The sequence below is a fragment of the Glycine soja genome, chromosome 5 (assembly GCF_004193775.1).
Source record: "Glycine soja cultivar W05 chromosome 5, ASM419377v2, whole genome shotgun sequence".
Lineage (NCBI taxonomy): Eukaryota > Viridiplantae > Streptophyta > Magnoliopsida > Fabales > Fabaceae > Glycine > Glycine soja.
This window is the reverse complement of record NC_041006.1, coordinates 20293331-20365419: the sequence shown is the minus strand read 5'-3', so window position 1 is coordinate 20365419 and position 72089 is coordinate 20293331. Positions and strand designations below refer to the sequence as shown.

The 72089-nt window shown below is 38.4% G+C and overlaps 1 protein-coding gene and 1 long non-coding RNA gene across 2 annotated transcripts; one reads left to right on the top strand and one right to left on the bottom strand.

Moving 5' to 3' along the window:
- Positions 1 to 36332: 36332 nt before the first annotated feature.
- On the top strand, positions 36333 to 36986 carry LOC114411486. Its single transcript, XR_003666464.1, has 3 exons — positions 36333 to 36370; positions 36487 to 36608; positions 36723 to 36986. It is a non-coding gene; the product is annotated as an uncharacterized LOC114411486 (long non-coding RNA).
- A 12824-nt stretch (positions 36987 to 49810) lies between these two features.
- On the bottom strand, positions 49811 to 51215 carry LOC114412395 (protein IRX15-LIKE-like). The gene has a single exon (XM_028376273.1). It carries the CDS (start codon positions 51016 to 51018, stop codon positions 50068 to 50070), a length of 951 nt encoding a protein of 316 aa, XP_028232074.1. The 5' UTR covers positions 51019 to 51215; the 3' UTR covers positions 49811 to 50067.
- Between the last annotated feature and the right edge of the window lie 20874 nt (positions 51216 to 72089).

The window sequence follows — 72089 nt, the reverse complement described above, 5'->3', positions numbered from 1 at the left end:
GCGAACCTAGGGGCAGATCAGAAGTTCTTACCCGGTAGGTCGAAAGGGCAGCCTAAGCAAAAATTAGGGTTGATATAAAATAATAATAATAATAATAATAATAATATTAAGGTTTTGTCCCAAAATCCAAACTACCAAAGGATCTAAGTCAAGATTTGAAATGACACATGGCCATTTTTCAACATCCCAAACACTAATTTATCCCTTGCTACCCCCTCCGAGCCAAAGCATATTAAAAAAAAGCAAAAGTAAAATAGAAACCCTAAGTAGGAACCACCGTTAAACCAGTGGAAAGAGCAATGCAAACAACACATGCATGAGGTTGGGCAACAATGAAAGAGAAAAAGAAAATAAAATCCACCAAAGGCGAGTGAAGAAAAAAGAAAGACAAAGATCTCCAGATTTTACAAGAAAGGTTCAAAAGTGCAACAGAAGATTAATGTATAAGACAAAAGGAGTAGAGCTCAACCTAAGAGTTGAAAGGAACAAAAGTACAAGCAAGACTTTCAAAGTTCTTACTCAATGTAACCCTTAAACACTCTTTGAGCCTTTCTAATCCTTTCTTTCATAGCCCTCTTACCCCTGACCATGTTACAAGCCCAATAAAACCCATGTTGATCAAGGAATGACTAATTTTGCTTTTAAGTTGGGATTCTGGAATGAAACCCACACACGCTTGTGACTATTGAAAAAATATATCTAAAAAAAGAGAGGAGATAATCCTCGAGGTTTAACGCTTGCACATTTGAAAAAAAAACTCATTCGACCAGGAGCTCGTGGAAAATGCCCAAAGACAATTTTGATAGTAGGGTACATTTGATGTTAGTCGCTCATGCAGACCCCTTAGGATTCCTATTGAATCCAAGGGTGGCCTTTGTTGTATAAATTCTTTCGGGATCAACCCATGTCATCAAGTTTTAGCGGGATCAACAAACCCATGGCATCACTCTATGACCTTAAATCAAGAAAGTTTCACTTGGTCATATACCAAAGTGTAACCATCCTTTGCCATCCTTCAATGGTGCATGTGATTGGTCCCAAAGCCTTATATTTCTCTTGCTGTGCAGAATAATCAATGTCTTTAAACAAAAAAAAAAGATGAACCCTAGGATTTCAATTGATTTTTTAAATGTCAAATGGGTCCACTGCCATCACCCAAAATTGTCAAGTGGTTAAATAAAAGCATACACTCTGAGGGAGTCCCCCAAGAGATTTGCCAAAAAGGATAAGATGAAGTTGCATGAGTTATCACATATTTCAAAAAAAGACAGTCAATCTGTGTTTTCCACAAGAAGCAAAAAAATCAAAATCAAAATCATGAAAATGGGAAAGAAAGTCATGAGCATTACACATTTTTCATGATTCAAAACCTTTTCGCATTACTAGCATTTCAACATGAAGATTGCATGCATCTACATCCCAAACATCATGTTCATATTAGGCTATAACTTTTCTCTTTATATACCAAATTCCCAAATCTAATGTCCTATCTTTTGAGTTTAGGATGAGAGGCCCTCTCAAAGAGTCAACCTCTTGCTTGCTCATAAGGTTAAGCCCTTTGGAACTAGTACCTATTGGCATGTTTCATAGGACTCAAAGTCCTTGCCTTTAGCTTTCATGGGACTCAAAGTCCTCGCTTTTATCTTTCATAGGACTCAAAATCCTCGCCTTTATCTTTCATAGGACTCAAAGTCCTCGCTTTTACCTTTCAGAGGACTCAAAGTCCTTACCTTTATCTTTCACAGGACTCAAAGTCCTCACCTCTATCTTTCATAGGACTCAAAGTCCTCGCATTTATCTTTCACAGGACTCAAAGTCCTCGCCTTTACCTTTCATAGGACTCAAAGTCCTCTGTCTTTATCTTTCATAGGACTCAAAGTCCTCATCTTTATGCATTCAAAAGACTACAATGTCTTCATTTACATTTCAAAGACTTCAATCTCTTTTGTCAAGACTATCAAAGTCTTCTTTACTTTTCCAAGACTATCAGAGTCTTTTGTCAAGACTATCAAAGTCTTCTTTACATTTCAAAGACTATCAGAGTCTTTTGTCAAGACTTCAATATCTTCAGTCATTTAGGCTTTCAAAAGACGACAATGTCTTCATTTACATTTAAAAAGACTTCAATGTCTTTAGTCATTTATGCTTTCAAAAGACGACAATGTCTTCATTTTCATTTCAAAGACTTCAATGTCATTTGTCTTTTATAGGACTCAATGTCCTAGTTTGTGCTTCATAGGACTCGATGTCCTCTATTGAACTTATGGTGTTGAACGTCAGTTACAGTGCGAAATAGATGATCATTTAGTGTTTTGATCAAAAATGCGAAAAATACCCAAAAAAAAGGGGGCAAAAGGATCTTTTCCTTGGTTTTCCTGGACCTTAGCTCGCCCAGGCTAGCCTCTGGCTTGCCTGGGCCACCAAATAACTTCATGGTGAAGAAACCAACTCACCTGGGCGAGCTCATTGCTTCAGCACTAAGTTTCAGCTCACCTGGGCGAGCTGCAACTACCCCAAAGTGACCCTTTGCTAATAAATAGGCGTTCTAGGGGTTGATTTAAGGGTTCCAAGGTCAGAAAATGAGGGAATTGGGAGAGGAGTGAAAGAAGAAAGAAGAGGAAACGAGGCCGAGGCACTACCAAATTACGATCGTAATTGACGTCTACATCGTTCTTCATTCATTCTTCGTTCGTCATCCGGTTAGTGTTTGTCTTTAAGGATTTGAATATGATTCATGTATCCTTAAGGGTCCTCTTTATTGTTTTATGCATCTTCATCTCCTTCTCCTATCATCGGTAATCGCTTTTCTTTTGTAAAGTAAGTTTTAACTGATCATTAGTGCCGCAAGTTATCTTTTAAAAAGGTTGAAGGTTAATAAGCAAAAACCAAGATAAAACCAACTCATAACTAATTTCTTTTTATCAAATATCACTTGAGATCGTTTCAAGGTCCAACGCCTTAACGATTATCTCTTATTTTCAAAAATCAAAAGATCGTTTCAAGGTCCAACGCCTTAAATGACTCTCTCCGCTTTTTAAAGTTTAAAACATTGTTTCAAGGTCCAACGCCTTAAACGACTTTTGTTCACAATTAAAATCAATCTTTCAAAAAACATAAAATCAATGTAACACACAAGCTTTCAGTTTTTAAAGAACTACGTAGGTCTGAGTTCCTCGTCACACTTGAGGATACATAGGAGCAAGGACAATGCTCTTGTCGACCCCAAAAAGTAAAAAAACATAAAAAAGGGAAAATAAATAAATATTGAAGTCATGATTTTACACACTCGATTAAAGGCTGTCATTCCTTGTGACAGATGCGTGGGGTGCTAATACCTTCCCCGCACGTAAACAACTCCCGAACCCTTATTCTCAAATTTTGCAGACCCATTTTTTATTTTTCTAACGTTTTCCTCGAATAAACGTTGGTGGCGACTCCACGCGTTTTCTTCATGGGAAGACGCACCATTTGATCTCGCCTCGCCCACCTACCGAAGGATAGGTTGCGACAACATGCATATAAAAACTGCATAAAAAAAGTATAATCTACAAAATACAATTTTTATTATTGATTGATGTTCATTGAAACCCCAAAATTTTGCAGATTTTTTATATTTAATGAATTTTACTATAATTTTTATATTTTCTAACAAATTTTAACCAATGACTTGTTTAGTCTGTTAGAAATAATATTAAAAAATATATTAACATATTATTAGCACTCTTCGTTGATACTATGATGTTATCATCAAGAATTCCAATGAAATGTCTTTTTCTTTAGGAATTGACCTTGTTTTTTAATTTGGAAAATTTGGAGTTATTTGGAGTTAAGTGTTTATTTTTATCTTAACACGGTCCACATCTATAATTGTAATTGCAACTATGATCACATAAGTGGGATTTTTCTGCAACTATCCATTATTTATTCTAACTTAATCGTAATGATGATTGCAACTATAAAGTTTTTTATTTCGTAACATTAATATTGTATGTCTTGTAATTTAAAATTCTTACATTAAAAAGTTTTTTTTCCTCTATAAAAGTGGACACACTACTAAAAAAGCATGTTTCCACGACGTCAAATTTAAGTCGATTCTCGAAAACCGATGTAGAAAATTATCTAGTGGCATTTTTGAAATTAAGTATAACTTTTTAAGTACGATAACGATAGTTTTCAGAAAACCGTATTTGATTTGGAGGTTACTAGGACGGGCTTTTATTTAACCATCTTTGATTTTAAGTTGAAAATTAAATTCAGATCTCGTAAACTCTGCCATTTTACTTCTCGTGCCTTTGTTCCAATCTCGGTTGATTCTGCTTCTCGTGCCTTTGTTTCATTTTCATCTTTGTCAGTGCCCCTTCGAGTTGTCCGTTAGTCGATGGCGGACTTTGACAATGACTTCGGTGGCAAGGGGTTGAGATGTTGCCACAGGAGCAGGATCGGTTTCTCCCAATCGTGAACGTGAGCCACATCATGAAGAAGGTGATGCCGGCAAACGCGAAGATCTTGAAGTACGTGAAGGAGACGATGCAGGAGTGCGTGTAAGAGTTCATCAACTTCATCACCGGCGAGGCCTCCAACAAGTGCCAACGTGAGAAGCGCAAGACAATCAACGGCGATGACCTGCTCTGGGTGATGACCACTCTGGGCTTCGAGGATTACGTGGAGCCTCTCAAAGGCTACCTCTAGTGCTTCCGAGAAATTGAAGGAGAGAAGACCGTGGCTCCCTTCTCGGAAACTCTCACACCCTTCCTTACCAAGGATCAAAATATGGGGTTACTCATGGAAGCTTACTTGTGGGGCTTCTATGGAGGCTGGATCTTTGAGCTTTAATGAGGTCCTTTAATGGTGATTTTCCACCATGGAGATGCAGCAGAAGACAAAGGAGAAGAGGTGAGAGGAGGTGCCATCAACTAGGGAATAAGCCATGGACGAAGGAGCTTCACCACCAAGATGAGCCTTGGATAAGAAGCTTGGAGAGGATGCTTCAATGGAGGAAAAGAAAGAGGGAGAGAAAGAGAGAGGGGGGAGCACGAAATTGAAGGAAGAAAAAGGGAGAGAAGTTGAACTTTGAGTTGTGTCTCACAAGACTCTCATTCATCAAAGTTACAACAAGTGTTACACATGCTTCTATTTATAGACTAGGTAGCTTCCTTGAGAAGCTTCTTTGAGAAAACTTCCTTGAGAAGCTAGAGCTTAGCTACACACACCCCTCTCATAACTAAGCTCACCTCCTTGAGAAGCTTCCTTAAGAAGATTCCTAAAGAAGCTAGAGCTTAGCTACGCATACCTCTCTAATAGCTAAGCTCATCTCCTTGAGATGAGAAGCTAGAGCTAAGCTACACGCCCCCTATAATAGCTAAGCTCATCCCCATGAAAAAATATATGAAAATACAAAAAAAATTCCTACTACAAAGACTACTCAAAATGCCTCGAAATACAAGGCTAAAACCCTATACTACTAGAATGGCCAAAATACAAGGCCCAAACGAAGGAAAAACCTATTCTAATATTTACAAAGATAAGCGGGCTCATACTTAGCCCATGGACTCGAAATCTACCCTAAGGTTCATGAGAACCCTAGGGCCTTCCCTTGGATCTCTGGCCCAATCTACTTAGAGTCTTCTATCCAATGCCCTTGCGGGGTAGGATTGCATCATTCCCTCCACCTTGGAAAGGATTTGACCTCATATCTTGAGGTTCTTCATACTCTAGGCTCCTTCCTTCAACACCTGTAAAAAGAACAAAAACATATGTATTAGTGGTGTTTGGTATGTTGAAGTAAGGTAAGGTCTGAAAACCCATTTCTTAGGCATCTTCCCATGAAGGAACATGGTTTCTCACCAACTCAATGAGTGGTGCTACAAGTATAGAAAAATATGGGACACATGGAAGCCCCAAATTTTTCCTATACTTGGTGGAGTGGGCCACTTAGGAATGATCTTTATTCTCTTAGGGTTCATGGGAACCCCTTGATCACTATTTGAAAAATTAAGAAAAGTAACGCAATAAAACATACATTTTTCTGTATTTTCATATTGATTATTCCTACAAAAAAGTATAACAAACCTAAGGTGTTCCATATGAGTACCTAAGTTTGTATTGAAACTAAAAATAAGAACAAACCTACCTAATGGGTCCTTATGTACACACACCATGAAGATGTTAAGTGCACGAGTGATTTTACAAAAGAGGGTTGCACTACTCAAAAAATTCATCATACCACCTATTTTAGGGACTTGGTGCCTCATAATACCTATTTTGGGCACCAACAAAGCACAAGGATTTAACCTCTTGCGAACCAAACCCTCATCCAACAACTTCTTTACTTGAGGAATAAAATCAAGCCCAAGAGACGTGGCAATGCTAGCAAGTGTCTTTTTACAAAAGAGAAAATGTGGAGGTTGTCTAAGAGGGAAAGTTTCTTTAATGTTTGTCTTTATTGTTAAATGAGTTTCCTTCTTAGCTAACCTCTTGGAGGAGACACTTACCTCCTTACACTTCTCTTTAACCACTAATGGTTGTCCATCTTCTTGGGGGTAGATTTCTTCACTAGATTCTTCCCATTTTGCTTCTTCACTTTCACTAGAGGAAGGTGAAGTAGTAGCCTCATCTTGGCTACTATAAATGTCTTGGCCCCTCATAATCATGGTTTTTGTGGTGGGGCATTGAGAAGTAATGTGTCCTCTTCCAAGACATTTAAAGCACTTTATAGAGCTAGTTTTCTCTTGCATACTAGCCTTAGGGGCTTGCTTTTCTATTGTCTTCCCCTTATAATCTTTGGGCTTAGAAGGTGTCACCCCTAAGATGCCTTGACCTTGGTCTTTCTTTGGATAAGAGTGAGAGCCATAAGATTTTGATATAGACTTCTTTTTAAGTTGTTGCTCTACCCTTATTTCCCAAACTAAGTTAGCCTCTACATTGTCTTTCCCATGGAAGTATGGGAGGTTAATGTTAGCCTCTTGAGGCTTTCTTTCCTTTTCTCTTCTATGGGAGTGAGGTCTAAGATGTGGCCTATGCCTTCCTTCGTAATAGTCACGAAGTTCTTCACTTAGGCTCTTGCAAGAATTATGACTATTATAGGAGGCATGTTTTTCTCTTGTCATTTCTTTCATTATTTTTCTTCTTTCTTCCTCTCTTATTTTCTTTCTTTCATCTTAACTTATTTCTTCCACTCTTTTTTTTCCTTTTTCTTTTCTCTCTTATTTTTCTTTCCATAACTTGAGGGAACTCAACTCATCTAAGATTCTAGATAAAGGGTCTTTATGACTAGTATCATCGCCATTAGCACTAGATGAATGATGACTCATGTTGGTTCCTAAGTTCTGGTTCTTTCTTGTTGGAAGTTTGAAAACAAAAGGTAAAAGAAGCTATGGTTGAAAATAGCCAAAATAAACACTAAAAGAGGTGTGAAAGATAAGGTAAAAACTAATTGGTAAAATGCAAGCTATCTAGGTGGTCTGACAATGGAAGGTAAAGGAAAAAAGCTATGAAAGTAAGCAAGAAAAGTAAACTAGGTGAATCCTAAGAGTGTTTGGATGACCACATCAAGGTTCCCAACAAAACACTCACAATCCTAAGGAAAAATTACCTAAAATTATTACACACAAATGGAAGTTTGGTAACTTATTGGAGGCTCCCAACACACTTCCAATGAAAGGCCTTTTTGTTACAAAACTTGAAAGCAATAAAGGTAAGTACATTGCAAATTAAAAAAAATTACAAAACGTCCTCAATTTTGGTGGTTGTTATCTCTTTGGTGATTCACTCAATTTGGAGTGCTTCTTAGTCCAATAACTCTTAAGGTGGTTGGCCCCTTGCTTCTTGACTCAAATTCTTCAAGGGATGGTACCAATCCTCCTTTCCAATTCCCTATATGGCAACTCACAAACAAGGAAACAAAGAGACAAGCAATAACCAAAGACAAAAAAAATGAAATGAAATCTAAACCAATGGAGTTTTAACAAGACAATTTTTCAAGGATTATTCAACAATTAAAGCAATGAAAAGGACATAGAAGCAAGCTAGGACTCAAAGAGAAACTTAGAATGGCTCTAGAGTAGAGTAAAAAAAAACTAAAAAAAAGACTCAACAAACCTCTAGTTTTGGCACTTGTTTTCACAATAATTTTCAATTGAAATTTCAAAACTAGGATTGGTATAAAATAGGCACCAATTATAGAACAAATTTTGAGCCAAAACAACAAGCACACTTTCCTTTCATTTTTTTTTCCTAGACACTGATTTTTCTTCCAACTTGTGTGATTTTTATTATTTTTTCCTTTAATCCAAATCTCTTGGTTCTTTTTTTATAATTTTGGTCCAGATGTCTAGAAAATCCAGTAAAAATTTCAGCTCAAAATTCGAAGTAACCAATTCTAAGTAATTTTTACAAGTTTATATGTCCAAGTTGCCAGCACCAACGATTTTTTTTAAGCATGGTATATTGATTGCCTTGGGCTTACTTTCAACCTTCCTATGTATGTTGAACTCACTAGGATTGTTTACCACAGTTTTAGGAGTTCAATATTCGGCAAATTTACTATAGGGGGCTTCTTTTAAAAACATTTTACGAAACAGGGTCTGTTTTAAAACAAATTGCAAGGGGGGTCTCTTATTTACGTGGGTGCTGTCATTGTTACTGGCGTGAAGCTTGGAAACGCCACTGGCAATGGCGGAAGGGGATGCCGCCATTGGAAGCAGCGGGACAGGCGCCCAGTCACTGCCCATACTGCCATTCGTACTGGCGGGATAGGGCTGAGTAGGAGAGAGGAGCATGTCGCCATTAGAGCTGGCAAGATAAGAGAGAGTACCGCCATTGGTGCTGGCGGGACGTGCCAACGTGGACAGTCCCGCCATTGGCACCTGCGTTACACCTTGAAGCATGTGACCTTGCTGTTCTGCAGATGGCAGTCTAAACGTGAGTAGGCGCAGTGTTTAGGGTTGCAGTTCTGAAAAGGCTAGGGCTAGTGCATGTGAATGTTAAAAATTTGAACGTTGGGTTTAAGTTTTCAGCTATAAAAAAAATGTCTGAAGCTTATTCTTTACACTTACATTTCTCCTTGAGTTCTCTTTCTATTTCTCCTTGAGTTCTCTTTCTGTGTTTTTTCTTGAGTGTGAGTTTATTGAGCTTGTGCTTGCTGTGCTCCTTGGTTCAAATTGGATTCAAATTTGGTGGTTGCTGTGTGCTTCCTTCCTTCCTTCAAGTGTGTGCCCTTACCCTTACCCTTCCTTCCTGGTAAGTGTTTTCAAAGTAAATAAAATTTATATATTTTTGTTAATAAATATTATAAGTTTAAGTTAGTTAGTATTAACAAATATTCTAAGTTAGTTAGTATGTAAATAGTAGGTTAGTTAGTATTAACAAAAATTCTGAGTTTAAGATAGTTAGTAGTAGTATTGTGTAGTTATTTTTTACGTATTAATATTAATAGATATACAATTGTTAGGTTAGTTACTATGAAAATATTATTTGGTTAGTTAGAATGAAAATTTTATTTAGTTATTGTATGTATTGTTAGATATTATATGTGTGATATACATACATATATATATATATATATATATATATATATATATATATATATATATATATATATATATATATATATATATATATATATATATATATATATGAAAATAATATTTGGCTGAAAATATTATTTGGTTACTTAGTATGAAAATATTATATATTTGTTTAGTTAGTATAAAAATATTACGTGTGTATATATATATATATATATATATATATATTTAGTTGTTGTATATATTTTTAATAATATTTTTATAAATGTGCGTAGTTTAATTTATATTATCTACAAATAATGTATAAATTGATTTGTGAATTTATTGTATTATATTTTATTTTGCAGTAGCAATGGCATCTTCATCACATATTAACATTAAGTCTGGCCCCATCGATGCTGATGTATTATGGATGCAACCTAAGCATGTTTCAGAACATGTTTGGAATGGGGAAGAAGATCGGAAATTACATATCAGACGAGCTGTCCCCACGTATCAAGGGGAAGAACAAATTCCAGAGCAAATTTTTCCTTTTCTTCAACAATCTGGTTTCGACTGGATTATCAAGATGAGATACTTAAAAATAAATGCCTCATTAATTAGTGCTCTGATAGAAAGATGGAGGCCGGAAACACATACGTTTCACATGAGATGCAGAGAGTGTACTATTACTCTACAAGACGTCTCTGTATTGTTAGGTATAAGTGTGGATGGTTTACCATTAATCGGTCCAACAAATCTTGATTGGGCTGATTTATGTGAGGAATTATTGGGAGTCAGACCACAAGAAGGTGAAATTAAAGGTAGTGTGATTAAATTAAGTTGGCTGGCTCACCATTTTGCACAAATAAATAATGACGACGACGAAGAACAAGTACGAAGGTTTGCCCGTGCATGGATACTGAGATTCATTGGAGGTGTCTTGTCCGTTGACAAAACCAGTAACAAAGTTTCGCTAAGGTACCTTCAATTTTTACGTGACTTTGAAGAATGTGGCACATATGCATGGGGAGCTTCCGTACTTGCTTTTCTATACAGAGAGATGTACAGTGCCACCGATTATAAAACTAAATCAATCGGAGGTATGTGCATCTTACTACAAATGTGGGCATGAGAACGATGTCCAACCTTGGCTCCAAAGAGGACTCCTTCCCAAGTAGAAAATACACCACTGGGGCACAGGTCAGTCATTTTTAACAGCGTCTTTCATTTCAATAGAATAAATGGTTTTAGGGTATATTAAATTTTAATCTTTGTAGGTGGCTGCGACGTGGAAACCAACATATCGGCAATGATGATGTGAGAGTTTTTCGTCGCAAGTTGGATATTATGAAACGTCATGAGGTAAGAACATGCTATTGTATTTGTAAAATAAAAAATTATATGTGTTATTTTACTACAATGTTCACAACTATGTTGTTATATGCAGTTTGTGTGGGAGCCTTACCCATCAACCGTTATATCACTGTTGCCTCCCGTTTGTTTAGTCGGAAGTCTCGCGTGGTACGCGGTGGTGCCACTAATTTGTTTCCAAGTTATTGAGTGGCACCAACCGGACAGAGTGTTGAGAAAATTTGGGATGCAACAACCAGTTTCAGAGTCTCCTTCACAACCCTTATACATTCATGGCATAACATTAAAAGGGAAACATGACGAAAATTGGAGGCAATTGTTCACCCCAATGATTCATCAGTGGAATAATCGCCATGCATTTAGGGTCGACGGTTATCCCTGATAAGAAGGCCTATTGAGCTTTAACTCGGACTACATGGTCTGGTATAGGCAAAAGACAAAGATGTTTGTTGACCCACAAAATGCAAAGATCGTTCGTTCTTCGTTTTCTTCAGTCTTCAACTGGTAAGTACCCCAAACCGAGCTTTTCAATTCATTCTATGTACCCGTGGTGGTCCACATTTTGTTTCATGTATTTTTATTCTCGTTTTAATTCGCTTTCCGTACCCCCTTTTGACGTGCTTCAGTCATTTATTTAAGTCATTTCTCGCCTAATCAAAAAATAAAATAAATTTCCACCGATCGTTGGAATCGTATCATCCGTTAATTTCTGTTAAAATGAATTCCGACTGTTCGGTCGTGCCGCAACCACGTTGGAAATCAAAAAAGAGGTAAAATAATAATATAATAATAAAAAATATCTCTTAGTAAAATGAAGCGAAAAAATCAATCGGACATTTTCTCTTTGGGATTTCTCCTTCTTAATTGAATTGACTAATAACTAAAGTGAAACTAAGGCTAAAATCAACTCGCCTAGTCAAGCTCGTCCACAAAAAATAGGGTTTGAAAGTTTATCATTTCAGTTTTTCTTACCAAGTAAAAAGGATCGTTTTTAAGGTCCAACACCTTAAAATGATCACCATTCAAGTAAAAAGAATCGCTTGATTCACTCTTAAGAAAGAACTACGTAGGTCTGATTTCCTCTTTGGTGGAGGGTACGTAGGAGCAAAAGCCCCGCTTTTGTCAACCTCAAAAAATAAAAAGAAATAAAAGTTAAGGTAATACAATTTCCACAATTCTAAAAAATAGGTTGTTGTCCTTCGAGACAAACGTAAGAGGTGCTAATACCTTCCTCAAACGTAAATACAACTCCCGAACTTAGAATTTTCATCTTGACCGGTTTCCTTCGGTTTTTCCGACGTTTCCCACAAATAAACGTTGGTGGCGACTCCGCGCACCCGTGAACCTCGCCCTCGCTCGCTCGCAGAAGGGCATGTTGCGACAGTTGGCGACTCCACTGGGGACTATTTTTATGAGTTAGGCCTATTTTTAAGGAATTGTGGATTTGTGAAACTTTGTGTGTGCATTTGTTGAACTGTGTAAAATGTAAATAACTGTTGTCTATTTCGCATTCTTTACACTGCATTCTAAGCACCCACGGGTTTGAGTAAATAAAGGGCCCTACACCCGGGTTCATGGGAATTTAAGGAGTGGAGGTGAATCTATCATCATGCTAGGTCTCCGACTTGCTTGATAATAGTGAAACCTCGTCTAGAGCTTTCTCTCTTTATAATGTGTTGTCGCTGGTATTCCATACCGCCACAATATTATTATCTTGAGTGATGATACCTCTAGAAAACAGTCGTGTGAGTTATGAATCGTTGGGAGTAGTTATTAGAGACCCCTAGATATTATCCTATAGGTCCCTAAAATAGGGGCACGAAGCGAACACGCTGCGTGCCTTTTAAACACTGTCATGCATATAACCTAAAGGTCATGTACGCCTTTGTTGTATGATTATTTGAGGATATTGCCATGCTGTGTAAATCCCCCTGTTGTGCTTTTGCGCATCTGCATCATGCCGTCACACATGCGTTGTATGTGGGTCTCGTCTTTTGTCGTGGGAAGTCGGAAGATCCATATCGTCTTCTTAACTGCACACATGGGGCACTGCGCCCCCAAATGTGCAAGTAAGGAGAGATGATTTTCTGGGCTCTCGTGTCCGTAATTGCATTCATATCATGCATCGCATAAGCATCTCTTCATGGCATCATAATGAACATATCGTTCCTACATTTGTCCGTTATCATATTCCAGCATCCCATTTTGCATGAGTCATTGCATCATCATGCATATGCGTTCAACATACTTTTTGTTCTACATGTTTGCTCATACATGATCCTTGTATTTTCCTCTACAAAACAAAAACAAAAAAAGGGAAGCATGAAAATTCATGATGCATTCTTAGTTGCAGTGCTAGGTACCATGAGCCAACCATGTTGGGATCATAAACCCATTTCTAAAATTAAAAAAAAAAACACAAACAACAAAACAAAATGATTGAGCATGGTACCTAATGCGTGGTTAATTAAGAAAGGATGTCTCTTCGGGCATCTCAATCTCATAATTACATTTTCCATGCATAGCATGCGTATTCCTGAGTCTTTCATCTCTATGAAATGTTGTTGAAGTATTGACAATCAGAATTGCCATTCCCTGGGTTATGGGGTTGAACCAAGCTCGTGCTTTTACGAAAAGGTTCATCGAGTCAAGTTGAAGTAAGGAAGTAACCATCTTGCAAAATTGGGGCAAAAGATGGATCGTGTTACATCATTGCTTCATCTACTGCCAAACACGTTTAGGATTGTTGATATCCTTGTTACTTTCAGCTTCATCTTGACAAAGATGTCATGGACCATGTTGAAAATCTAAATTGATTCAACCCCATGACCTGCCTAAAAATTCGCAATACTTCAACTATGCATCATTTGCATACATCCATGCTTTTCATTGGTTGCATTGCTCATTACATTCTTTCCTTGAAAAATAAAATAAAATAAAATGAACTTAATCATTGTTATAAAAAAAATGCTTTACGGTGCCCTCACCGAACCTATGTTAGAGCTAGAGTAATGGGTGAAGTAGAGGAGGTACAAGAGAAGATGAAGGCTGACATGGAGGCCATGAAAGAGCAAATGGCCACGATGATGGAGGCCATGATGATCATGAAGAAGATAATGGAAGCCAGTGCAGTTGCAGTTGCCGCTACCAGCACTGTTGCTAAGGTGAACCCGATGCCCCCATCTGCCCTCAACCAAATGAATCATCCAACCTCAGCTATGGTAGGAAAAGATTTGGGAAGTACGGGCGGCCCCCATGATGTGCAAATTCAAAACGAGCACGCCTTCCCACCATATGGCTTGCCTCTCAACTATACGCCACCCAATGTGGCGTACACTCCCAATAAAAATGTCAATAACTCCACTCCTATACCCATTGAGAGCCAACAACCCCAAACTGATCATGCACATGTCTCTTAAACCGTGGGGGAGACACATGAAATTCCCCACCACAATCTAGCCGACTTCGAGCCTTGTCTCGGATATGCCACTGAAGGGCAAACAGTTGGTGGTATACCCCTACAAAACCCTTTGGAGGGCCCTCAGTATCATCCCCAGCTACACCTCTTGCATTCCACAACAAGTAAAAACCCTCATGCTATGGCAGAAATGGGAAATTTGGATCATCTAGAGGAAAGGCTCAGGGCCATTGAAGGAGGTGAAGATTATGCCTTTGCTAACCTAGAAGAGTTGTTCCTAGTACCCAATATCATCACCCCTCTCAAGTTCAAGGTGTTGGACTTTGACAAGTACAAAGGGACTACTTGCCCCAAGAACCATCTAAAGATGTATTATCAGAAGATGGGGGCATACGCAAAAGATGAGGAATTGGTCATACATTCCTTCCAAGAAAGTCTTACTGGGGTAGCTGTTACCTGGTACACTAACTTGGAACCTTCCCGAGTCCATTCTTGGAAGGACCTAGTGGTTGCCTTCGTTAGGCAGTGTTAGTATAATGTCTTCGGATAGGATGCAACTACAGAACATGTGCAAAAAGGGGGCACGAATCTTTCAAAAGAATATGCCCAAGGGTGGAGAGACCTGGCAGCTCAAGTGGCACCTCAATGACGGAGAAAAAAATGATGACAATGATAGTAAACACATTACCAGTATTCTACTATGAAAAGATGGTGGGTTACACACCTTCAAGCTTCGCTGATTTAGTTTTCACCGACGAAAGGATCAAAGCAAGTATGAAAAGAGGCAAATCTGATCATCATGCTTTGATAAATGCAAAAAAAAAAACTAGGGCAAGTGAAGAGGGTGAGAATGAGGGAGAAGCCCATGCTGTGACTGCCATTCCTATACAACCAAGTTTCCCACCAACCCAACAATGTCATTACTCAGCCAATAACCAACCTTCTCCTTACCCACCGCCCAGTTATCCACAAAGGCCATCCCTAAAACAACCACAAAGTCTGTCTACCGCACTTCCAATGACGAACATCACCTTTAGCACAATCCAAAAACACCAACCAATATATGAATTTTGCAGCGAGAAAGCCTGTAGAATTCACCCCAATTTCGGTGTCCTATGCTGACTTGCTCCCACATCTACTTGATAATTCAATGGTAGCCATAACCCCAACCAAGGTTCATCAACCTCCATTTCTCCGAGAATATGACTCGAACGCAACATGTGCTTGTCATGGAAAAGCCCCGGGGCATTCCATTGAGCATTGTAGGGGCCTGAAGCGTAAGGTGCAAGGTCTAATTGATGCGGGCTGGCTGAAATTTGAGGAGAATCACGTGTAAATCCTGACATTGACATGAGATGCCACACATGGGGCAATTTTGAAAGCTGTTGTTAGATGTCTCTAATGACTCATCAGGATTTTCAACTTTCACCGAAATTGGGTGCAAGCCATTGGTCTATTTGCTCAAACGACCTGTGCTCCTGGGTTTGGACTTCCAAGACCGTTCAATCAGAGATTACTCGTCTTGCACGTTGGTGGGGGTGCCGTAAAACAACGAGTAAAGTTCAAAACAAATAAGTTTCAAAATAAAAATAAAAAAGGGAGTTCAAAAAGAAAAAAAGCATTTGATTGACTGTGTTTTCAAGACATTCATGTGACCTCATTTTATCATTCCGGAAAGTTTGTCTTTTTAGAGAGAAGGGAGTTATGAAGAATAGGATGTTGGACAAATGGCCTTAGTTACCTTAAGAAACAGGGGGTTAAATTAAGATACGAAGACTATTCCCCAATTAAACTTTCACTCTCTTCGGATTAACAATGCACCCTTAACATGAATTACTCAAAAGACAATTCAAAATAAAATTCTTTAAAGCAAAAGATAAATAGCAGTAAATAAAAGAAGTTTAAGGGAAGAGAGGAATGCAAACTTGATTTATACTGGTTTGGCCACTTCTCGTGCCTACGTCCAGTCCTCAAGCAACCCACTTGAGATTTTCCATTCTCTTTGTAAAACTCTTTTTACAAAGTCTGAACCACATAGGGACAACCCTTCCCTTGTGTTCAGGAATCCTCTACAACAAGAGACCCACGGTCTCTTAATCCCTTTTCAGAAATAAGAAGAAGAGAAGAAGAAATATCTCTTAAAAAAGATAGATTGTACAATGAAGATCAATCAAAATTCCTTATTGAATATGCAAGTGGTTGACCAAGGAATCTTTTTGAGAGGATAAGACAGTTTAGATCAGAAAAAACTCTTAATCTTTTGAAAGGATAAAACTGTTTGGGCAATGAAAACTCTCTTTAAAACATTTGAATGGCCATTCATAAAACATTTGAATAGATGTGTCTCTTGGAAATTTTTCTGAAAATCCCCTCTGGTAATCGATTACAAGACTTGTGCAATCGATTACAGGCTTTAAAATTTGAATTAAAACGTTCAATAAACTGCTGGTAATCAATTACCATCCATGTGTAATCAATTACACGTTATAAATTTTGAATTCAAATTTCTAGTGACTGTGATAAACATTTTCAGCTGCTGGTAATCGATTACCAGAGAGAAAATCTCAATTTGAAATTATAGGATTCTTTGGTCAAACCTTTTGTTTTTTCAATTTGGAAACTTCTTCCTAAAGATTCTAGAGATCAACTTGATCATATATCTTGATTTTCTTGGATTCTTGTCTTGAATAAAACTTAGAAGCACTTGATCCTTTAGCATCATCAAGACATCAAAACATCTTGCTTCTACATAGGAGTCATTTGACTTGATCCATCAACTGAAAAATCCTTCAACTATTTCTCGTCCTTGGAAAATTATTTTTGCAAGAATCAACTGCTTCTTTCATTCTTCCTCACTACGAGGTTGTGAAAACAAGACAACAATTGGTATCTCAAAGCCTTACACTAGGGCAATGAAAGGCACCATGCAAAAACCTCAAGCGAACCTAGGGGTAGATTAGAAGTTTTCACCCAATAGGTTCCCAGCTACAAGGTCATGACGAAAGATAACAATTGGTACCTCAAAGCTTTACACTGGGGCAATGAGGGGCATCGTGCATGAGCCTCAAGTGAACATAGGGGCAGATCAAGAGTTTTCACCCGTCGATGTTTTTAAACAAGAAAAAAGGGGGGGGGGGGGGGAGACAAACCCTGGAATTTCAATAGATTGATTAAATGTCAAACGGCTCCATTCCCGTCACTCGAAAACGGTCAAGTGACTAAATCAAACAGAACATGCACTCTGAGGGAGTTCCTGGAGAGATTTGCAAAAGATAGGATAAGGTTGCATGAATTATCACCTTTTTCAAAAGGACAGTCAATCTGTGTTTTCCCAAAAGGTTAAATCAAAATCAAAATCACAAAATAGGGAAAGAATGTCATGAACATTGTACAACTTTCCATTGCATTGCATTGTTTCATATGAGGTCAGCGTTACCAAGTTTCACAACAAAGGTTGCATGCGTCTGCATCCCTAAAAATCATGTTAACTGCATAGATTTCCTACATCTCGTGTCCAATCTTGTTGGATGACCGGCCCTCTCGATGGGCCGATCTCTTGTTTTCTCATAAAGGTGGACCCTTGGGTACTAGTACCTATCACCTTTAGAGGACCATATGTCCTCGCCATCAGAGGACTGCACATCCTCGCCTGCAGAGGGCTGCACGCCCTCGCCTTTAGAGAGCTACGTGTCCTCATTTTCAGTGTGCTCCATATCCACACCTTAGAAGAATATAAGGTCCTTTGCCCTTAGATGCTTAACCGAGACTTGCGCTCCTGGTTAAGGGGCCAGTAGTTTCCTTTTATCAGTTCCTGGGCCACCCCCTGATATTGGAGGGCGACCAACTGTGCGAGCACATCCAGAGAGAGAGGCTATCACGCATCTACTATGCATACCGGGGAAAGATTTCCCCCGTGCCGCTGCAAAAAGACGAGTGCGGACCATGCGCACCAACATGACCACCCTTACGTGGATGACGTTGCTATTTAGCAACATTCTGCCCAGCGACCACAATGCCAATCTCCCCCTGCAGATGTATCAGTTGGTCTGTATCGTCAAGACATAGGTAAGTATGCACATGGCTCAATTGATTTCTGATGTCATCTATTGTTTGCAGGAATGGCACCCACAAAGACACCCAGTGGACCCGGAGAAGTCCAACAGGGCCCTGGGGTTTCCAGCTCTGGTTACGGGTCTCTGTAGTCCTACAGGGTGCCCGTTCCCCCCAGCAAGGTCATGCCATCGTGACATAGGTAAGTATACATATGGTTCAACTGATTTCTGATACCATCTATTGTTTGCAGGAATGGCACCCACAAAGACACTCAGTGGACCCGGAGAAGTCCAACAGGGCCCTGGGGTTTCCAGCTCTGCTTACGGGCCTCTGTAGTCCTATAGGGTGCCCGTTCCCCCCGGCAAGGTCACGTCATCATGACATAGGTAAGTATGCACATCGCTCAACTGATTTTTGATTTCATCTATTGTTTGCAGGGATCACGCCCGCAAGACACCCAGTGGACCCGAAGAAGTCCAACAGGGTCTTGGAATTGCCAAGCTCTAATTACGGGCCTTGGTCAGTTCTACGGAGTGCTTGTCGCCCCCAGCAAGGTCATCAGGCCCCCTACTAATCAAGCTTTCATCAAGAAGTACTGCGTCCCCAGGCAGGCGTAGGGCGAAACACCACAGCAGCCTGGGGATGGCCGACAGCGGGCAATAGACGCACCGCCATCACCTCTAGATTTCACCTCAGCTCATCCACAAAAAGGTTAGAGCGTTGCTTACGACCCATGGCCGACCAATAGGCGACCAAGTCCAAAGCCAAAGGTAAGCAAAGTACTAGGTCAATGACCGACAAGCCATCACGCGTCCAGCTCAAGACGTTAAAGAAGCGCTACTAGGAGGCAACCTAGTACCTTTTAAATCTTTGCTTGTTATCTGATCACCTTTGTTTCTCAAGTCATAGCAGGACACACCTAGTTGCTCATGATCCTAGGAATTTAAATAAAACAAGCACAAGCTCGGAAGGTAGTCATACCTCACAAATATATATATATATATATATATATATATATATATATATATATATATATATATATATATATATATATATATATATATATATATATATATATGTATGTATGTTTAGGTAGAAAGATACCTTAGATATGCATGTATGTAGCAAAATTTTTTTTATATATGTATGTTTAGGTAGCAAGATACCTTGGATATGCATGTATATAGAAAAAATATCTCACAAAACATATATATGTATGTTTAGGTAGCAAGATACCTGGGACACGCATGTATATAGCAAAATACTTCACAAAAATATACGTATGTTTAGGTAGAAAAATACCTCATGGAAAAAAAGAGAGCAAAAAGAGAGCGAGTAAGAAAAGGATAAGAAGGAAGAAAAAAAATAGAAAATAAAAAGATATAAAAAATAAAAGTTGTCTAGCTAAAAAACAACATGCTTGTGAAAAAAGATAATTTCCAACTTTTCTTTGAAAGATTTTACTGATCTTAACCAGTTTCTGAAAAAAAATGTGTATACACCTGAAGAGTGAATGCTGTGAAAATTTTCCCGAACGCCCAAAATGGACTCGGATGAATGCATGAGTTGATAAAAAAACATATTTTGGAAACACTAGGTTGACTTAAATAGGGAAAATGAATCATGAGCCCTAGTGTCACATGGCCATAAAAACTTGATGCTTGAGTGTCCACATGGGTGCATGCATGACCAGTTTTGCATAAAATTTCCTAATCATCATTGTTGCATGTGTATCATCCCCTTTATCCCCGAACCGCTGGCCAAACCCTGACATATATCATGACCAGTCGTTCTACAAGCCTTGAGCCAAAATCCCAACTTATCATAAACCTTGACCTAGGGTGAGAATGTTAATCCTTGCCCTCAGAAGAAAACAAAAAAAGAGAAAAAAGAAAGAAAATTCCCCGATCAAAGATTGAGAGAAAGCAAAAAAAAAAACAAAAAAAAAAAGAAACAAAGTTCCCGATCAAAGATCGAAAGAAAACAGAAGAAATATGCAGAAAGGTCTTTGGACCAGACAATATTTGAACAATACAGAATTGTCACCAAGTAAACAAGAAAAAAGGAAACCACGACCTAAAGTGGTCCTCTCCCTTTGATTGCCAACCAAAATCCTGTGCGCTAGCGACTTTCTCGCCCCGCACTAAACAAAAACAGAAAAGGAAAAGGCAAAAACACTCAAAGCCAAGTTCCCCACCTAAAAACCATTCCCGAAAAAAATCATATTGATCCATGATCACGCATTTAATCTTTGATTTGATAGGAAATGATTTGCAAAATCAAGTCATGACATATCTATGGTTCGGAGTTAGGATAAAACACTTACCTGTGTGAGATTGATACACTTTGAGTGATTTTCTTCTATTTTTGTTGAACCCAGTGCTTCCTCTAAATGGTCATTTAGAAACGAAATGCTAACATCCAAAATCTCATTTACGGTTATGAGAAAATTTCATCAGCATACTCTCCTTCCCCGATAGACACATTGTTTTTCATCCAAAAAGCATATGTTGCTCTGATCAGTTGGAAGTTTTGTCTCTTTACTAAAGCATGTTCGCATTTTAGTGAAGAAAACACCGAGACTATTTTTAGTCTCACAGTTTCAAGAACTACGTAGGTCTGAGTTCCTCATCACAAATTGAGGATACGTAGGAGCAAAAGCCCTGCTTTTGTCGACCACCCCACCTTTTGTTACCGTGACCCAAGAGTCCGGTGGCATGCGGAGCCACATGACCGTGGGATCCCCAAATTCGTATGTTCCATCATTTATCATTTGTATGTTATCTTGTTTCTATGACTAGAGGGACTAATGTTGTTTCGTTTTGATTGACTTTTGTTCTGTGCATACATGTCGTTTGAACTGTTACGTTAGTATTTACTTCGTTGTTGCCAATAGTGTTTGTTGAAGTTCCAGAATCGTGTAGAATTTTTTCATTTTTAGAAACATCATCCAAAATAAAAATAAAATGAACCAAAATCATGATAAAAAGAAAGAAGTGTTGTGAATAAATGTCTACGCATATAAAGAAAAAGAAAAATGTTTCTCATATATGAATGTAGAAGGAAAATGTGTATAGAAGGATTTTTGCGTGTGTAAATAATGTGTGAAAAGAAATCCTTGTGTGTGTGAGCAACGAGTGTATATAAAGAAACTTTTGTATGAACCATAGGTGTGTGTTGGGAAAAATGAAAAAATCTTTGAACGTAAATAGGGTTTGTATATAGATCGTGTGACGTAAAGAGAAAGAGTTCCAATGCGTGTACAGAAAATTTTTTGTCATGCATAAGAGTGTAGATATACAAAGAAAATTTCTTCATAGAGGACCATAGGTGTATAATTTTGTGAATATATAAAAATGAAACAAAAAGGAAAAAGAAAAAAAGACCGCGAAGGTCGACATGTTATAGTTAAGAAGTATAAATCATTCGTAAAGAGCAAACGTATCTTCTGGAAACAAGGGACTGATGCTAAGAGCTTATTTTCCAGAATAAACCGAGATAAGAATGGATGAATTCATTGAACTGATGGGAGAACATAATTTGGAAACATTGGGTCTGTTTGTGTAAATTCCCAACCGTAGTATCACAATGCCATAAACGGGATGCTTGAGTGTCCACCTGGCTGTAGCCATGACTAATTTTGCACGTTGTTTTCAAATCATCATTGTCACGCGTGCCTTATGGAATAATATGGAAGTTCGGCCCGAAATTGACACCTTGACACCCAAATTTGTTTCGCCCCAGATATCAAGATTGGGTTCCCACGATAAAAGACCCCATTGAAACACAACCTTAGACCTTTTTGAACCTTGGCCTATAAAAAAGAATCCTCATTCTTTCCCCCGAAGCAAAGGACAGTGGAATCTCCTCAAGGGAGAGCAAATAGAATGCTAAAACCCGATTTCCCAAAGAAAGGAAAGGAGGAAGTGGGAAGAAAAGGAAGAAATGAAAAGAAAAGAAAGAAAAAGAACGATTAAAAAGAAAGAAAAAGAAGGATTCCTGATCGAAGATCGCAAGGAAGTGAAAATGGAAAAGACCGGAGGAAAACAGAGTAATTCTCGATCAATGAAAGAAAGGGAATGGAAAATCTTCAGACCAGATAAATTTTTGGCAAAATAAGTGACTGTCGGCAAAGGAAAACCCATTTTTGGTGTCTCTTCATTTTGAATTGCCATTCTCGATTGGAGATATCCCACCCCACATGAACAAAGAGGAAAAGACCGAAACACCCAGCTTCCTCTCCAAAAAATACTACCCTCGAGAAAATCCTATTGGTCCGTGATCGTACGTTTGATCTTTGATTCGGTAGGAAATCGTGTGCAAAATAAAGTCATGGTGCAGTTATGGTTTGGGAATAGGATGAAACACTTGCCTGTGTGAGTTTTATACACTATGAGTGATTTATTTTCAGCTTAGCCCGATGTTTCCCCCTCATGTTCATTTAAAAGCTAAATGTTGACATCCTGCCCTTTCATTTTCGGTCACAAGGAAGATTACCCTTGGCACAAGTATATTGTTTCTCTAAGATATGGTGCTCTCGCGAATGATTTATTTTTCTTTGCAAAAAGCATGTTCGCCTTTTTAGGTGGAAAAACCCGGTGGACCGTTCGGTCCTACCAACAAATCTTATTCGGAGACCCATGAATTCATTGCCTAGCGTTGTTCATGCATCCTCCACCAACGAGTCTGGAGCCCCGCGAATTTATTGCCTAGCGCTGTTCGCCAATTCTCCATTCTCCACTTTTTTCGGAGCCCCATGAATTTATTGCCTAGCGTTGTTCATGCATCCTCGACCATCGAGTCTGGAGCCCCGCAAATTTATTGCCTAGCGCTGTTCGCCAATTCTCCATTCTCCACTTTTTTCGGAGCCCCATGAATTTATTGCCTAGCGCTGTTCATGCATCCTCCACCAACGAGTCTGGAGCCCCGCGAATTTATTGCCTAGCGCTGTTCGCCAATTCTCCATTCTCCACTTTTTTCGGAGTCCCATGAATTTATTGCCTAGCGCTATTCATGCATCCTCCACCAACGAGTATGGAGCCCCGCGAATTTATTGCCTAGCGCTGTTCGCCAATTCTCCATTCTCCACTTTTTTTGGAGTCCCATGAATTTATTGCCTAGCGTTGTTCATGTGTCCTCCACCTTCGAGTCTGGAGCCCCGCGAATTTATTGCCTAGCTCTGCTCGCCAATTCTCCATTCTCCACTTTTTTCGGAGCCCCATGAATTTATTGCCTAGCATTGTTCAGGTGTCCTCCACCAACGAGTCTGGAGCACCGCGAATTTATTGGCTAGCGCTGTTCGCCAATTCTCCATTCTCCACTTTTTTCGAAGCCCCATGAATTTATTGTCTAGCGCTGTTCATGCATCCTCTACCAACGAGTCTGGAGCCCCGCAAATTTATTGTCTAGCGCTGTTCGCCAATTCTCCATTCTCCACTTTTTTCGGAGCCCCATGAATTCATTGCCTAGCATTGTTCATGTGTCCTCCACCATCGAGTCTGGAGCCCCGCGAATTCATTCCCTAGCGCTGTTCTCCAATTCTCCATTCTCCACTTTTATTCGGAGACCCATGAATTCATTGCCTAGCGCTGTTCATGTGTCCTCCACCATCGAGTCTGGAGCCCCGCGAATTTATTGCCTAACGCTGTTCGCCAATTCTCCATTCTCCACATTTTTCGGAGCCCCATGAATTTATTGCCTAGCGTTGTTCAGGTGTCCTCCACCTTCGAGTCTGGAGCCCCGCGAATTCATTGCCTAGCGCTGTTCGCCAATTCTCCATTCTCCACTTTTTTCGGAGCCCCATGAATTTATTGCCTAGCGCTGTTCATGCATCCTCCACCAACGAGTCTGGAGCCCCGCGAATTTATTGCCTAGCGCTGTTCGCCAATTCTCCATTCTCCACTTTTTTCGGAGTCCCATGAATTTATTGCCTAGCGCTATTCATGCATCCTCCACCAACGAGTATGGAGCCCCGCGAATTTATTGCCTAGCGCTGTTCGCCAATTCTCCATTCTCCACTTTTTTTGGAGTCCCATGAATTTATTGCCTAGCGTTGTTCATGTGTCCTCCACCTTCGAGTCTGGAGCCCCGCGAATTTATTGCCTAGCTCTACTCGCCAATTCTCCATTCTCCACTTTTTTCGGAGCCCCATGAATTTATTGCCTAGCGTTGTTCAGGTGTCCTCCACCAACGAGTCTGGAGCACCGCGAATTTATTGGCTAGCGCTGTTCGCCAATTCTCCATTCTCCACTTTTTTCGAAGCCCCATGAATTTATTGTCTAGCGCTGTTCATGCATCCTCTACCAACGAGTCTGGAGCCCCGCAAATTTATTGTCTAGCGCTGTTCGCCAATTCTCCATTCTCCACTTTTTTCGGAGCCCCATGAATTCATTGCCTAGCATTGTTCATGTGTCCTCCACCATCGAGTCTGGAGCCCCGCGAATTCATTCCCTAGCGCTGTTCTCCAATTCTCCATTCTCCACTTTTATTCGGAGACCCATGAATTCATTGCCTAGCGCTGTTCATGTGTCCTCCACCATCGAGTCTGGAGCCCCGCGAATTTATTGCCTAACGCTGTTCGCCAATTCTCCATTCTCCACATTTTTCGGAGCCCCATGAATTTATTGCCTAGCGTTGTTCAGGTGTCCTCCACCTTCGAGTCTGGAGCCCCGCGAATTCATTGCCTAGCGCTGTTCGCCAATTCTCCATTCTCCACTTTTTTCGGAGCCCCATGAATTTATTGCCTAGCGCTATTCATGTGTCCTCCACCTTCGAGTCTGGAGCCCCGCGAATTTATTGCCTAGCGTTATTCGCCAATTCTCCATTCTCCACTTTTTTCGAAGCCCCATGAATTTATTGCCTAGCGTTGTTCATGCATCCTCCACCAACGAGTCTGGAGCCCCGCGAATTCATTGCCTAGCGCTGTTCGCCAATTCTCCATTCTCCAATCATATTTGGAGACTCATGAATTCATTGCCTAGCGCTGTTCATGTGTACTCTGTTATCAAGCGCGGAGCCTCCGGTGACTGGGAAATATGTTTTTGTTATTTTCCAGATCGGTTCCTTCGCCAAACATGTGTATATGTGTATATGTATATTATATTTGTTGTTCTTGTTGTTGTTTGTATTTTGTTTTGTGTTGTGCAGAAAGAAAAAAAAAAGAAGGAGTAGAGACGAGAGTTGTCATGGACTAATCACGGAAAGGGCAGGACGAACGAAATCAGTGTCTTATCTTTGCTTTCCTCTTATCTCCGATGAGAGGTAAGTAAAGAGGGGCAACTGTCATACCCTAATTTCGTTCGGGGATTATTACTTGATGATATGCAACCTTTGATTGGCCGCATCAAGATACTTGGCACCCTTTGTTGCATAATATGTGAAGTCCCGAGACGTGTTGGAAATCAAAAGGAAGCAGGCTTACGCGATCCGTGAAATTCTGTAATGTGACGGAAATCAAAAGGAGGTGTTTTTGCGCAATCCGTGAGTTTCCGTAACTTCTTCGAAAACTAAAAAAGAGTAAATACATAATCTGTAAGGATTCGTAACCTTGCGGAAGGAAAGTAAGTATCGTTACGAAATTCGTAAAGTTTCGTAACGTTACGGAAAAAGAATTACCAAAAAAAGTAAAAGGGGTGCATTTAGTAAAAAGGGGGGTACAAATATCAATCAGACCCACTTGGGCCTTCTAGTTTCTTCCTCCAGAAGGCGGTTACTTCTGGAGGAAGCAACCTTGCTCGCCAGGGCGAGCTGGGTGGCAAGCTCCTCCCCTATTTTGCTATAAATAGGGGGAGGAATGAAGGGGGAAGGGGTTCAGCCTTCTTGGCACTTCTTATTCTCTCGAAATTGCTGAGGAAAATTGTTTCCGTGAAGAAAATCCAAGCCGAGACGCTTCCGTAACGTTTCCGTGAGTAATTAGGCGAAGATTTTCAACCGTTCTTCGACATTCATCGTTCGTTCTTCGTTTTCTTCAGTCTTCAACTGGTAAGTACCCCAAACCGAGCTTTTCAATTCATTCTATGTACCCGTGGTGGTCCACATTGTGTTTCATGTATTTTTATTCTCGTTTTCATTCGTTTTCCGTACCTCCTTTTGACGTGCTTCAGTCATTTATTTAAGTCATTTCTCGCCTAATCAAAAAATAAAATAAATTTCCACCGATCGTTTGAATCGTATCATCCGTTAATTTCTGTTAAAATGAATTTCGACCGTTCAGTCGTGCCGTAACCACGTTGGAAATAAAAAAAGAGGTAAAATAATAATATAATAATAAAAAATATCTCTTAGTAAAATGAAGCGAAAAAATCAATCGGACATTTTCTCTTTGGGATTTCTCATTCTTAATTGAATTTACTAATAACTAAAGTGAAACTAAGGCTAAAATCAACTCGCCTAGTCAAGCTCGTCCACAAAAAATAGGGTTTGAAAGTCTATCATTTCAGTTTTTCTTACCAAGTAAAAAGGATCATTTTTAAGGTCCAACGCCTTAAAATGATCACCATTCAAGTAAAAAGAATCGCTTGATTCACTCTTAAGAAAGAACTATGTAGGTCTGATTTCCTCTTCGGTGGAGGGTACGTAGGAGCAAAAGCCCCGCTTTTGTCGACCTCAAAAAATAAAAAGAAATAAAATTTAAGGTAATACAATTTCCACAATTCTAAAAAATAGGCTATTGTCCTTCAAGACAAACGTAAGAGGTGCTAATACCTTCCTCAAACGTAAATACAACTCCCGAACTTAGAATTTTCATCTTGACCGGTTTCCTTCGGTTTTTTCGACGTTTCCCACAAATAAACGTTGGTGGCAACTCCGCGCATCTTTTCTCCTTTGGAAAGCGCACCCGTGAACCTCGCCCTCGCTCGCCCGCAAAAGGGCATGTTGCGACACATTGGTATTTTTTAATTTTTTTGAATATTTAACTTGAACATTTTTTTAATGATGGCCATTAATTTTCTGACCCTTATAATTGTAGGTTGAAGTTGTGGAGACATTACAATACATGGTGTCTCCTCAAGGGAGGAATACATGGACAGTTGATGATCTCGTGCCTTATGTGGAAAAAATTACAATTTTATCCGAAGAGCAAGAGAGAGTCACTGAGCCAGTGTCACATGGTCCCGCATCAGAGCGTCAATTTCCCGCACAACAGTTTCACATACTTCAGTCAAGTGTTGAAACTCAGGGCATAGACAGACGAAGGGAGACTGTTGAAGCGGAAGAATATTCCCAAGAAATGGCGGAGCGTGGCCATGGAATGTATTACACGCCACAAACATTTGCTCAGTATCCGACACAGATGTATCAGTATCCTTTTCAGGGTCATCACACTGATACTTCTGCAAGCCAGCAATCGTTCGGTGGTGTTGCGGAAACACAAGCTCATTTTTCATGGCCCACAATGACCCCTTCACAGCAATATCATGGCCCAATTTCAACACCTAATTCCCCATTAGGAACACAATGGAATGTACCGGGACAAATACCTAATACCGATGACTTATTCGATGTTGATTTGCGTCACGCATTTTCTGCGGAGGCTGACGAAGAAGAAGCGGGGAGGCATCGGGGCAGAAGAAATCCTGATCGCCAAGCACGAAGATGGGATCGACCATGTGGCACATCCTCACGGCATCACGGACACCAAAATGAATGATTTGCATGTCTCCGTTTATTAAGGCTTTGTTGTGTATTTCTCATTTGAATTTGACACGTAATGTATGATATTCAGTTTATTAAGCCTTACTTATGGATACAGTTTATGTCGCGTATCAAACTATAATAATCAATGAACCCTAAACCAAATAACAAAGGTAGCCAAAAGGAAAAAACTAATGTTTCTAAGTAACGATGAACATCAATGTGAAAAATAAAAACTAAACCCTTAACCCTAAAAAATAAAAAGTAAACCCCAAACCCTAAAATATAAAAACTAAACCCTAAACCATAAAATATAAAAACTTAGAACTAAACCCTAATCCATTAAAACTGCCTTTTAAACCCTAAACCCTAAAATATAAAAACTAAACCCTAATACATAATCCCTTAACACTCCCTTTTAAACCCTAACCCCTAAAAAATTAAAAATGAACCCTAAACCCTAATCCCATAACCCTACCCTTAAACCCCTTAACCCTAAAAGATAAAAAGTATACCCCGACCCCTAAAATAAAAAACATCAACCCTAACCCCTAAAATATAAAATGTTAGACCTAACCCTAATCCATTAACACTACCTTCTAAACCCTAATCCCCAATCCCTTAACCCTAGCTTTTAACCCCTTAACCCTAAAAAATAAGAACCAAACATTTAACCCTAAAATAAAAAAACTAAATTGTAACCCATAAAATAAAAAAACTTCGCCCTAACCCCTAAAAATAAGAACTAAACCCTAACCCCTAAAACATAAAACTAAACCCTAACACATAAAATAAAAAAATTCAACCCTAACCCCTAAAATAAAAAAACTTAGCCCTAGCCCCTAAAAAAGAACTAAACCCTAACCCCTAAAATTAAAAAACTTAGCCCTAACCCCTAAAAAAGAACTAAACACTAACCCCTAAAATAAAAAAACTAAACCCTAACCCCTAAAATAAAACACTTAGCCCTGACCCCTAAAATAAAAAAACTCAACCCTAACCCCTAAAATAAAAAACCTTAGCCCTAGCCCCTAAAAAAAGAACTAAACCCTAACCCCTAAAATAAAAAAACTAAACCGTAACCCCTAAAATAAAAAACTTAGCCCTAACCCCTAAAATAAAAAAACTTAGCCCTAACCCCTAAAATAAAAAAACTCAACCCTAACCCCTAAAATAAAAACTTAGCCCTAACCCATAAAAAAAGAACTAAACCCTAACCCCTAAAATAAAAAAACTAAACCCTAACCCCTAAAATAAAAAAACTTAGTCCTAACCATTAAAATAAAAAAACTAAACCCTGACCCCTAAAATATAAAAAGTCAAGACTAAACCCTAAATACTAAATTCTAAACTCCAAACCCTAAACACTCAATTTTAAACCATAAACCCAAACCCCTTAACCCTAAACCCTTAAATCCAAAATTCTAAACACTAAAACCTAAGGCTTAGACCCTAAACACTAAACCAAAATACTTAGACACTAAACCATAATGACTAAGTCCATAGTTTGTCATTGTAGATAGTTAAAAAAAAACTAAGGTAGACAAAAGAAAATAACTAACGTTTCTAACTAACGATCAACACCAATGTCACTCAACCTCGATTGATCCACTCCATTTATTTCAACTTCTAAATGTAATTTTATTTCATTAGAAGTACACATTCAAAAAAAAGTAACTGACGATTTCATTGAAGACCAAAAAGTAAATACATTGAAGAAAACCTAAAGCAATACAAGTCACTCATCTAACATACATAAATCAATTAAATGAATTACTCCCACGGTCAGATTGCATTGGACATCGACGCCTATTGTGCCCTTCTGCTCCACATCTACTACATTTTTGTCGATGGTCAGATGGTTCGACCCAATCCATTTCATTTCTTATCCTTGTTGATTTTGGCCGACCATTCGCACGAATTGTAGTTGGGTCAGGGATTAGTGTCCATGCCTCATCAGAAGGAGGAATTGCCGCTTCATTCCCAAGAGGCCACCACTGTGCGGAGTATGCTTTTAAGATGTGCTCATTGGTGTAAACAACATCTATACATTGGTAGTAGTTCATGCTCACGTAACCAGAAGCTGCAATAATGTGTGAACATGGATAGTGAAGCACAGAATACCTTCCGCATTGACAATAATGGCCATTCAAGTTAACTGCCCATTTTTGTCCGCCACGTTGCATTATAGGATTGAAGGTCTCCTCTACTTCAAACCTTGTCAAGTGGATATCATACACGCGAACGATGTGCGAACAAGCTTGTTCTTGATTTTTCCTAAGTTCTGTAACAAGCTTAGAACAATAAACTTGGCCTTCTCTTAATTATCTTTGGGCTTGGCAACCACGTCAACAAAGTACTTTCGGCACCTACTATATGTTGACTTGACCAACGCTGTTATTGGAATGTTGCGACAATCTTTCAACACCTTATTCACACATTCTAATAGGTTGGTTGTCATGTGACCATATCGTCGTCCAGATGTATCGTAAGCCATGCTCCATTTTTCCTTTGAAATGCGATCAATCCATCTTGCTATGGCTGGACTCAATTGACGAAATTTTTCTAAGTTTTGATCAAAGACATGCTTGCAAGGAGTGTACGCTACATCAAATTTGTTATCATCAAAAGTTGTATGTAGACATGAAACTCAAATTAAATTAATGTATAAAATAAACCTTACCCAATTTCTTGAACATCTCTTTTTGTTTCGCGTTGTTGAATTTGCGATTGAAATTGCTGGCTATGTGTCGGACGCAGTACACATGATAACCGTGGGGAGGTTGCCAACCAAGTGTTTCGTTAGCGACAACAGACTTTATACTCGCGTGACGATCAGATATTAGACAAATTTCATTCTTATCTGTGACGTGTTCACGCAAGTGGGCCAAAAACCATGACCATGCTGTTAGCGTCTCACCTTCGGCCACGGCGAATGCTAGAGGAAGAACACCACCATTTCCATCTTGCGATGTGGCCATTAACAGGGTCCCACGGTATTTGCCGTATAAATGTGTGCCGTCAACTTGTATAATTGGCATACAGTACTTAAAAGCCTCTCTACATTGACCAAATGTCCAAAATACTCTATGAAACTGATGATGTTCGCGACTCACCCTATTACCAACAATAAAATCGTCATGTAGTATTTGAAAGTAAGAGCCAGGAGAATGATTTTGCATGTGTGTTAGTCATGACGAGAGTTTCGCATACGACTCTTCCCAATCTCCATATTCAATTGCAATCGCCTTTTGTTTGGCCATCCATGCTTTTCTGTATGAAACCTTATAGGAAAATTCACTATTTATCCTTTCTTGAATCAAAGAAATTTTTATTGATGGATCTTCTCTGATCATGCCTATAATTCAAATAATAAAATAAAATTACAAATTAAAATAACAAATAACACAAAAGTAGGATAATATGAACATAAAAAACGTACCTACTACGCAAGTCGCAATTAAATTTGAATCAAGCTTCTCATGGTCTTGTGTCATAGTCATATTTAGACATGTGTGTGGTCCATCCCATTGTGTCACTTTCCATGCATCAGTTTTTTTGGATAAAATTGCCCTCATATAAAAAGGGCAAGGAGACTATTCGGTGTTGTTGGGGCAACAAACGATATATTTGTGTGATTTCGTTTCAACAACCTTAAAACTTTGATGCACCTTCATCACATATTGTTTCAGTGCATTTTTTACCGCATCTTTACTGTCAAAATCCATGCCAACATATAATTCTTGTCCAACATTAAAAGTCGTTGGCATGTCCAGACCACAAATGTCCTCCTCGTCCGGATGAATCCAATTGATATTATTATAATGCATAGCATCATTCCAAAATGGATTTTGAATTTCTGGTACGCCTAATAATTTTAAAAAAAATCACGTCAACAAACTACTCCTATTTAGTTACCATTAAATACAATTCTCATAAAAAGATAGATGTATTCAACTAATTTTGTATTTCACAAACATTTACCTTCGGTTGGGTGAACAATTGAAACTGGTTCAACGATGTCAGTGACTTCATCGTCTGTATCAGATATTCCATCATCACTATCATCTTCATCAAAAGACTCTTCAATGTATGAGTTAGATGCAAGATAATCATCATCATCTTCATCATCATGTAGATTGCTTATATTTCTTGGCAGTTCCGACTCATGATGAGATACATTACGTCCACATGACGTAACAGAATTTGCAGCATGAAACATAGAACTACCAGCAACATCCTTTTCTACGTACAATTCTAGAACTGACATTTGTTGTTGTTGTTGAAAACTTTCGATCATAGTTTCAACATCTTCGTCATCACAAATTTGCAACGCAACATATTTTCCTGAAACTAAAAATCTACAACTTATAGTAGAAATAATTTCATTATTTTCTAACTTTACCTTATCTCCAATTTTTTTTTTCAAAGCATTGAAACTAATTCCGTGTTTAATCTGAATGGCCTTTTTACTGCCTTCAAATATTACACCATCATTGTCTTCATATACTCTTCCGTTGAAATACAACACTGTAATAATTGAATTCATGATATACCTACATGATCAAAATTAAAAATAATTAATCATAACAATAGTAGTTTTAAAATAAATAATTACTCATACTAATTTTATAATAAAAATTCTAATTAAAAAAATTAATTCACTTAAACTTTACCTTCAAATTTTAGTCTAACAAATAAAATCATTACTTCAATTAAATATTTTGTCGATGATACAAATATAAAATATTTATTTGCTTCCTCTATTAAACTTAAACTACACATTCATACTTTATTCAAAAAAAATTACTCTAATTAAATAATTTATGGAAAATTCCTCAACTTCAAAAAAATTTCAGACAGACACAAAATGGAAGGGTTATAAATGAAAGGATTACACTTAAAAAAAATTCAGACGGAACATGGCCAACACGCCTAGGTGCCCCAATATTTGTATCTTCGAAGCCGTTTTTCAGTACTAATTAACGAGAACAACTTACTTAACTCAAATGAGATATGTTCGGTAATGAAGGATATATCATATATATACATATGAGAAAATTAGTAGGAAAGTATACTCTCTATATGTTCTTCATCTCCACTGAATATTCTCAATGGTTAATTAATTAAACTACATGCACGTATATGTAAGGCAAAAAATACTCGGTGACCAACTAATTTGAAACTTAGTGAGACAAGGAGATAAAAGAAATATATACAATTCAAGTATAATAACTAATATTATATATGTGATAAAAACAAAGAGATACAAAATTAGTGAGTGTTAAAGAATTAATTCAACTATATTTTTTAATTTTCTGCACTAGTGATTGCTTGGAGAGATAAAATATTCACCTATTATTTTTTGAAAACTGGAGAAGTATTAGACCTGATCTAGTGCTACTGTCTCAATATTTTTCTTATTTACCATAAAGTATAAAATAATCTAAAAATCCAAGTAAACTTCTTTTAAGATTATTAAAAATCAATAAATTACTAATAAATATAGTAACGAAAAATTGTTATTCCCATGCTAGTTTTTATGTTAGTAAATTTAAATGACGGGACTTTTAAAATTGGTAATATTTTTCTTATTGTTTTTATAATTAAAATTACAATTTCTTTTTGTTAACTTATACTAAATTTTATTACAAGTAAAATGAAACTTCGTACTCAGAACAAACCACAAAATACTTAAGAAATAGCATGTAATTATTTTTTGTCTTAAATTAAATTATATGTCAAATAATACTTCAGACGCAAAAACCATTAACAAAAAGGCTTACAAATAATTACTACTAATAATTTTTAAATTTAAAATTTAATTTACAAAATTAATACACTTAAATTTGAGCTTCAAATTTCATTCTAACCATAATATTTGTTACTTCAAAATAAAAAATTTGTACATGATAAATAAACAAAAGGAAAGAAAACTTTATTTAAATAAATATAAAACATCCTTACTATAGAATCAAACTTCAAACAAAACTCTTTCTTCCTCTTTCACACTATTTGATACTCTCTTCAGTCTCAAATTTTTGCAAGTGCTGAGTGTGATTGCAAGTTTGCTCTATTTAAAGAAAATTTTTACCAAAAAGCTATGTGCAACGTAAATTTACACACCATTATTAAAGTAAATCTGTATGCACGTCACCTCCTACATGCCTAGCCCTAATCTTTAACCTGCCATGCATGTGATTTCTGATTTCCCTATCCAATACAGTGCCCTAGTCTCCTCTAAAGAGTGCCCTAGTCTCCTCTAAAGCAAGAAGTGGGTGCATGCGAACTAGAACTCTAGCCCTAGCCTGCATCACAAAAAAATATTCAGATTGCATGTGAAAACCCTAGCTGCATCACGCTTCAGTCTCATCATTCATCAGTCCCATCAAACATGTAACACAGGTGCCAATGGTGGGACTGTCCATGTTGGCACGTCCCACCAGCACCAATGGCGGTACTCTCTCCTATCCCGCCAGCTCCAATGGTGACATGCTCCTCTCTCCTACTCATCCCTATCCCGCCAGTACGAATGGCAGTATGGGCAGTGACTGGGTTCCTGTCCCGCAGCTGCCAATGGCAGCATCCCCTTCCCGCCATTGCCAGTGGCGTTTCCAAGCTTCACGCCAATAACAATGGTGGCACCCACGTAAATAAGAGACCCCCCTTGCAATTTGTTTTAAAACAGACCCTGTTTCGTAAAATGTTTTTAAAAGAAGCCCCCTACAGTAAATTTTCCTTCAATATTCACTTAGGATCAACATTTCAGCCAGCAATTCAATCGCCAAAACTCATATTCACAATAGACACAATCATAAGAAAACTTCAAAGTTCAAGAAAAGGTTCACAATCAAATACTCTCTAAGAATTTTGCATGAAAATGTTAAGGACTAATTAACATGAAAGATTTGACTCAAATCAAATAATAGGCTAAAAGAATTTCATACACTCATGAACAAATGAGTTAGACAAAGAAACAAGAAAATAAAATTCAACACAACATAAGAAATCTTATGTGACAAGTTTCATGACTAGACATGACTTCTATGACAAAACTACAATAGGTGAACAAGTCACTCTAGATTTTTGAGGTTTTCTTCTACTTTAATATTTTTGTAAGAATTTTATGGTTTAGGTTTCTCCTTGAGATGAGAAGCTAGAGCTTAGCTACACACCCCCTATAATAGCTAAGCTCACCCCCATGAAAAAATACATGAAAATACAAAAAAAATCCCTACTACAAAGACTACTCAAAATGCCTCGAAATACAAGGCTAAAACCCTATACTACTAGAATGGCCAAAATACAAGGCCTAAACGAAGGAAAAACCTATTCTAATATTTACAAAGATAAGCGGGCTCATACTTAGCCCATGGACTCGAAATCTACCCTAAGGATCATGAGAACCCTAGGGCCTTCCCTTGGATCTCTGGCCCAATCTACTTGGAGTCTTCTATCCAATGCCTTTGCTGGGTAGGATTGCATCAGTTACCTTCCCAAAGCTCTGCCGCATAGGATGCCATTATTGACGCTTGTTCTCGTTAGGGTTCCGCCCTCTGGTTACTCTTAGAAGGATGTCTACGATGGTGGTTGTGGATTCGCCATGGCTATCTCTGGTACCTACTTTTGTTTTTATTTTTTTTATTTGAGATTTTGAGGGAATAAATTTCTTCTTATTCTTTTTTAATTTGTGTTGTTTTGCTTCTTTATATATTGATGAGAAGCTTGAAATGAGAACTTGGGAGTAAGAATCTAACCTCATTGGACTCAGTTCTGTAGCTGGAGTTGCATACTGATGTTGTTCTCGGCATAGTTCTTTGTGTGCCCTCGAGTGTAAGTGTATTCTTCTGAAATTTTTCCCCTTTTAAGTGACATGACCATGTTCTGTACATAGCAACATCTTTGTTCTTTTGGTAAGCACAATGGTATGCATGACTTGGATCTTCTCATGTTTCAGGCTATGAAAAAGAAAAATATATTAGCATGATTAATTATCAACCTTACGCAATTAATAGTGGTTCATATACTGCCAATTAATGTTTTTAAATATATTTTCTTCATTACTGTAGTTGATACCTGGTAACTATTTTGTTCCAAAGGAGGATCCTCTCATGAGTCAGAGAACAATCCAAAGGAGGATCCTTTCATGCTTTGGCTCACTGGTGGCCCTGGTTGCTCAGCTTTCTCTGGCCTTGTCATTGAAATAGGTAATACCAACTCTGTTTCCAAATTTTACTTTTGCTCCATACTTATGTATGTACCAAGTAACAAGAGCTGAGACTTAGAAATTTTATTCTATTTGCATGTTGTAGGTCCATTTGCATTTAAATATGAGGAATACAATGGGAGACTGCCCAATTTGGTCTTGAGGCCACACTCATGAACAAAGGTGCCTTGTATGCATCTAATATTTTGTTGGCTGAAATCAATATTTTTAGCTTTTATTGTTTTTTTCTGATTATGTTATGCTTATTTACTATTATTTACCATAAATATTTTTGATAGGTTAGTAGCATTATATTTGTAGACTTGCCTGTTTCCACGGGCTTCACTTATGCCACAACGGAGTTTGCTACTCAACGAAGGACTGGATACTAGTTCACCAAGTCCATCAATTTCTTAGGAAGGTGTTCCTCCAAAATTTTATTGTTTTTATTTCACAATCTGATGATTTTAGTTTTCCTTGTAGTTAAAATTTGTTGGTCAATTAAATTGTGACAATCATGCTTAAATGTTTGTAGTGGTTGATTGAACATCCAAATTTTTTTATCAACTGATGTTTACATTGGTGGCGATTTATACTCTGGCATTACTATTCCAGCAATTGTTCAAGAAATTTCTCTAGGTAAAAGACTCGTATGTGATTCAACATGTACTGCAAAATTAGAATGACAAACATATGTACAAGTTGGCTAGTAACTATATGAACCACTATTAATCATGCTAATTGGCAATGGAGGCTTGTACCTGGTAACTATTTTGTTCCACAAATTTATTTGTGCTTACTAGTGTCTTGTCTGTTTTGGGATATTTTTATCCTTTTAAAAACCATTTCTAGTGCATCAAAATTTACTTTTGATAATAATATTTATATTCTTTCGTTTGTATGATCTGATAGAGCTTTATATAGCCTATCCAATATACATGTGCTTCGACATTAGGCTTTGTATCTATGCAAACATAAATGTTGAGTCATCACTCATTTGGGCAACCAGGTGTTTTCACAACTTAAAGCAACATATTGCTTTGAAGCACGTATGCTTATTTTATGTGTTGTAAATCTATGGTTAGATTTATGGTCTTATCTTTACTGCATTTGTCCTGTAGGTGGTAAAGATAGTAGTACTATAGTGGTGTAAAGAAGAATGCACTTGATGATTTTTTCATCTTTTGAATCTTTTATTACTTGTTTAGTGAAATGAAATATGAAATGTTTGATGATGCATCTGGATTAATATATATATTTTCTTAGGCTATTAATCTGTTCATGCATGCTTGCTTTATTCACTTCTGAAGATTACAAGATATGCTTACTCAAGTCTTGTGTGTTCTCTTTTTTGCGTATATTTTCTTGTGTGCACATATTTCTTTAACTGGAACAGAGTTAAAGTACTACGGTACTATGATGGGGCATCTTTCAGTGGAGATAGTCAAAACGAGGTTAGTGAGAGTATGGCAGTATAATAGTATACATTTTTTCACCTTTTATCTATATAGTTATTGGTACAAAACGAAAATTAGCAGTCACATGAAGTAAAGAAGTCACTTGAAGTAAAGAAACAGAGATTTGCTATTTATTTTACATAATGTCTGATGTTCTCAAGGCATTTATATCAACGATTGTTACCATAATTGGGGAGGGAAAACCTTTGTAAAAGGTTGAGAAAAATGGCAGCATTACTAATTATATATTTATCAGACAAGAACAGAAGGAATGCAAGAGTTTGGCTTGGCTTTGATGCTTTTTTAGTTTTGGGCCTATGGTGTTAAACCTTAAAACACTTATCCCATCTAGAATCATGGTTCCTAACATTTTTGTTTCAGGCATATAATATAAACAAAAGGTTTATCTATTTACCTATCTTGTTTGTTTTATCACTTGTTTCTGATTTGATCTAGATTTTCAACTTTGGCTATTGATGCCTTTTTGCTTGCATTTTTGTACTTATTGGTCGGGTACTCACATTTCACTTGTTAGAAACAAAAAGAAAAAAAATGTACTTGAAGACATGTAGTTATTATACATGATTCACTGATTGATCTTGAGGTGCCAATGAGCACCCTTTAAGTCTGACGCTATATGTTCTGCTATAGTAATAGAAGTTATCTGGAGTCTGTACTTGGTTGTAAAGGTTCATCAATTACCAATTTCTTTGAGTGACTTTGAGATGCTTTATCATTAGATTTAACACAGGTTTCTTCTTAGCAGCCCTACTTGAAAACATGAACTCCACTTTCTAAATTGACCCATTTTTTTTCTCTTTGTGGCATGTTTTTGGTTGGAGCTGATGATTATTAGCAGATCTTTGATTAATTCCTGATGAAAATCCTCTTAATTCTGACCAAAATTCTTTAAACATATAACAATTATGACAATGAGTCTGTAATGAGTGTTTATGCCCATGCATGCAAAGAAAGTTATAATTACGGTATATATATATATATATATCCTAAATTCTATTTCCGACAAAGAAACAGACAGGCTTATAATTGTCAGTCATAATGTAATTTGAAATGCTGAAATGAAGTTATAATTGTGAGTCATACTGAAATGAAGTTATCATTTAGATGTCATCTATTTTATCTCCTAGTAATTTCACATATTGTGTTCATTCCTTGCAGGTTGAGACAGTTGCTCAATTTGGTGTCATCTTTTTCCTCTTTGCATTGGGCTTAGAGTTTTCAACAACAAAGGTTGGCTTGTATAATAATTTATTTATTTCGATCACACTGTTAGATGTTTTCTGTTATTCTTTTTCTAGATATACATCTCAAGTATGACTACAAGCCTAAAAACTTGTTATGGTGTTTAATTGTTGAAATATACTACTTTTTAGATGCATGTACGTACTCTTGTTTTTTAGTAGAATTATGATATCTGTACCTTTTAATTATTTTCTCATTTTTATAGTTTTAAAATGAAATATAGTTTTTTAATTAGTAGTCTTGTTTTAGATGCATGTACGTACTTTTGTTTTTTAATTATTTAATTAGTATAAATATAGTTTTTAGTAGAATTATGATATATGTACCCCATAATTATTTTTTGATTTTTAGATGCATGTACGTAGTCTTGTTTTGTTGGATCAAGTGGTCTCAGAATAATTAGGAAGGGGGGTTGAATTAATTATTCCAAAACCTTTACTAATTAAAAATTTACTCTTTTAAGGCTTTTACTATGTTGTTAAGAGAATAAGGAGTAGAAGAGAAACTTAACCAAAAGTAAAAACGGAAATTAAAATGCACAGCGGAAAGTAAAAGAGTAGGGAAGAAGGAAACAAACACACAAGAGTTTTTATACTGGTTCGGCAACAACCCGTGCCTACATCCAGTCCCCAAGCGACCTGCGGTCCTTGAGATTTCTTTCAACCTTGTAAAAATCCTTTTACAAGCAAAGATCCACAAGGGATGTACCCTCCCTTGTTCTCTTTGAACCTAGTGGATGTACCCTCCACAAGAACTGATCCACAAGAGATGTACCCTCTCTTGTTCTCAGTCAACAACCCAAGTAGATGTACCCTCTACTTGTACCACAAAGGATGTACCCTCCAATGTGTTAAGACAAAGATCTCAGGCGATTAAACCTTTGATACTTTGTGAATGGGGATACAAAAGAATTCTCAGGCGGTTAGTCCTTTGAACACTTTTGTATAAGGGAAAGGGAAGAATCAAAAGAATTCTCAGACTGTGTCGTTTTGAATTCTTTGACAAGGAAGAAGGGAGACACAAAAGAATTCAGGCGGTTAGTCCTTCGTTCTTTTGGAAAAGGGAGAAGAGAGACACAAAAAGAATTCAGGAGGTTAGTTCTTGGCGAATTCTTTTTGGCAAAGGGAGAAGAGATGAAAAGAATGAATAGCACAAGTTTTCAAGATTTAGAAAACCAGAAAACTTTGGAAAGCTTTTGGCACAAAGAAGAAGAAGAAGTTCAAAGAGATTCAAGGCTCGTAAAGGATTGTATAAGATTGATTGGACAAAAAAGTGCATTGAAAAGCAAATCAAAGTCTTGCTTTTATAGACTCTTCATGTCTGGCCAAGCGGACCATTTAGAAGAGTTATAACTTTTAGAAAAACTTAAAACCAATTTGAAAAAGTCAAAAACCATTTGAAGAGTTACATCTTTTGATTTATTCAGAAACAATCACTGGTAATCGATTACCAAATCAGTATAATCGATTACACAAAGCTTTTATGTGAAAGGATGTGACTCTTCACATTTGAATTTGAATTTCAACGTTCAAAGGCACTGGTAATCGATTACCAAAACATTGTAATCGATTACAGCTTTTTGAAATCAATTGGAACGTTGTAAATTCATTTGAAAACTTTTTCAAATCCATTTTGCTACTGGTAATAGACTACAACAATCTGGTAATCGATTACCAGAAAGTAAAAACTCTTTGGTAAACATATTTTGAGAAAAATCCATGTGCTACTCAATCTTTGAAAAAACCTTTTCATACTTATCTTGATTAAGCCTTCTCTTGATTCTTGAATCTTGATTCTTGAAATCTTGATCTCTTGAATCTTCATTCTTGATTCTTGAAATCAACTTTCCTCTTGAATCTTGAAGTGTTCTTGATTCTATCTTGAATATCTTGAACTCATTCTTTGATTGACCTTTGAGATTTTTGTCATCACCTTTGTCATCATCTTTTGTTATCATCGAAACATCTTTGAATCACTCTTGATTCATCATGAAGCTTTGCTTCTACAATCTAACCCTTTTTGATGATGACAACTTCTGAAATCAAGAAACACACACACACACACACACGTTTTTTCCTAGTCGATCACTCCCATAAATTTCCATTCTCCCCCTTTGTTTTTGAATTTATGCTTATCTTAAAATTAAGTTGATTACTCATGTGAGTTCTTGATTTAATCCCTATTTCTCTCCCCCTTTGGCATCAACAAAAAGCCAAAGTGCGTATCAAATTTGAAGTTTTCAAATATAATTAAACATTCATACAACATTCATGGAAAAAATATCAACCAAATCATGAAGCAAGAACCATGAAGCAACAATCATGAATAGATTAATTATAAAATCCACATAGTCAAACAACATACTTAATATTTGTTCAAACATACCATGCAAATAAGGAAATAGTAAATTGTTCAAATACCATAATAATATAGCCAAAATACAAGGCTGAAAATCAAAGTACTAATAATATAGAAACCTAAGATGATGGTGGCGGCGGTGGTGGAAGATCGAAGCTTGAACGAATGTAAGACACATCTTCTTCAACCTTTGTGATTCTTGACTCCATTTCATTGAAGCGCATATCCACTTGTAATTCCAAAGTGTCAAACCTTTCACCAACAAAGGTTTGAATACCATCAAACCTGTCCATTATCTTTGAAAGAAGAGATGAATCTTCTCCATCATGTCCTTCTTCACCAATATTTCGAGCACCCTTCTTCACCCAAGAGCCATCATGCTCTTTTTGATAACCAAAGGATGCTATGACTGAAGCGCCTATAAGGAAGGATCTCTTGATTGGAACATAGGGTTCAAAATCAAGAGGGATGTTGAAGTGTTGAAGGAAAAGGGTAACAAGATGAGGATAAGGCAATGGAGCATTCAATCGCAATGCCTTATACATGTGATATCTAACAAGATGTGCCCAATCAATTTGTAAACCTTTATGAAAGGCCCACATGACAATGAGATCTTCTTCAGAAACCTGAGCAAGGTTTGAAGATCTCGGAAGCAAGATGCGAACAATAAGGTAATGGAGGATACGACTTTCAAAAGCCAATGAACCGACAAGAAGCCTTCCAGTCATATCCGCTTGGTTGGTACAAACCAACCGGCGAGCATCATGTACAGAGAAATTAAACTTCCAATCATCAATCAGTGCACCTTTAAATGGTACACCTTCGCTTGGAAATTGGGTTAAATCATAGAATAGGGACTGGTCAATGACCATCTTAATCCCATAAACCTCAGAAATTAGGGTACCTTCATGGATTTCTAAATTAGAATAAAAAGCTTTGACTAGTTCAGAATAAATAGGTAATTTCAGAGACATGAATGGAATAAGATTGGAGTTTTCAAATGCTTGAAAGCATTCAAAACTCTCATTTGAGAAGAAATCCATATCTATGAATTTTGGGTCTATAATGGAATGAGAGGAAAAGAGGTTTGTGTACTGTATACGTTGTTCCTCTGATGAAAACAATGATCCAGAGGGAATGGAGGAAGGAATTGGCATTTCCAGTGACCCGGAATGCCGTTGACTTCGACTCAAAGTGCCCTTTCGCTTCTTCGAAGGTTCTGCCATCTGAAGGGATTTTTCAAGATTTCAATCGGTTCAAATGAAAGAGAGTGGAAAAAGAAGAAGTTTGGGCTTTGTGGGGAGTGATTTGGACAAGAATTGAGTGAGATATGGTTGGAAGAAAATTTGGGGGCGAGGGTTTTCGAGAGAGAGAAGAGTTGCAAGTTTCAGAATTTGAAATCTGAATATATAGGTGCAGGGATGCGTTGTAATCGATTACACAAATATGGTAATCGATTACCAGAGAGCAACATTGCCAGAAATAACTGCTTGTAATCGATTACACTATTATGGTAATCGATTACCAGTGGTTATTTTAGCCAAAAAACAAAAAACAAAAGGCTTTCTAGGAGAAAAGAAATTTTGAGTGATTATTAAAAAACACTTTTTAAGGAAAATATACTAAAAATAATTTATGAATAATTCTCAATCATGTAATTCACATATCATATCATGCAAAAAACATTAAAACATGTAGATAATCAATTTTATCAAAAACAATCAAAACACAAGTATAAAGAATATTGATTTTATTTAAATATATGAATAAATATTTCATGCAAATAAGATGAAATCAATCAAGAACACATTCTCATGATTTTAAACAATAAAAAACAAACAAATAAAGAATTGTTAGTCATCATAATCAAATTGTTTGAATAAAAATTTCAATTTAAGAGAAATTTTAATAAGAGAATGGTTTTGATATTACCTTTTTCAAGATTAAAGTGTCTAGATCTTCAGAGATGAGGATCATACTTTTTCTCCTTGTTTTTCATTCTTGAGAGATATTAGCATCACTTTCATAATCTTTGGTTAGAAGATTAATCTCCTTTTCTGAACTATCGGATGAATCATTGTCATCTCATGCAATGTAGGCTTTCTTAGTTATTCTTTCATCAAATCTTTTCTTTTCACTTTTCTCCGACCATTCTTCATTTGAAGGACAATTGGCCTTGATGTGACCAATTTGGTTGCATTTGTAACACCTAAGGACTTGTGAATCATCTTGTGATTTTCCTCCATTATTGAAATTCTGACGCCTGTCAATTCTTTTTTTCTTGATGAATTTCTGAAATTTCTTAACAAAGAAGGAAAATCTTCTTCATCATCTGAATCTTCTTCTTCATTTTCTTCTTGTATTGATGGTGAGGCTTTAAGGGCTATACTTCTCTTCTTTTTGTCATTTTCTTCATTCTGATTAAGGCGTTGAAGTTTCATCTCGTGTTCCTGCAATTTACCAAATAAAGTAGCAAGAAACATGGAAGATAGATCTTTACTTTCAGAAATAGCAGTTACCTTGGGCTGTCATTCCCTACTTAAACATCTTAAGACTTTATTAATTAAATCTTCATTAGGAAAGATTTTTCCTAAAGATGCAAGGTGATTTACTATATGTGTAAATCTTTTTTGCAAACTATGGATATTTTCATTAGGGTTCATCCTAAATAATTCATATTCATGGGTTAGGGTCTTGATTCTAGACCTTTTTACATCTGCGGTTCCTTCATGGGTTAATTGGAGAGTATCCCACATCTCCTTGGCATTAGTACAATTTGACACTCTAAAGTACTCATCTATTCTTAGGGCTGAAGTGATGATGTTTTTGGCTTTGAGATCATATTGGATTCTTCTCCTATCTTCTTCTGTCCACTTATCTCTAGGTTTTTGGGTTGTAGTGCTTGTACTTACATCTACTATAGTGGGTATGTGTGGTCCTAATTCTATTGCTTCCCAAATATTTAGATCTATGGCTTCAATGAATATCTGCATACAGGTTTTCCAATAATGGTAACCCTCACCATTGAAAATGGGTGGTCTGTGAATGAAATTTCCTTTAGGAAACAAGGGATTTGAAGAGGCCATGAATCTTGAAGTTGTTAGACTTTCTACAAGATACCTGCTCTGATACCACTTGTTGGATCAAGTGGTCTCAGAATAATTAAGAAGGGGGGGGGGGGGTGGAATTAATTATTCCTAAACCTTTACTAATTAAAAATTTACTCTTTTAAGGCTTTTACTATGTTGTTAAGAGAATAAGGAGCAGAAGAGAAACTTAACCAAAAGTAAAAGCGGAAATTAAAATGCACAACGAAAAGTAAAAGAGTAGGGAAAAAGGAAACAAACACACAAGAGTTTTTATACTGGTTCGGCAACAACCCGTGCCTACATCCAGTCCCCAAGCGACCTGCGGTACTTGAGATTTCTTTCAACCTTGTAAAAATCCTTTTACAAGCAAAGATCCACAAGGGATGTACCCTCCCTTGCTCTCTTTGAACCTAGTGGATGTACCCTCCACTAGAACTGATCCACAAGAGATGTACCCTCTCTTGTTCTCAATTAAAAACCCAGGTAGATGTACCCTCTACTTGTACCACAAAGGATGTACCCTCCAATGTGTTAAGACAAAGATCTCAGGCGGTTAAACCTTTGATACTTTGTGAATGGGGATACAAAAGAATTCTCAGGCGGTTAGTCCTTTGAACACTTTTGTATAAGGGAAAGGGAAGAATCAAAAGAATTCTCAGACTGTGTCGTTTTGAATTCTTTGACAAGGAAGAAGGGAGACACAAAAGAATTCAAGCGGTTAGTCCTTCGTTCTTTTGGAAAAGGGAGAAGAGAGACACAAAAAGAATTCAGGCAGTTAGTCCTTGGCAAATTCTTTTTGGCAAAGGGAGAAGAGATGAAAAGAATGAATAGCACAAGTTTTCAAGGTTTAGAAAACCAGAAAACTTTGGAAAGCTTTTGGCACAAAGAAGAAGAAGAAGTTTAAAGAGATTCAAGGCTTGTAAAGGATTGTATAAGATTGATTGGAAAAAAAAGTGCATTGAAAAGCAAATCAAAGCCTTGCTTTTATAGACTCTTCATGTCTGGTCAAGAGGACCATTTAGAAGAGTTATAACTTTTAGAAAAACTTAAAACCAATTTGAAAAAGTCAAAAACCATTTGAAGAGTTACATCTTTTGATTTATTTAGAAACAATCACTGGTAATCGATTACCAAATCAGTGTAATCGATTACACAAAGCTTTTATGTGAAAGGATGTGACTCTTCACATTTGAATTTGAATTTCAACGTTCAAAGGCACTGGTAATCGATTACCAAAACATTGTAATCGATTACAGCTTTTTGAAATCAATTGAAACGTTGTAAATTCATTTGAAAACTTTTTCAAATCCATTTTGCTACTGGTAATAGATTACAACAATCTGGTAATCGATTACCAAAGAGTAAAAACTCTTTGGTAAACATGTTTTGAGAAAAATCCATGTGATACTCAATTTTTGAGAAAACCTTTTCATACTTATCTTGATTAAGCCTTCTCTTGATTCTTGAATCTTGAGTCTTGAATCTTAATCTCTTGAATCTTGATTCTTGATTCTTGAAATCAACTTTCCTCTTGAATCTTGAAGTGTTCTTGATTCTATCTTAAATATCTTGAACTCATTCTTTGATTGACCTTTGAGCTTTTTGTCATCACCTTTGTCATCATCTTTTGTTATCATCAAAACATCTTTGAATCACTCTTGATTCATCATGAAGCTTTGCTTCTACATGTTTTTATTATTTTCTCATTTTTATAACTAATTAAATAATTTTAAAAAAATTATACCAATATTGGTAAAAAAAATTATACCAATTGAAATGGAAGTGCTAGCGACATCCAGTTTCAGAACATAGAAATGGACAATGTACCAACCCCATAATAATTAATCAGAATTATTGTGACAAGAAAAAGAAGCCATGCAAAAAAATGGTAAATTAATATATATATATATATATATATATATATATATATATATATATATATATATATATATATATATATATATATATATATATATATATATATATATATATATATATAAACATCTTTTTTTTTCTTTTTTTTGGAACCAACATGCATATACATATTTCACTACTGATTTTCGTATGTATCTAATGATTTTTTGGTGTAGCTCTCGAAGAAATCTGCGATCCAAATCAAGAACATGTTGTACTAGAACATAACAGGCACAAGTGGAGGAATTAATTTTTTTGGTGAAAGGAAGGGCAACGATATTTGAACACTCACTTTTTTTAAACATCCTATCAATACCTCTTATTTCTTTCTATATCTCTCTTTCACTCACATTAATTACCTCTTATATCTCTCTCTGATGTAGTTATCTATGATTAGTTTTTAATTTTTTTATTCAGCTATTTGTATCATGAATTGAATGAATGAAATATTTTATAACCATCTTTTTGCATGAGCTCGTGTATAAAGCTCATTGTAATTTACTACTTATCATGATCGCATTGAATTATTTTTCCAACACTTCAAGTTCAATATCAATCTTTTTGTTTCCTTCGTTTCTTTATAATTTATTCAATACTAACTAGTAACTACTCTGCATTTGAGTCTCACCCTGTAACTCATTTTTGGTTAAATTTAGCCAATGTTACTAATGTTTATTATGTCGTTATGTTGTCTTTGGATACGTTTGAGGATGTAGATTTTCGGTTATTAAGTTATACTTTTCTCCAATGTTATTTTCAAAGTTCATGCTATAGTGAATGGTTCAACTCCCAATAAGTTGAATAACCTCGTTTCTTACAGGGATCTACAAAGATTTCTAGCAGAAAGTACAGCCGGGAACAAATCAACCAATTCCACAATTTGTGATGAAGTTTGCCAGCTTAAATCATCTCTTCTAGAGGGAATTTTAGTGGTAAGTTTCCTTGTCCATTTTTACAAGTGCAGTAGCTCAATGACCTGGGAGGTGTCTTCTTTTCTTAACTATATTTTCTTTTCTTTTCCTTGATGAGTAAATTCTATGGTGCCACAACTATATATACTCTTGTTGGAGGTCTTAGTCATTCTTTTTCATTTGCTCCCCTAAAAGCTATGCAATTGGTTAAATTTGGTTTTTGTTATAAAAAATAGCCAGTGTTATGCGGCAACATTCCTTGTAGAACTATCCTTCAATCTAAGATGTGAAAACATGGTAAATAATACTATAGTATTCTTAACCAATGCGCATTTTGAGCACTCTTAAAATACCAAGGAATCATCTAAGAATCTTCTCTGGGTCTCGGCCCTATGAATTTAGATTAAGGACTACAATTAAAATGTCCTATAAAAGATAACTCCTAGTTTGTAGGTATAAGAGATGAGGAGATTATCTATAATAACTAATACCTTCCATTTATACTTCATATTTACCATTATAGTTTACTCCTTTATTTCCTGACTTGCTTATACTTCTTCACTTTGTCCTGGGATATTCCAATCCCTTATCTTTGCCAGTGTTAGGAATATCCTTTCTAATGCTATGGGTATCTAGATTTCAGTAGCATAGAGAACAAATTTAAAATTTGGAACTTCAATGGAATGTTGATATTAATTCTTAAATGGGGAGCTTGAGTTTCTAATAGGCCCTAAATTCAATTTAGCGTGGTAGGAAGTGATTAAAATTTGTTTTTGATCTTAACTAGAGCATGAAATGTTTGTCGTTTATTCCTCTCTACCCAGTTTGTTGTTTTCATAAATGTATGGCCTATTATTTATCATGTTCGTTAGTTTTGTTATTTTGCTTTTCTTTCCATCATCACAGATTTTATCAATGTGTGCTTTTGTCTATGTGAATGTGTGGTTTGTGTCTTGTATACGTCTTTCAATTCTGGAAAATTTAATTATATTTTCATTGTTATTGCCAATCATGAAGAAAAAGGAATTTTTTAAAAAAAAATCAATAATTCTACATTGGTTATTAAATAAACCGATGTAATATTGGTCTTTGAACCGCGTCATTCTAAGACGGTCGTCCAATCGATGTAGAAAGACATGGCTGTTTCAATGACGTTGGCTACAATGACGCGTGAAAACCGATATAGAAACGTCATTTTAACCGATGTAGAATGCCAATTTTGTAATAGTGACATTAATACCAAAGAGAAATCATGTTCAAAATATAATAATAATTACATATTAAAATATCCACTTAGAACAGTCAGTGTGAAAGACATATTAGTTTCTGCATTTTTTTCTTCTTTTTATAATGCGACTTTAGATTTGGACACTAATCGATCCGACCATACTGTTTCTGTTTTTTAAAAAACTTACTTTAAAAATAATTTTCAAAACTTAATAGATTTTGAGTGAGAAATTAATTGCTGAATAGTATGAAATTATGATATATAATTCTCAAAACAAAAAGTGATACGTAAATCATACTTGTCTTAAATATCTAGGTCTCTTCTACTGAAATTTACCAAATCTATTTCATACAGAGGCAAGATTCTGTGGTGCTTGAGGAGGACAAAGATAGAAAACTTTATACATCTTTAAGTTAATCTCCTTTGCACAATGGACCATATAACATGAAAGAAAACAGACTTTTAACCATAATAAAATCTTCCATTATGTTTCTTCTATCTGACCAAGGTACGTTGATTGATCTTAGACACGCATTATCTTTTACTTGCATTTAGGCCAAAACAATAAATTAAAAGCAACCAATTGCCATATCTTAGTATATACTAGTACTACTCCCACCAAAGCTATAGGCAACTGGCCATAGCCCAAGAGGCACAATCCAAATATGATGTTGACTTCTAAGCAAACCAAGAGTTTGCATTGGTCCGAGTTCTTTTATCTAAGAGGGCAAATTCACTTGAAAAACAAAGCCGTATAGTTGTTGAAGCAACTTCCATCCAACTACAAGCGACTTTAAACTTGAGAGGTAGGTGTATTATCGTTGCTATCACACAACTAATTAATGTACCTAATGCTATTTTTAAAGAGTTGAGAATTAGCCAACTTTCTACTTAATTAGGCCAAACTAATTAATTGTAATATCTTAATGTCTTTATGAAAAGCATTGCAAACCCAAACTAGCCTGTGCTTCTTTGCATCAGACTAGCCTTAAGACAAATTTTTACATATTCTAATCAGAGTATTGTACCAAGCCAATGAAACCATGACGACATGTTGTATGAAAATTGAATCTGTGTCGTCAGATGCAACTAAACCATTTTCAATTTGGACTAGTCGACTGGACATATTTTTTGTTCTTATTCTTTAACTAAAAGTATATAAAAAAAAGTTGGTACTGATTATTAAAATAAAATTCAAATTTTAATTAGAAAACAATTCCAAAATCAATAAAATAAAGTAATTGATGGATGTAAATTTTGTTTTCTTGTTATCTTTATGAGTGACACATACTGTCTTTCTAACTCATTAAGGTTGGTTTACTCGTGGAATTCGGATAAGATGAAGTTTTAGATTTTACATGCTAAAAAAAAAACTTTCTCTCTCTCTCTCTGATTGATTGACATTGATTTGCCAATGTATATCCTCAATTGAAATTTGGAAATTCGAATTCACAGAAGAAATTACAATTTTCAGAGCAACAAAATGAAAAAGCAAAAGCAAAAAAGAATTATTTTTTACAGGCTCCAGCCAGAGGCAAACAAAATGTAGCAATGGAAAAAAAAAGGAAGATAAATACCCAGAGGGACAACGAAACAATTGCGACTAACGCGATTCTGAGAAGCTTGTAGGCATCTGAATGAAGAGAGGAGCAATAACTAATTATGCTGATGAAGCAGCCCCTGACCCAGAAGACGAGTGATTCTTACAATACTGCACACTATTCTCATCCATCCTTTCCAACACATAGTGCCCCAAATTCCCATTTGCCTCCAATAAATTCTCATTGCACAGAAACTCACTCCCACAAACCTTCTCCACTTCCCCAGAGAAGTCATGCAAGAAGACATGAGTCTTAGGGTTCCCACCCTTTTTGCTCCTGGCGAGAACACCAACGGTGAATATCGCTGACATTCTGCCAGGAGCATCGGGCCAGTCCCCGCGTGGCCCGTCAACCAATATGACGTCCCAGTCAACCTCGTACACATGGTTGGGGAGGTCATTGAGGCCCAGCTTGCACTCGGAGAAAAGAAGATTCTGCACCGGCTTGCACTCATTGGCTACTTGTTCTTTCGCGGAGGCTATGAGCTCCTTCATCTCGCTCCTTTTGGTGGTGTATTGAACATCATAGGCATCAATTTCTGGGTGCAGTTCTTCGTAATACGCGGCGTAGTAGCGGTTTTCGTCGATGAAAACCGTTCTTCCGTTGTGGTTGAGGGCTTTCCAGAGAAGGGTTTCGGGTGTGAGGCCGAAGATGAGAAAGTTGCATGGGGAGGAGCATTTTCGAAGCACATCGGAGATGGGTTTGAGGTCTGAGTGTGGCATGTGGAAGGTGTCATTGGATTTTGATGCATAGTGGAGGAGAGTGTTGATCACTGTGGCTGGCAAAGGAGCACTTCCAAAACCAGAAACTGGAGCATTATTTGAAGAGGGAGTCACAGAAGAAGTTGCAGTGGTGATGAAGGTGGATTCTCTTGTGGAAATGAGGGTAACAAGAAAAGCGAGGGTGAGGATTGATACCAATGCTAGAAGCCACAAGCGATTGGAGCTTCCTTGTTTTTGGATATAAGGATGGAGGAGGATCAGTTTCGTGTTGGTGTTTGTGTTCTTCATGATGGTTTAGATTTTAGAAATTAGAATCTCTCTCCTTTTTTGGTTCGGAAGAGAAAGAGATTCTGTGTTCTGAGAGAGAATTGGGAGAGAAGGTTTGGTTTTAAACAAGTGTTGGAATAGCACAAGAGAGTTAATGCAATGTGTGGGTAGGGGGGAAAAAGTTGAGGGTGACCTTAGTACCTTACATTATACATTGACCCTCCTACAAGGCTCTAAGACTAGAACTGAAACTAACGTTAATAATAAGAGTGAATTAGTTTTTATTTTTTTTACTTAGGTTAGAGACCATGTATGTCTCTCAACCCAACCGACATTAACTAGATGGTGGGAGTCAAATCCGGCGGTGAAAATTTTTGTTAAATAGATGGTTCTCTCACATGTGAACACAGCGAGACATTACATTATTGTGTTAATTTTTGGCTTCGAGAGCGATTTAGTTTAATTTGTTATATTTGATCTTGCACTCTTGCTTGGTGTGGTTGGTATTTCTTGCATTAATTGATTAAATTCCTAATAGAGATTTGTTTTGTTTATGAAGGAGGATTTTCATGTTGAACCAAAACGGGGTTATTGAGAAGGGTACACTGCGTTGGAGTTGTTGGAGCTGAGAATGAGAGAAGGTAGAGAGCCTTAGCGACCCAGTAACTAATTACAAGCCAGAGGTCGCTTTTCCTTGTTGATTTAAGATTTTGTTCCTACGTAACCACCCTTTAGAATATTGGTTATTTCTTAGAAAAATAGCTACCCTTGAATAAGACAATGTACCTGCAACAATTCGCGCGCGTGAAAAACATTTGATTATCGAGTTTGTAGTTAGTAGTAGGGAATATAATATACTAACACGTTGAGATGATCTCAATTTTCAAAGTATAAGGCATCAGGCGGTTTCTTTCTATGCAGAAGCAATGAATAAGCATATTTGTTTTCAGCCTAGTAGTTACCTCATGAGTCAAAATATAAGTGTCAATACCATAGTGAACACGTTAACGTGTACTATCACTCGGGAATTATTTAGTTAAGTAGTTATTCCTGATTTCATATAACTAATTATTTTATAGGCTTATAGCTATTAATGCGAGATTTTCTTTTATATTTATGTATAGATAGATATTATTATAGCCATTCGATAAGTCCTTTCAACTATTATCTTTTTGTAGAATTTTAATAGCCTTTAAAAGAATCAAATCGTTTACTATTGCAACGAACTTTTGTTGGTGATTTGAGAATGAATGACAATAAATCAAAACATATAATTACTTTCTTGAATAATATATGAATAATATATAATATTGTGTCACACCATGAAATAACTTTTGATAAGTGTATAAATAAATTTAGTAGTGCAGCAAGGCATGCCAAAACTTTAAATGGAAAACCAAGACCCGAGATTGACAAGTGCTTAACTTTAGGCATGATAACGGGGGCAGTCGGGGGTGGTTTGCTTACCCTGACCTTGCCCCCGAATCTTAAAACCTTTCCCCGCCCCCTCCCAAAAACCGACGGGTCAAAAAATTGCCCCCTGTCTCCGCCCCCACCCACCCCCGAAAATTCATTAAAAATAAAGGGGAAATTTAATTATCCAACAGAGAAGGATATAAGAATTGCATAAACAAATTAATCCACGGAGAGGAGCTAGACTTCACAATCATGAAAAAAATCTATATATATAAAGGGTATTTTTGTAATTTAATAGGTGCGGGGTGGGGGCGGATATCAGCATTACCAAAACTGCTCCTACCCCCAAATTTAAAATGCGGCAAAAATCGGAACCCGAACCTAAGCCCGGTCAACTCGATTTTTCCCTATCAAAATCAGGGTAGGTTTGGGGGGATGTCCACGGGTGTGGGGCCCATTGCCATGCCTACTTAACTTTTAGGGTGCAAAAGATCCAACAAGTGAATGAGCTCTATTTGACTCATTCTCTACCCCTCAACAGAAAAAGAAAAAACTTGAGTCCCCTTGTTATATATTATCTTTGTTCCTATATATAATAAGACCATTTTTACTTCATTGATTGTTCCTTTTATAGTGCATTAGTTATTGTTATCCTATAATACTTGTCCTACTCAAATTTAGTAAGCCTCCGTACTCAATGGTCAGCCGAGTAGTCTACTTGGTATTCAAAGAACTTGGCGAATATAATTGAGGTAAGAGGAAAACTTTATCTTCTACCAAAAAGATAAAGATATCTCCTAAAATTGGAAGTTATCTACTATTAGATGAAAGATAATATAATATATTTCCCTAATTATGCTATCAAATAAGGGAGATTAAGATGAAGGATCCAATTCTCACCTCTATAAAAGGGGTTATCACGCTCCAAGTAAACTAACTTTAATCCAACCTATATTCTGATACCTCCTCCTACCACTATGTCGTTAACTTAAGAGACAAAGTATCTTTGTAGGTAAATCCCAACACCGCTCTTGGAGGAACTCATTGAGAAACCATCATTGTAAGGAGGTTCTTCCAAATCTGGTAAGAACAATACCTTTAATTAATTACAGTTGTAGAAGCAAAGTTTCATGGTGAATCAAAAGTGATTCAAAGGTGTTTTGATGATAACAATGATGATAACAAAAGATGATGACAAAGGTGATGACAAAAAGCTCAAAGATCAATCAAAAATCAATCAAAGAATAACTCAAGTAAATCAAGAACAATTCAAGAGTTCAAGTTGAGAATCAAGAAGAATTCAAGACTCAAGAAGAAAGTTTAGAGTCAAGAATCAAGATTCAAGGTTCAAGATCTCAAGAATCAAGATCAAGATTCAATACTCAAGATTCAAGAATCAAGAGAAGGCTTAATCAAGATAAGTATGAAAAGTTTTTCTCAAAAACTGAGTAGCACATGATTTTTTTCAAAACATGTTTACCAAAGAGTTTTTACTCTCTGGTAATCGATTACCAATAGCAAAATTGTTTTGAAAAAGTTTTCAAGTTGAATTTACAACGTTCCAATTAATTTCAAAATGTTGTAATCGATTACAATATTTTGGTAATCGATTACCAGTGCCTTTGAACGTTGAAATTCAAATTCAAATGTGAAGAGTCACATCCTTTCACATAAAAGCTTTGTGTAATCGATTACACTTATTTGGAAATCGATTACCAGTGATTGTTTCTGAATAAATCAAAAGATGTAACTCTTCAAAAGGTTTTTGAATTTTTCAAATTGGTTTTAAGTTTTTCTAAAAGTTATAACTCTTCTAAATGGTCTTCTTGACCAGACATGAAGAGTCTATAAAAACAAGTCTTTGTTATACACTTATTCATTTCATTCAATATTTTTACATTCATTCAATCAATCATTTACAAGCCTTGAATCTCTTTGAACTTCTTCTTCTTCTTTGTACCAAAAGCTTTCTGAAGTTTTCTGGTTTTCTAAACCTTGAAAACTTGTGTTATTCATCCTCTTCATTCTCTTCTCCCTTTGCCAAAAAGAATTCGTCAAGGACTAACCACCTAAATTCTTTTTGTGTCTCTCTTCTCCCTTTTCCAAAAGAACAAAGGACTAACCGCCTGAATTCTTTTGTGTCTCCCTTCTCCCCTTGTTAAAGAATTCAAAACGACACAGTCTGAGAATTCTTTTGATTCTTCCCATTCCCTTATACAAAAGTGTTCAAAGGACTAACCGCCTGAGAATTCATTTGTATCCCCATTCACAAAGTATCAAAGGTTTAACCGCCTGAGATCTTTGTCTTAATACATTGGAGGGTACACCCTTTGTGGTACAAGTAGAGGGTACATCTACTTGGGTTTGACTGAGAACAAGAGAGGGTACATCTCTTGTGGATCATTTCAAGTGGAGGGTACATCCACTAGGTTCAAAGAGAACAAGGGAGGGTACATCCCTTGTGGATCTTTGCTTGTAAAGGGATTTTTACAAGGTTGAAAGAAATCTCAAGGACCTCAGGTCGCTTGGGGACTGGATCTTGGCGCGGGTTGTTGCCGAACCAGTATAAAAACTCTTGTGTGTTTGTTTCATTCTTCCCTACTCTTTTACTTTTCGTTGTGCATTTCATTTCCGCTTTTACTTTATGTTAAGTTTCTCTTCTACTCCTCATTCTCTTAACAATTTAGTAAAAACCTTAGAAGAGTAATTTTTAATTAGTAAAGGTTTAGGAATAATTAATTCAACCACCCCTTCTTAATTATTTTGAGGCCACTCAATCCAACAAGTGGTATTAGAGCAGGTTTCTTGTAGAAAGTCTAACCACTTCAAGATAAATGGCCTCCTCAAATCCCTTGTTTCCTGAAGGAAATTCCATTCACAGACCACCCATTTTCAATGGTGAGGGTTACCATTATTGGAAAACCCGCATGCAGATATTCATTGAAGCCATAGATCTAAATATTTGGGAAGCAATAGAATTAGGACCACATATACCCATTATAGTAGATGTAAGCACAAGCACTACAACCTAAAAACCTAGAGATCAGTGGACAGAAGAAGATAGGAGAAAAATCCAGTACGATCTCAAAGCCAAAAACATCATCACTTCAACCCTAGGGATAGATGAGTACTTTAGAGTGTCAAATTGTACTAATGCCAAGGATATGTGGGATACTTTCCAGTTAACCCATGAAGGAACCACAAGTGTAAAAAGATCTAGAATAAATACCCTTACCCATGTGTCGCAACCTACCCTTCGGCGGGAGGGCGACGCGTGACTCACGGGTGCGTGTTCCAAGAAAGGAATACGCGCGGAGTCGCCACCAACGTTTATTTGAGGAAAACGTCGGAAAAACCGGAAAAGACGTGGTCTACGAATTTTAGGTGAAAGGTTCAGGAGTTGTATTTACGTACGGGGAATGTATTAGCACCCCACACGTCTGTCACAAAGGACGGCAGCCTTTAATCGAGTGTGCAAAATATGACTTCAAATTGTTTTATTTTCCCTTTTTTACATTTTTATGTCTTTTATGCCTTTTTGTATTTTTTATCTTTTTGTGGTCGACAAGGGTGTTTCCCTTGCTCCTACGTATTCCTCAATTGTGATAAGGAAATCAGACCTACGTAGTTCTTTGAAAAGGGGCAAATCAAGTGATTCTTTTTACTTGGAAGGGGGTCATTTAAGGCGTTGGACCTTAAAATGATCCATTTTACTTGGTGAGAAAGTTAAGGCGTTAGACCTCTAACCATCTCACGAGGTCGACAAAAGCGGGGCTTTTGCTCCTACGTATCCTCCATCGAAGAGGAAATCAGACCTACGTAGTTCTCGCAAAAGGCAGTAAAGTGATGTGTTGATTTTATGCTTTTGAACGGTCCATGTTAACCGATAAAAGCAAAGAGGACCGTTTAAGGCGTTGGACCTTAAAACAGTTTTTTATTTTTATTTTTGCGGATAAAACTTGATTTGCGAGTTGATTTTAGCTTTAGTTTCACTTTGGTTATTAGTCAATTCATTCAAGGAAACTTCCAAAGAAAAACGTCCGATTGATTTTTTTGATTATTTTATTCGAAGATATTTTGATTATTTTATTATTATTTTTCAGGATATTTTGATTATTTTATTATTATTTTGCCTCTTTTTGGTTTAACCGTGGTTACAACGTGAATGATCGGTTAGATTTTGTTTTAACAGTGATTAAACGAGATTACAACACAAATGATCGGTTGAAATTCATTTTATCATTTATTAGGTGAGAAAACAGCTTAAATAAACGGTTAAAGCACGTTAAAAACGAAATAAAAGAAAATTGAAAGTAAACGAAATTAAAGTGAAAGTACACAAAACAAGAAATGAATTGAAAGTCTCGGATTCGAAAACTTACCCGTTGAAGAACAAAGAACGGATGAAGAACAGTGAAGAACGACGAAGAACGATGAAGAATTTCCACGGAATCGCTTACGGAAGCGTTACGGAAGCACTTCGACTCGATTTTTCTTCACGAAAACGTGTTTTTTGCCCAAAATAGCCGAAATGCATAGCCAAGGGGTCTTGAACATTTTGAAACAGCTCCCCCCTCCCTTATTTATAGGAAAAAAAGGAGGTGCTTGCCGCCCAGAGACTTAATGAAGAAGATTTCTAAGTGCACCAAAATTACTAAGTTTACCCCCCTTTTCGTATTTTACGGAAAAGTTACGGAAGCCTTACAGAAGTGTTTCGGATTTGATTTTCATCTTTTTTCTCTTCCCTTTCACCAATGTTAAGTGGAATATGCTTACCCAAGGTTTTTGGAAAGTTTACGGAAGCATTACGGAAGCCACGGAAGCCCCGGAAACCAATTTTCAAAAATGTGGAGGAGCTTGCCGCCCAGTTGCTTCCTCCTTAAGCAACCCAACTTCCAAAATGTTCCGGGCCTAGACTCAAATTGCTATTTACACCCCCTATCTTGATAAGTTCACCCCCACCTTCTTTCGTTATTTACGAAAAAGTTACGGAAGCACATATGACTTAACTTTCATCTTGTTTTCTCTTCCCTTTCACCAATGTTAAGTGGAATATGCTTACCCAAGGTTTTCAGAAAATTTACGGAAGCATTACGGAAGCCACGGAAGCCCCGAAAACCATTTTTCAAAAACATGGAGGAGCTTGCTGCCCAGTTGCTTCCTCCTTAAGCAACCCAACTTCCAAAATTTTCTGGAGGGGCCTTGATTTGAATTGCTATTTACACCCTAACTTGATAAGTTCACCCCCCTTCTTTGCTGATTCTTTTTCCGTAACGTTAGGGAACCTTACGGATTACGTAACGATACTTGTTTTCTTTCTGTAATGTCACGAAACTTTACGGATTATGCAACCACCCCCTCTTCGGCTTCTAGAATGTTACGGAACTTTACGGATTGCGCAATAATGTTTCCTTTCGACTCCCGACATGTCGCGGAACTTCACGGATTGCTTAACGATGGGTGTCAAGTTCCTCGAAGCGGTCAAGCGAAGGTTGCGTGCCATCAAACAATGGTCCCCGGATGAAATTAGGGTATGACAGTTGCCCCTCTTTACTTGTCTTTTATTGGAGATAAAAGGGAAGTAAAGATAAGACACTAATTTCGATCCTCTCGGTTGACGAAAGTCGTGGGTGACCATAAGATATCTCCGCATGCAACTGACTCGCTGTCCCTGGATGACAAAGGCGCAGAATTCGTCTATGCGTGTTTACCACCCAACTTGCTGCTCTTGAATGATAAAGGTAAAAATGCGAGACCAACTGGTTCTCGCATGTCATCGGGCCCGCCGCCTCTTGATGACAAAAGATGCAGAAGACGACGTTAGTCTCTGCGTGCTATCATGCTTTGAGTCTTAGAGATAGCAAAAAAAAAGTTTAAAACGGATAACCACTCGGGTATCTCCGCATGTCACGTGACTCCAGTGTCAGTATGACAGAAATTGTCTGTGCGGAAGATGACATATATCTCCGCGTGTCAACGGGCTTGTTGGCCGCGATTGACAAAGGTTGCAGAAGATGACGTTAGTCTCTGCGTGCTATCATGCTTTGATTCTTAGAGATAGCAAAAGAAAGTTTAAATGGATAACCACTCGGGTATCTTCGCATGTCACGTGACTCGAGTGTCAGTATGACAGAAATTGTCTGCGCGGAAGATGACATAAATCTCCGCGTGTCAACGGGCTTGTTGGCCGCGATTGACAAAGGGTGCAGAAGACGACGTTAGTCTCTGCGTGCTATCATGCTTTGAGTCTTAAAGATAGCAAAAGAAAGTTTAAACGGATAACCACTCGGGTATCTCTGCATGTCACGTGACTCCAGTGTCAGTATGACAGAAATTGTCTGCGCGGAAGATGACGTAAATCTCTGCGTGTCAACGGGCTTGTTGGTCGCGATTGACAAAGGGTGCAGAAGACGACGTTAGTCTCTGCGTGCTATCATTCTTTGAGTCTTAGAGATATCAAAAGAAAGTTTAAACGGATAACCACTCGGGTATCTCCGCATGTCACGTGACTCCAGTGTCAGTATGACAGAAATTGTGGGGCGACCAACAAAAGCGAGGCTCTTGCTCCTACGTATCCTCAATGAGGAACTCAGACCTACGTAGTTCTGGATAACTTGTGAGACTAAAAATAGTCTCGGTGTTTTCTTCACTAAAATGCGAACAAGCTTTAGTAAAGAGAGAAAACTTCCAATTAATCAGAGCAACATATGCTTTTCGGATGAAAAACAATGTGTGTACCGGGGAAGGGGAGTATGCTGATGAAATCTTCTCATAACCACAAATGAGATTTTGGATGTTAGCATTTCGTTTCTAAATGACCACTTAGAGGAAACATTGGGTTCAACAAAAATAGAAGAAAATCACTCAAAGTGTATTAATCTCACAGAGGTAAGTGTTTCGTCCTAATTCCGAACCATAGATATGCCATGACTTGATCTTGTAAATCATTTCCTATCAAATCAAAGATTACATGCGTGATCATGGATCAGTAGGACTTTTTCTTGGGAATGGTGTTTTTTTGTGGGAATTTTGGCTTTGAATGTTTTTGGCTTTTTCCTTTTCTGTTTTTGCTTAGAGTGAGGCGAACAAGTCACCGACGCACAGGATTTTGGTTGGCAATCAAAGGAAGAGGACCACTTCAGGTCGTGGTTTCCCCTTTTTTTTTGTTTACTTGGTAGTAACTCTGTATTTGTTCAGATGTTGTCTGGTCCAAAAGACCTTTCTGCATATTTCTTTTGTTCTCTTTCGATTCTTGATTGGGGATTTTCTTTCCTTTCTTTTTTTTTTGCTTTCTCTCAATCTTTGATTGGGAATTTTCTCTTTTTGCTTTCTTCCGATTCTTTGATCGAGAACTTTCTTTTCTTCTTTTCTCTTCTTTTCCTTTTTTGTTTTCTTTTGAGGGAAATGTTTATGGTGAGTTGGGATTTTGGCTCAAGGCTTGCAGAACGGCTCAACATGATATATGTCAGGGTTTGGTTTGGTTCAGGGATAAAAGGGGATGTCCCACATTATTTCCATGACACAAATGCAACAATGATGATTTGGAAATTTTATGCAAAACTAGTCATGCATGCACCTATGTGGACACTCAAGTGTCGAAAATTTTTTTTGGTCATGTGATGCTAGGGCTCATAATTCATTTTCTCTATTTTAGTCAACCCAGTATTTCCAAAAATATGTTCTTTTATCAATTTGTGTATTCATTCGAGTCTATCTTGGGTGTTCAGAAAAACTTTCACAGCATTTACCCTTCAACTGTGTACACACATTTTTCAAAAACTGGTTATGATCAGTGAATTCTTTCAAAGAAAAGTTGGAAATTATCTCTTTTCACGAGCATGTTGTTTTTTAGCTAGACAACTTTTTATTTTCATTTTCTTTTTTTCTTTTTAATCATTTGTTTATTTCTTTTTCTTGTTTGTTTTTGTTTTTTTCCTTTTCATGAGGTATTTTGCTACCTAAACATACATATATATATATTTTGTGACGTATTTTTTTGTTTACATACATGCATATCCAAGGTATCTTTCTACCTAAACATACATATATATATATATATATATATATATATATATATATATATATATATATATATATATATATATATATATATATATATATATATTGTGAAGTATTTTTTTGTTTACATACATGCATATCTAAGGTATTTTCACTACCTAAACATACATATATATATTTTGTGAGGTATGACTACCTTCCGAGCTTGTGCTTGTTTTATTTAAATTCCTAGGATCATGAGCAACTAGGTGTGTCCTACTATGACTTGAGAAACAAAGGTGATCAAATAACAAGCAGAGATTTAAAAGGTACTAGGTTGTCTCCTAGTAGCGCTTCTTTAACGTCTTGAGCTGGATGCATGATGACTTGTCGGTCACGGACCTAGTACTTTGCTTACCTTTGGCTTTGGACTTGGTCGCCTATTGGTCGGCCATGTGTCATAGGCAATACTCTAACCTTTTTGTGGATGAGCTGAGGGGCTCTGGAGGTGGCGGCGGTGCATTTGTTGCCTGTTGCCGGCCATCCCCAGGCTGTTATGGTGTCTCGCCCTCTGCCTGTCTGGGGGTGCAATACTTCTTGATGAAAACTCGGTTAGCAGGAGGCCTGATGACCTTGCTAGGGATGACGGGCACTCCATAGAACTGACAGAGGCCCGTAATCAGAGCTGGAAATCCCAGGACCCTGTTGGACTTCTTTGGGTCCATTGGGTGTCCTGCGGGCGTGATCCCTGCAAACAATAGGTGACATTAGAAATCAGTTGAGCAAAGTGCATACTTACCTATGTCACGATGGCATGATCTTGCTGGGGGGAACGGGCACCTTGTAGGTCGGATAGAGGCCCGTAATCAGAGCTGGAAACCCTAGGGCCCTGTTGGACTTCTCTGGGTCCATTGGGTGTCTTGTGGGTGGCATACCTTGATTGGTTTCTGCCTTCAGCTTAGTCCCGGCATCTGACCACGACCTAAGATGATTCTGCCCCTGTTATCACAAAACATGCATGCGTATGTGTATGTATGAATGTTTTCAAATGCAACGAGCCGGTTAGGTTCAGTTTTAATTAAGCGCTTTGGGGCATCCCGTGGACAGAGCGAAAGGGCTCAGGCTATCATAGACTGCACATGGTTTAAAGCACAAAGTGAGGGCTGAAGCCTCAAACTCATGTTCTCTTCTTTTTAGAAGACCGTGACGAGAAAATTACAGCAGACAGGAATCCCTGGGGGAAACCAAGAAGAACACACAAAAATATAAGAATATGCAGCTACATCCTTAATTGCCCCAAATTCTAAGCATAGTATCGCTTGACAACATCAAAGTTCACGGGTGAAGGTAGCTCCTCGCCATCCATGTTGGTAAGCACCAGGGCCCCTCCGGAAAAAGTCCTTTTCACAATGAAAGGCCTCTCGTAGTTCGAGGCCCACTTCCCTTGATTATCTTTAACTGCGTGGGACATCTTTTTCAGGACAAGGTCCCCCTGATTGAACTTGCGCAGGCGTACCTTCTTGTCGAACGCGTTCTTTATCCTTTGTTGATACTGGCGCCCATGGCTCACGGCTGTCAAACGCTTACCTTCAATAAGGTTGAGTTGGTCGTAGCATGTTTGAGCCCACTCTGATTCTTCTAGGCCCAATTCCGCTAGTATCTTCTGGGAAGGGACCTCTACCTCAAATGGGAGCACCGCTTCCATCCCATAAACCAAGGAATACGGCGTTGCCCCAGTAGAAGTTCGTACCGAGGTTTGATATCCATGCAGGGCAAAAGGGAACATCTCATGCCAATCTTTGTATGACACTGTCATCTTCTGAATAATCTTCTAAATATTTTTATTTGCAGCCTCCACAACCCCATTCATCTTTGGCCGATAGGGGGTGGAGTTATGATGCTGGATCTTGAAATCCCCGCACATTTCTTGCATCATTTTGTTATTAAGATTGGTGCCATTGTCAGTAATGATCTTCCTAGGGAGTCCGTATCAACAAATAAGTTCCTTCTTTATGAATCTGACCACCACACTCTTCATGACATTGGTATAAGAAGCCGCTTCTACCCATTTGGTGAAATAATCTATCGCCACGAGAATGAAGCGATGATCGTTCGAAGCTTTGGGTTCGATGGCCCCAATGACATCTATCCCCCACATGGAAAAAGGCCAAGGGGCAGACATGACATTCAGAGGATGTGGCGGAACATTGACATTGTCCGCGTACGCTTGACATTTTTGGCATTTCCTTACATGGGCGCATCAATCACTTTCCATGGTGAGCCAGTAATAACCTGCTCTCAGGATCTTTCTGGCCATTGGCGTGTGTTCCAAACGAGCCCTCGTGGACTTCCTCGATCATGTGGTTCGCCTCTTTGGCATCCACGCATCGTAGGAGAGTCAAGTCATGGTTTCTTTTATATAGTATGCTCCCACTCATGAAGAAATCGGCCGTTAATCTCCTCAACGTCCTTTTATCATTGTCGGAAGCCTCTGGTGGGTACTCTTTGCTTTCAACATATCGCTTGATATCGGAATACCAAGGCTTACCGTCCCGTTCCTCTTCCACCTGACAACAATGTGCGGGTTTGCCATGACACCCGAACTCAATGTATGGTAGATCCCCGTGCGGTGTTAGTTGGAACATGGACGCCAAAGTAGCAGGCGCATCCACCATTTGATTTTCCTCCCGGGGAACGTGATGGAAGGAGATCTCATCAAAGGAATCAGCCAACTCCTTGATATAGGCTTTGTAGGGTATCAGCTTGGGGTCTCTAGTTTCCCATTCCCCTCTCAGCTGGTGAATCACCAGTGCTGAGTCCCCGTACACTTTAAGCAGTTTGACATCAGAGTCAATTGCCGCCTGGACGGCCAGGACACACGCTTCATACTCAGCCATATTGTTGGTGCAGTCAAACCCCAGCCTGGCTGTGAAAGGTATACATTGATTGTCTAGAGAGACCAATATTGCTCCAATGCCATGGCCTAGAACGTTTGACGCTCCATCAAACCATACAGTCCATTTGTCCCGGTCCTCGTCTAGTTTTTCCTCAAACAAGGCCATGATGTCCTCATCCGGGAATTCAGGATGCATGGGCTGATAGTTGTTAAGAGGCTGCTGAGCCAAATAATCTGCTAAGGTGCTCCCTGACGTAAACTATATCAAACTCGGATAGCAAGACCTGCCACCGGGCGATCCGTCCTGTGAGAGCTGGCTTTTCAAAGATGTACTTAACCGGGTCCATTTTGGATATCAACCAGGTGGTATGGCTCAGCATGTATTGTCTTAGACGATGGGATGCCCAGACTAAAGCACAACACGTTCTTTCAAGCAAGGAGTAATTTATTTCACAGGCCGTGAACTTCTTACTCAAGTAGTAGACAACGCGCTCTTTCTTCCTGGACTCGTCATGTTGCCCCAGCATACATCCCATCGACTCGTCCAAAATCGTCATATACAAAATGAGAGGCCTTCCGGGTACCGGTGGCATAAGCACAGGAGGGTTCATGAGACACTGTTTGATCCTTCCAAACGCCTCTTGACAATCCTCGTTCCAGCGGACGGTTTGGTTTTTGCATAAGAGTTTGAACAATGGCTCACAAATAGCGGTGAGCTGTGATATGAACCTGGCAATATAATTCAAACATCCTAGGAAACCTCAAACCTGTCTCTCGGTATGGGGTTCCGGCATCTCAAGGATGGCCTTCACCTTTTCGGGGTCCACCTCTATCCCTTTCTGGCTTACGATGAAACCTAGCAATTTCCCTGATTTGACCCCGAAGGTACACTTAGCGGGGTTTAACCTCAATTGATACCTCCTAAGCCTTTCGAACAACTTCCGCAGGTCGACAAGGTGTTCCTCCTCGATCCTAGATTTGGCAATTATGTCGTCCACGTAGACCTCGATCTCTTGGTGCATCATATCGTGGAACAAAGCTACCATAGCCCGTTGATAAGTTGCCCCGGCATTCTTGAGTCCAAAGGACATCACCTTGTAATAGAATGTTCCCCACAGGGTGACGAAGGTAGTCTTTTCCATATCCTCCGGCGCCATCTTTATCTGATTGTAACCGGAGAACCCATCCATGAAGGAAAACAAAGCGAAATTGGTCGTATTATCCACGAGGATATCGATATGCGGCAAAGGAAAGTTGTCTTTGGGACTGGCCCGATTCAGGTCTCGATAATCCACACACATTCGCACCTTCCCATCCTTCTTAGGGACTGGTACGATGTTGGCAACCCATTCTGGGTACCGAGCGACAGCCAAAAACCCAGCGTCAAATTGTTTCTTTACCTCTTCTTTTATTTTCAAGGATGTCTCGGGCTTCATCCTCCTCGGTTTTTGTTTTACCGGGGAACACTCGGGATTCAGGGGTAATCTGTGCTGTACAATGTCAGAACTCAAACCGAGCATATCTTTGTACGACCAAGCGAAGATGTTTTGGTAGTCTTTTAGCAAGACTGTCAGTTCTTCACGGATGGGTGCGGACATACCCGTGCCTATCTTTACTTCCCTTTTTCCACTGCCAGTTCCTAAGTCTACTAGTTCTGTCTCTTCTTGATGAGGTCCCATTTCTTAGTCCTCATGGGCGACTATCCTTTCCAACTCTGGGGGAAGTCCCACATCCTCGTGCTCTTCATCCTCCATCTGATTCGTTTCTTGCTCGAAATCGATGGGCGGGTCCCAAGTATTAGTACCTTCGAGGGACTCGTCGTCGGATCTGGCGTTTTAAACGTAAAGAAATAGACATGCAAATGGATGAGAACGGGTAGAGACGTAGGAATAGATGAAGAAAGATCTTTGTATTATAAATTCAGGAACAAAAGACACAAAGCCTTAACAAAAGGAAACCCTAAAGCCTAGGCCCAACTGTAGAGCTTTAAAAAGCCATAAAAAGGTTTACATTATGCTTGTCGCGTAAATGTCCGGGCGCTCCTCCACTTGCCAATTTCCTAGTCGGAAACCAGGAGGCCATGGTCATACCAAATCTGACCCACTCGGAGCATCATCTTCGCATATTGTAACGACTTGGCCTTCATCCCCTAGACCCGCGCTTATAAAGCTCCTACTTATGTGGCAGGGCGGGCTTCCTTCGTCTTCTTGTCTTAATCGCGAGCCTTGACTTCCGCTTTTCCTTCCCGCAACGCTTCTCCTTATGTCTGCTTGTGTGGGTTTATAGCCTAACCCAAACTTCCCACGATTTCCTCTGGCACTTATCAGGCTAGTTATATCGCCGTTGTCCTTGCCTAAACCCATTCCGGGCTCAAAACCATTCCCCAACATTACCCGGGCCACCATTACAGCCGTATCTGACAGGCAAGGTTGCCCAGAGAAGGAATCCACAGAGGAAATGCTTACCACCTCAAAAGACTGGAAAGGGGTTTCCAACGACTCCTCTGCGGCCTCCACATATGGCATAGAGGATGGGCAACTCACCAAGATGTCTTCCTCGCCCGATACGATAACCAAATGCCCCTCCACTATGAATTTCAATTTTTGGTGGAGTGCAGAGGGAACAACTCCCACCGAGTGGATCCACGGGCGTCCCAATAGGCAACTGTAAGGGGGATTAATATCCATTATTTGAAAGGTAACCTGACAGGTGTGAGGGCCTATCTGTACAGGGAGGTCGATCTCTCCCCTAACCTCTCGGCGAGTGCCATCAAAGGCACGGACCACCATGGAACTTGGCTTTAGGTGGGAAGCATTAAACGGTAATTTCTCCAAAGTGCTTTTGGGCATTACGTTTAAACTAGAACTGTTATCGATGAGTACTTTGGCCACGACGTGGTCCACGCACTTGACCGATACATGCAACGCCTTGTTGTGCCCTCTCCCCTCGGCGAGGATTTCTTCTTCGGCAAAGGCGAGATAATTGTTGGTGGTGATATTATTGACGAGCCCTCCGAAGCCTTCTACAGAGATATCTTGGGCCACATGAGTTTCGTTTAAGACCTTTACTAGCAAAGCCCGATGAGGCTCGGAGCTCATGAGTAATTCCAAAAGCGAGACCCTGGCCGGGGTTTTGTTAAGCTGTTCAATGACCTTGAACTCGCTCTGCTGAATAATGCGGAGAAACTTCCTGGCTTCCTCTAGCGATACCTCCTTCTTGCCATAACCATCCCTTTTCTCCGGAAGACCTTTTACCGGAATATCCTCATTCGGAGTGAGAGGCGTTTTATCATCTTGTTCTTCCACTACCTTTGTCTTCCCCTTAACGTTTGTGGGTTGGATTGGTAGGTCGGTGGGTTCAAACACGCGACCGCTGCGGGTCACACCGCTCAGTCCTGTGATATTGGTTACCTTGGCCGACAACGAGTTGATGTCGGTGGCTTTTTCTTTCCTTTCGTCCGGAGGTGTGTACCTCCACGGGACTGCGTGGCTGTTTTGGTATGGGAAAGGGACAGGTTTAGCTACCGAGGGGTATCGGGGCTTTTGTGAAGCTGCGCCCTTGGTGAAATATATCACCAAAGGTTTAGGCCTTCCAAAATCTCTCATCCGCAGACTGCATACATATATGCTGCTCTTCCCTTCCCTCATTGCCGACTTCCAGTCGACCTTGATCTATCATCTGTTGCAAAAGGTCCTCCACTGCTAAACATGTTTCCATATTATGTAGCTCGCCGGGATGCAACAGACAAGAATCCTCTTCATGCCCACCGTGGGGAATTACACCCCCCTTTTGTAGGGCCTCATAGATAAACCTCCTAGGGGTCGCTACGTCCCTTAAAGGCTTAGACCTGCGCGGCCTATCCGACTCAATGGCATTAACCACTCCCCCTCCATGATTGGCGAGTGGGTTGGTTTTCACGTTGGGTTGATCCTCTTGAAATGTTAGCCATCCGGCGTCTATCAAATGTTGGACCTTGTATTTAAGGGTCAGGCATTTTTCGATGGAATGGCCCGGGGTTTTCCCATGGTACGCGTAAGTGGCGTTAGGATCATACCACTTTGGGAAAGGGGGTTGGAAGATCTTCCCGGGAGTTATTACAGCCAGTTGGTTGGCGATGAGGGACGGTAAGAGGTCCTCGTACGTCATTGGGAGTGGGGTGAATTCTGGAATTGGCCTCGGGGGATAGTTCCTCATTGCGTTGGAACTGGCGCCAAAGTGGGCATTGTCGGCCAGGCGAGTCGTGGTTGGAGCCGGAGCTTGGGGGGCCTCCCTCTGGATGGGGGTGGGCGCCCTAGGCTGTACGGGTGCTGAACTGGAGGAGTTCTTGGCATGAGCTGAGAAGCTCAGATGATGTTGCGCGTATTGATGTGTACCATGAGATGTCTGCGGAGGTTTGACCCATGCGGGCACCGAAGTGATGGCATGGGCATCCCCCTCCTTCCTTTTTGCCCCAATTGCTCCGATTCTTTTAGCATTGGTACTTGTGGAGGAAACATAATTGAACTTCCCTCTTTTCAACCCTACTTCGATTCTTTCCCCGTCGAATACTAGGTCTGCGAAGCTGGACGGCATGTAACCTACCAACTTCTCATAGTAAAACACTGGCAAGGTGTCTACCATCATGGTGATCATCTCCCTTTCGACCATGGGAGGGGCCACTTGTGCTGCCAGGTCTCTCCACCGCTGTGCGTATTCTTTAAAGGTCTCACCTTCCTTCTTGAACATATTTTGTAGCTGGGTACGATTGGGAGCCATATCAGAATTATACTGATATTGCCTTAGGAAAGTAGTAATCAGGTCCTTCCAAGTACGGATGCGGGAAGCTTCCAGATTAGTGTACCAAACAACCGCGGCTCCGGCCAAGCTATCTTGGAAAAAGTGTATTGATAGCTTCTCATCCTTAGAGTGCGCGCCCATCTTGCGACAATACATCTTGAGATGGTTTTTGGGACAAGCGGTCCCTTTATACTTGTCGAAGTCTGGCACCTTGAATTTTGGGGGAATAACAACATCCGATACCAAGCAAAGATCCGTCATGTCCACGAATGGATAGCCACCAAAGCCTTCAATAGCCCCCAATCTCTCCTCAAGGAGATCGAGTTTCCTTCTTTCTTCGGCCTCCAGGGGTGGTCCTTCCGTGGACAAGAATATCGGTTGTGTTGTGAGGTTGTGCTGAGGCAATGTGTTGGGTGTCGAGCCCTCGACGGGGATCGGGGGATAGAAATCAACATCCCCTTGGGCATGCTCTTGATGATCTTCATAGGCCTCGTGGGGCTGTTGAGGAGGCTTCCTTTCAAGGAAGGGGGAAGAGACATGGCCCGCGTCATCGTGCATGACTGGCGGCGTGTAATTAGGCGGCAATCCATAAGGGTAAGCCACCCGATTGTATCCTAAATGGGGGTTGTTGTTGTGCCCCTGTGTGCTCTTCTCTCGTCCTACTGCGTTTGGGGGAGGATGGTGTGCGGTAGCTAGGAGAGTTGGGTCTGCTTCGGCAGCCGAACTGACAGCAACAGCGATGGCCACGTTTTTCTCCATGAGCTGCCTCATTCCCAACATGGCCTCCATCATGGAAGCCATTTGTTCTTTTAAAGCCGACATGTCGGCCTTCATCTATTCTTATGTCTCCTCTTGATCACCCATCGTTCTAGATTTAGATCTGGTGCGATAGGGATGCCTTGTGGCGCGTTTAGTTATGGTGTTCTTCCTAAAAAAACAAATGCGAGGAGTGGGTAAAGAATAATGAATGCATGCTAGAGATAAAATGCAGGAGTGATTTGATTCGCACTAGCTTTGGAGTAGAAATATGGGATCAACTCATTTTATTCAGAAAGTCATATCTAGTCAAGATCTCGGCGACCATACAAGTTTCCTAGTGGTTTCTAATTATATGGGTCATTAAATCTATCATATGCTGACAATAGCCGAGAAGTCCGTGCATCTCCTCGGGGGCGGAGTAGGTGTCTGCCATTGCTTTAGCCTTGGCTAGTAATCGGGGAAGTTCTTGACTCTGATGCAATCCTACCCCCCAAGGGTATTGGATAGAAGACTCCAAGAGGCTTGGGCTAGAGCTACTGAAGAAGGCCCTAGGGTTCTCATGAACCTTAGGATAGATTTTTGAGCCCATGGGTCAAGGTTGGATCCACTCTTCTTTGTAAATATTAGAATAGGTTTTTCCTTCTTTTAGGCCTTGTATTTTGGCCATTCTAGTAGTATAGGGTTTTAGCCTTGTATTTCAGGGCATTTTGAGTAGTCTTTGTAGTAGGGACTTTTTTGTATTTTCATGTATTTTGTCAAGGAGGTGAGCTTAGTTTTTAGATGGGTGTGTGTAGCTAAGCTCTAGCTTCTCAAGGAAGTTTTCTCAAAGAAGCTTCTCAAGGAAGTTTTCTTAAGAAAGCTTCTCAAGGAAGCTACCTAGTCTATAAATAGAAGCATGTGTAACACTTGTTGTAACTTTGATGAATGAGAGTCTTGTGAGACACAACTCAAAGTTCAACTTCTCTCCCTTTTTCTTCCTTCAATTTCATGCTCCCCCCTCTGTCTTTCTCTCCCTCTTTCTTTTCCTCCATTGAAGCATCCTCTCCAAGCTTCTTATCCAACGCTCATCTTGGTGGTGAAGCTCCTTCTTCCATGGCTTATTCCCTAGTGGATGGCGCCTCCTCTCACCTCTTCTCCTTTGTATTCCACTGCATCTCCATGGTGGAAAATCACCATTAAAGGACCTCATTGAAGCTCAAAAATCCAACCTCCATAGAAGCCCCACAAGCAAGCTTCCATCAAGTGGTAATCAGAGCACAAGAGCTTCAAGTAGGTGCTCCTTAAACCTCCATTAATTTTTTGCTTTACCTTCTCTTCCATTGTTGTTTCTTTATTTTTTCTCCATGTATCTCCTCACATGTCTTGTGATAAATGTTTTAACATGATTATTTAGAGTTTCCACCGATTAAACTTGCTATAGAAGCTAGATTTGATTTTCTATGGTTCAAATTTATTGTTCTTGTTCTTGAACCATGAATTGTGTTGAGTTTAGGTTCCTTTGAGTTTTGTCTTGTTATTTTTTGTGGCTGAAACCTAAACCATAAAATTCTTACAAAAATATTAAAGTAGAAGAAAACCTCAAAAATCTAGAGTGACTTGTTCACCTATTGTAGTTTTGTCATAGAAGTCATGTCTAGTCATGAAACTTGTCACATAAGATTTCTTATGTTGTGCTGAATTTTTTTTTTCTTGTTTCTTTGTCTAACTCATTTGTTCTTGAACTTTTAGGTTTCCTTTTGATTGTGTCTATTGTGAATTTGAGTTTTGGTGATTGAATTGCTGGCTGAAATGTTGATCCTAAGTGAATAATGAACTCCTAAAACTGTGGTAAACAATCCTAGTGAGTTCAACATACATAGGAAGGTTGAAAGTAAGCCCAAGGCAATCAATATACCATGCTTAAAAAAATCGCTGGTGCTGGCAGCTTGGACATACAAACTTGTAAAAATTACTGAGAATTTGTTACTTCGAATTTTGAGCTGAAACTTTTACTGAATTTGCTAGACATTTGGAAAAAAATTATAAAAAAGAACCAAGTCATCTGGATAATAGGAAAAAATACTAAAAATCACACAAGTTGGCAGAAAAATTAGTATCTAGGAAAAAAAAGTGAAAGGGAAGTGTGCTTGTTGTTTTTGGCTCAAAATTTATTCTATAATTGGTGCCTATGTTATACCTATCTTAGTTCTGAAATTTCAATTGAAAATTACTGTGAAAACAAGTTCCAAAGCTAGAGGTTTGTTGAGTCTTTTTTTTATAGTTTTTTTACTCTACTCTAGAGCTATTCTAAGTTTCTCTTTGAGTCCTAGCTTACTTCTATGTCCTTTTCATTGCTTTAATTGTTGAGTAATCCTTGAAAAATTCTCTTGTTAAAATTCCAATGGTTTAGCTTTCATTTCAATTTTTTTTGGTCTTTGGTTATTGCTTGTCTCTTTGTTTCCTTGTTTGTGGGTTGCCATATAGGGAATTGGAAGGAGGATTGGTGCCATCCCTTGAAGAATTTGAGTCAAGAAGAAAGGGGCCAACCACCTTAAGAGCTATTGGACTAAGAAGCACTCCAAATTGAGTGAATCACCAAAGAGAGAACAACCACCAAAATTGACGACTGTTTTGTAATTTGCAATTTACTTACCTTCATTGCTTTCTAGTTTTGTAACAAAAAGGCCTTTCGTTGGAAGTGTGTTGGGAGCCTCCAATAGGTTACCAAACTTCCATTTGTGTGTAATAATTTTAGGCAATTTTTCCTTAGGATAGTGAGTGTTTTGTTGGGAACCTTGAATGTGGTCATCCAAACACTCTTAGGATTCACCTAGTTTACTTTTCTTGCTTACTTTCATAGCTTATTTCCTTTACCTTCCATTGTCAAACCACCTAGATAGCTTGCATTTTACCAATTAGTTTTTTCCCTTATCTTTCACACCTCTTTTAGTGTTTATTTTGGCTAGTTTCAACCATATTTTTTTTTACCTTTTGCTTTCAAACCTCCAACAAGAAAGAACCACAACTTAGGAACCAACATGAGTCATCATTCATCTAGTGTTAATGGCGAGGGTACTAGTCATAAAGACCCTTTATCTAGAATCCTAGATGAGTTGAGTTCCCTCAAGTTATGGAAAGAAAAACAAGAGAGAAAAGAAAAAGGAAAAAAAAAGAGTGGAAGAAATAAGTCAAGATGAAAGAAAGAAAATAAGAGAGGAAGAAAGAAGAAAAATAATGAAAGAAATGAAAGGAGAAAAACATGCCTCCT

What these genes read in the sequence shown, in the direction of transcription:
- LOC114412395 (XM_028376273.1), bottom strand. Translation starts at nt 51,018, where the DNA reads ATGAAGAACACAAACACCAACACGAAACTGATCCTCCTCCATCCTTAT.